The sequence below is a fragment of the Vicia villosa genome, linkage group LG2 (genome assembly GCF_029867415.1).
Source record: "Vicia villosa cultivar HV-30 ecotype Madison, WI linkage group LG2, Vvil1.0, whole genome shotgun sequence".
NCBI classification, from domain to species: Eukaryota; Viridiplantae; Streptophyta; class Magnoliopsida; order Fabales; family Fabaceae; genus Vicia; species Vicia villosa.
Window position 1 is genome coordinate 7,107,492 of NC_081181.1, and position 68,437 is coordinate 7,175,928.

At 35.1% G+C, this 68,437-nt stretch overlaps 3 protein-coding genes and 1 non-coding gene across 4 annotated transcripts; 2 read left to right on the forward strand and 2 right to left on the reverse strand.

Moving 5' to 3' along the window:
- The first annotated feature begins 398 nt into the window (after positions 1-398).
- Positions 399-2,429, forward strand: LOC131648511 (zinc finger BED domain-containing protein DAYSLEEPER-like). Its single transcript, XM_058918263.1, has 4 exons — positions 399-1,112; positions 1,255-1,966; positions 2,077-2,265; positions 2,365-2,429. Exons 1-4 carry the CDS (start codon positions 399-401, stop codon positions 2,427-2,429), a joined length of 1,680 nt encoding a protein of 559 aa, XP_058774246.1.
- Positions 2,430-18,915: 16,486 nt separating this feature from the next.
- LOC131654374 (small nucleolar RNA R71) lies at positions 18,916-19,022 on the forward strand. Its single transcript, XR_009299415.1, has one exon. It is a non-coding gene; the product is annotated as a small nucleolar RNA R71 (small nucleolar RNA).
- Positions 19,023-25,676: 6,654 nt separating this feature from the next.
- On the reverse strand, positions 25,677-30,046 carry LOC131648976 (peroxisome biogenesis protein 12). The gene is made up of 9 exons (XM_058918716.1): positions 29,675-30,046; positions 29,443-29,579; positions 28,564-28,795; positions 28,235-28,344; positions 26,957-27,031; positions 26,490-26,576; positions 26,270-26,356; positions 26,030-26,167; positions 25,677-25,937 (listed from the first exon to the last, which is right to left on the reverse strand). The coding sequence occupies exons 1-9, from the start codon at positions 29,886-29,888 to the stop codon at positions 25,866-25,868; spliced, it is 1,152 nt and encodes a 383-aa protein (XP_058774699.1). The 5' UTR covers positions 29,889-30,046; the 3' UTR covers positions 25,677-25,865.
- Positions 30,047-37,183: 7,137 nt separating this feature from the next.
- LOC131648978 (callose synthase 3-like) lies at positions 37,184-60,474 on the reverse strand. The gene is made up of 43 exons (XM_058918717.1): positions 60,332-60,474; positions 59,947-60,167; positions 59,290-59,390; positions 58,743-58,867; positions 58,563-58,656; positions 58,293-58,403; positions 58,041-58,157; positions 57,856-57,948; positions 57,429-57,520; positions 57,011-57,137; positions 50,567-50,704; positions 50,204-50,280; positions 50,031-50,124; positions 48,140-48,262; positions 47,921-48,038; positions 46,961-47,295; positions 46,782-46,834; positions 46,626-46,686; positions 45,980-46,061; positions 45,852-45,901; positions 45,662-45,748; positions 44,963-45,097; positions 44,770-44,864; positions 44,567-44,651; positions 44,329-44,489; positions 43,944-44,067; positions 43,752-43,852; positions 43,536-43,668; positions 43,296-43,447; positions 42,045-42,154; positions 41,821-41,946; positions 41,630-41,698; positions 41,297-41,483; positions 41,058-41,214; positions 40,787-40,906; positions 40,589-40,707; positions 40,399-40,482; positions 39,656-39,768; positions 39,333-39,562; positions 38,447-39,244; positions 38,308-38,358; positions 37,982-38,167; positions 37,184-37,728 (listed from the first exon to the last, which is right to left on the reverse strand). Exons 2-43 carry the CDS (start codon positions 60,140-60,142, stop codon positions 37,480-37,482), a joined length of 5,859 nt encoding a protein of 1,952 aa, XP_058774700.1. The 5' UTR covers positions 60,143-60,167; positions 60,332-60,474; the 3' UTR covers positions 37,184-37,479.
- Between the last annotated feature and the right edge of the window lie 7,963 nt (positions 60,475-68,437).

Below are 68,437 nucleotides of genomic sequence, written 5' to 3' on the forward strand. Positions count from 1 at the left end.
TTCTTTATTTTCCCTACATTTTGCATTCATTCGCATATAGACATAGACATAGTACACACCCTTTAGATAGAAACAAACATGGGTGGATACCATCGAGTACGATGGGCGTGAGGGGTGCTAATACCTTCCCCTCGCGTAACCGACTCCCGTACCTTGATTCTCTGGTCGCAAGACCCTGTTCCTTCCTTTGTTAGGTTTTATGATATTCCTTTCCCTTATGGGATAAATATATTGGTGGCGACTCTGTTCATTTTTTGCGAGCGTGCGACAGTTACAAATCAAAGAGATGAATTCACTTTATCACTTAATCTTCCTCTTGATGGCTACTCCTACACTTTTGTCTATTTGTGGTAATTAAGTTCTTCCTTTACCATGTTATTTACTTGCAAGCAGGAAATATGTCTACCGATGGCGATGAACCTGTAATTCAAATTGAGGATTCAGTTGACAGTTTAGTCCCTAGTTCGAAAAGAGCAAAAACTTCTACAGCTTGGGAATGTTTTGAAAATTTTGTTAATGATGAAGGACTCCCAAAGGCCAAATGCAAAAATTGTAATAAAATTTACATGGCTAGAGATGGTGGTGGCACTTCAAATTTGAAAAAACATGCGGCGATTTGTGTTGGAAGAGGAAATGGATCATCTTATCCGCCACTGAATCAAGAAATGTATAGGGAAAGAATTTCTGAGGTAATTGTTAAACACAATTATCCTTTTAGTTTTGTTGAACGTGAAGGGATAGTTAACTTACTTAGTTTTTTGCACCCTGATGTTAAGTCCATGACTAGAAATACTGCAAAGTTTGATGTTCTTAAGGTGTTTAGAAAAGAAAAAGAAAACTTAAAATCCTATTTGCAGTCAATTCCAGGAAAAATTTGCTTAACATCTGATCTATGGTCTGCAATAAATACTGATGAATATATGGTTTTGACTGCACACTTTGTTAATAGGAATTGGGAATTAGAGAAAAAAGTTTTGTCCTTCATTCATTGTCCACCACCTCATAGCGGTTTTAATTTGGCTGAGAAGTTAATAAGTTTGTTAAAGGAGTGGGGTATAGAGAAAAAAGTATTCACAATTACTTTAGATAATGCATCTAACAATGATGTTATGGTGAATATATTAAAAAAAACATTTATCATCAGGATTAGGATTGATAGCCGAGGGAGCATATTTTCATGTTAGATGTGGAGCACACATTTTGAACTTAATAGTTCATGATGGTTTAAAGGTTATAGATGAATCTTTATAAAAGATTAGGATGTGTGTGAAATATGTAAGGGGCTCAGAAGCTCGAAAGATAAAGTTTTCATCTTGTTTAAAGCAACTTTCAAATGTGACTTCTAAGCAAGTTCGTCAAGACTTACCTACTAGGTGGAATTCCACTTATCTGATGCTTGAGACTGCTATAGGTCAACGAGAATCCTATACGCTCCTAAGTGATATCGATCCCTATTTTGATTGTTGCTTATCAAACGAGGAGTGGGATGAGGTAAAAACCATAGCTGATTTTTTGAAGCCATTTTACGATATCACAGTGTTATTTTCGGGTAGTTCTTATCCAACCGCCAACCTCTATTTTAGTGGTGTGTGGAGAATTCATATGAAAATCAAGGAAGTTTCATGTGTTGTTCATAGTGAGTTTGAAAAACAAAATCAATTATGTTGCATGGCTAGAAGAACGAGAAAAAAGTTTGATAAATATTGGAATTCTTATAGTGTTGTTCTATCATTTGCTGTCATCTTGGATCCTAGATATAAGTCGCAGTTTGTTGAGTGGTGCTATGTGAAGTTGTTAGGTGATGAGGGAGTACAAGTTGCAAAGTTGATCTTTGATAAGTTGAAAGTTTTTTTTCAAGAATATCTCAAGTCCTCAAATGAAGCAAGCACTTCATCTTCACAAAGATCAATTAGAGGTAGTCCAAACATTCCCTCAAATGACTTGCAAGATTTTGGGAGTTACACAAGTAAATTGTGTGAACCGTCAAGAGATGAGTCTGATTTGGAAGCTTATTTGAAAGAAAAAAAATTGATCATGAGCAATATGCTGATTTGGATGTTTTGCAATATTGGAAAGCAAATGAGGGTAAATATCCCAAACTTTCTATATTGGGACGTGACCTTTTGAGCATTCCAATCACTACAGTTGCATCAGAATCAGCATTTAGTATAGGTGGACGTATACTTGATAAGTATCGAAGCGCTCTTAAATCTGATAATGTTGAAGCATTGTTGTGTACACGTGATTGGCTTTGTGAAATTCCAGGTTAGTATCTACAACAATTCCATTTATATTCTTTTCATTTGATTTTCTCTTATAGTTAATGTATGTTTAATTATTTTCTACTTTGATTTTCTCTTATAGCTCCATTTGATATTGATGGACTCGATTTTGCTGAGGACCTTTCAACCTTCTTTTCCACAACATGAGGTTACTGGAAGTTGCCATCTATCTTGGGAGAGCATTATACAAATATGGTACGTAAGTTTTTCCCTCTTTTTATATACAACTTTGAATGAATGTGCCTAATTTCAATTGAACTGGATAAAGAAATTTGAGACTTATGGCTCTGTTCATAATTTCAATTTCATGTGAATACTCTCTTGTGCTATGGTTTCTTATTATTCGATAGCTCCATTTGATAAATGAAAAGAATATAAATGGAACTCTATTCGGTAGGGGTGCGTTGGAATTCCTCATCTTTTCTTTCTTTCCAAACTTTGTTGAATTTTGACTATTGGAGTTTTGACCATTGGATCCCGCATCTTTAGCAAACTTCTTTTCTTGTTGAGCTGACGAAGACGCGCCAAAGGTTTGAGAGCCGATTAAACAGCCATGAATGATCATCCAAATGTTTTCTCTTACTAAGAACTGGGATTTGAATGTATGAAACATGTTTTCTGTTGGTAATATCAGATGAATTTTCATGATCGACTGATGGGAATGTTACTTGGGAACTAGAGAGTTACATGAAGGACTCTTATCCGAAACTTTTCACTAGAAGTATGTTTTCAAGGACGAAAACTCTTTAAGTGAGAGAGAGTTGTAACACCCCATATTTTCTAACTTTAACTTAATCGGAAATTAAATTATTATTTAGAATTATTCGGTATTTTGTGAAATTATTTGGAAAGAATTATGAGATGGGCTATTGGGCCAAGTGTGATATTAGTAATGAGGGGATGTTAAGTTGTTGAGCCTATTACTCAATTATGTTATGTTTTCATAAAACAAGGAAATAAGATGAAATTGAGAAATAGAAGAGGAAAACCTAAGAGGGAGAGAAGGAGAACTCATGGACAAGACAATTTTCGTACTCATGGTGCAGCCTTCACAAAACGAGTCATAACTCTCTGCTCGTACCTCCAAATCAGGTAATTCTTGAAGATTCGGATTCTACACAAAATTTTATACGATTTGATATATTAATCCGTTCATGGAAGTTCTTGACGAGGGAGATAAGCGAGTTTAAAGATTGGAGATTCTTGCTGAAATTGAGGAAAGATGGCTTACAGGTTTAATGGGGAAGAAGGGGAAAAGTCCAGATTCTTGGCTAAGGTAAGAGGGGACTCTTCCGATTAACATCTATTTTCGGGTTATGGATAATAGGACTAATATAGGTATATTATTTCATGTCGATTGAGTCGTTGATAGAGTTTGGGTTCTGGGATGTTTATTGATAATTATCTGTTTTGATGAATCCCATGAATTTGGTGTTGTATGATGTTTGATGATGTATAATATATGTTATATGTGTGTATGATATATGTTGTGTGGCTGTTTTGTGGTGTTTGATCAACTTGAATCGATTTGGTCGAACATGAGGAATTTTGGAATCAGGTTCGTATGCCGTCATTTGCGACTGGGATCTCTGACCTGGTCAGTTCGCGCCGCGTCTAATTGTTGGCGCTGCGAACTGCTTGGCAAAACCCTTAGGGAAAATTATTTCACTCAGTTCGCGTCGTGTCCCTTGTTGGCGTCGCGAAGGTGTTATTTCCTGGCAGCGCGTCGCGAACAATGTGTGGCGCCGCGTGCTGCTAGTAATTGTTGAAAAGTTTAAAGACACATAACTTTTGAACCGTTGGCATGTTTTAAGTGTCGTTTTGAGCAAGATGAAGCTTATGGAATATTCTTTGTGTTATAATGATGAAATGAGAAGTATCTTGAAATTATTTTTATCATTATATGCTTTTTTTGATGTATGATGTGTTGTGGACATATATGATAAGATATGATGATATATGCTACGTTTAAAACAGGAGTCGTATGATGATTTGTTTGAATTGTATGACGAAGCTAATGAGACATCCTATGCGAGGATTTGAGTATGATGTGAATATTTTGTTTGTTTGATGGATGATGTACTGTTGACATGTATGATGGAATGTGACAATATATGATGTGTTAGAAAACATGATTGTGTGATGATTGTTGAGAAGTGTATATTGATGATTGTTTGTTTGGATGACGTAAATAAATGTATGCTCCTTATGAATGATGATGATGCGGATACATGTATGTTCTTAATGATGATGATTGATTGTATTTGAATAATGCTAATGTATATAAACATACTTGATGATGATGAAGACGATGATGGTTTGAGTATTGGATGATGTTACTCATAGACTTGACGATGGTATAAGTATGTTTCATATATGTTTGCATTCATTCATAATCATTTGTTGAGGGTTGAATCCTGATGATTTGGGGATTCAGTGAAGGGCATAATTCCCATTGTGTGAAATTTGTGCTGGCAGGGTCGTATCTTGAGGATGTTGGATCGGCCGGTGGGTTAATCTAATTGATAATGTTGGTACCACATGCATAGTGTCAGTTGCATTCATATGCATGATTTTTATAACATGATTGGATGTTTTCCAGTGTTATGAATGTTGATGATGTGTTGATTGTTATGATGATGAGACTTGTCTGAATATTTGTATATGATACAATTGGGTGAATAATGTGATTATGACGTGTTATTGTTTATGACTCTATAATATTTGTTAATTGTGAATGAGACTCACCCTTACTATTGATATTTTCAGATTGGCGAGTAGCGGCTTTTGGCTTTGGTAAGGATAGCTCTTAGGCCAGTTTGTTTAAGTATAGTGTCGGTGTCATGCTCTGATATTGTAACACTGGGGAACGTTAGTTAGAGTCTATGAAGATACTCTATTCTGTTGTTATCATATTAATTTTGTGGGATATTGCATAGATGATGTTATGCTTATCCGTATGATGAATATTCCGTTGTGTAGAAACATGATTATGATAATGTGATGATTTGTTCCTAAGTGTAGCATGACAAGTGAGTTATAATAAATTGTTTTATTGAATTGTGGCACCCTTGTTTTCATGTTTACTCTGAATTTTATATAATTGTCGTGGAGTTTAGAAGGGTGTTACAAACCGCGTTACGTTACAACCACCCCTCACTTAACCCACATTCAACTCAAACTCAAACCTATTATGCCTTAACCTTATGATTACGAATAATTTTTCATTCATCACATATAAGGTTTCAGTTTAAGTCTTCTCAAGTATCGCCCCGTAGTATCACGTCTTCTTCTCATCTTCTTTTCCAAGTACATATTACCTCTTCTTTTCATCTTCTTTTCGAAGTACATATTACCTCTTCTTATTTAGTCTCACATCTCTTAAGTTCTTTCTTTTTTATCTTATTATTTTCATTCTACTACTCTCTCTTCTAATTACATTTTGAATGACCCTCTTATTCTCTAATATCTCATCTCTTTTGCTCTTTCTTTTTTCATCTTTTCTAATATTTCACTCCTTTTTTTTTCTATTTCATTATAATGTTTTTTATATCTTTTTATGCTACTATTTTATGTTTTTTATTCAACTTTTATTTAATCATATTTATGTATATTAAATGGAAAGTTGTTGTCCAAATATGGCGAGTTTTGTTGTAATTTGATTACGCATAATTCACCAAATACAAAGTTATGTTTTCATCTATATATGTATGTATGTCTCAATAATAATTTTTTTAAAAAACCGAACCAACCCGAACTGCATTTGTTTGGTTTGGTTTCGATTTATTTCTTAAAGCCAGCCGAACTAAACCGAACCACATACTTTTCTCTCTTACGGTTCATATATTTTTTACGTCAAAATCATCCAAACCGCACCGCAAACACCCCTATTCTTCACCATGCTGAAAAGTCACAACTGTCTTTAGCTTCCAGAGATGCATCTCAGAACGCACATTTTTTACACTCATTAGCACAAATTGACGAGTCACCCTTATTTAGCCAAAAATTAACCCGAAGATGTATCGCCATATTAACATAAGGGTAAGTTCGAAGAGGCATCTTCGTAAAAACCCTTAAGGGTATGTTAGGTTCAAATGAGGGGGAGGGGAGGAATTTTAATGAAGGGAAGTGAATGAGAGGGGAGGTGAGGGAATTTTTTAAATTATATATATATATATATATATATACTTATATATATATATATATATATATATATATATATATATATATATATATATATATATATATATATATATATTTGGTTCAAAAGAGGAGAGGGAGGGGAAGTGATTTTAATGAAAAATATGTTTGGTTCACATGGGAAGGGGAGAGATTTTATTAATAAATTACATTTTTATCCTTATGATCTTATATAAATTATATAATATTCAAAAATTGAAAAATTCACAAATATTTTTTGGTAATAACATATGCATAAATAATTAAATAAAAAGTTTGTATTGTTGAGTGATTAAAAACATTACAACTTATTATGTAAAAAAAATTGAATACACTTCTTTAACAATATAATTCTCCGATACTGATTAAACTATTGGTTCATAATAATTTTTAAATCGTGATGAACCATCTAATAAAATAAATACATAAAATAACTTATTATTAAAAAATAGAAACATAAAAAAAATTATTTTTTATATATAATTTATAAACTTATATTCAATAACAAAATATTTATATTATTAAATATTATATATAATTGGGTTAATAGTCATTTACCCCCTGCAATAGTAGCGAGATTCGGTTTACCCCCCTTTAAAAAAAAATTGCATTACCCCCCTATAATATTAAAATTGTAAGTCTTTTGCCCCCTAAGAAGGAAAATTACCCCCCTGTAAAATATATTTTTTTGATTTTCCCCCCTGGTTTTTACACGTTTAGGGGGGTATCCCAATATTACAGGGGGGTAATCCAAATTTTTTTTTAAAAGGGGGGTAAACCGAATCTCGCTACTATTGCAGGGGGTAAATGACTATTGATCGCGACTTTACGTGTCTATTAATCTGATGACTGCAAGTGCACAGTCGTGTCGTGTAGTTTTAAAAGATATCGAATCCACAGGGACTATGAATCGACCTACCGTTATCTAAGGTTACTATGTAAAGCTAAGGCTACTAATATTTTGATTGTTTCTAAGGAGAAGTGATTGTGAATTTTAAGAAATATAATAATAGACGGATATCAGTATGTATTTCGTTTAACTTTAGGCGATCCGAAGGTCCATTGGCTAGTATATTAATTCGATTAAAAATCTTTATTAATTCAATTGATTAAAATTCCTCCTCTCAAACTTTCGCTCTGTTGATTTAGACTACTGTCCTAACTCGTAATGTACGCTTTCGCCATCCCATTAGATTTAGAAAAGATTTTTGGAAACAACGTAACTAATAAAATGCTTGTTTTATGAAGTTGTTACCTATTTAAATCTCCTAATCTCAAATTTTCGCTCTGTTGACTCGAAACATGCTAATATCCCTAACGTACGCTTTCGCCATCCCGCTCGGGTGTAAAAACATTTTTTGAAAATAAATAAGTTCTAATTAGTTTTAATACGCTTTCGCCATCCTTAAAACTAATGTCCTATGTCTACTATCCAGTTAAAGATCTCAAACTTTCGCTCTATTGATTTTAACCTTTGACCGTCTTAAGCCCTCAAACTTTCGCTCTATTGGTTTTAAGACTTACTAATTAAATTAGACATATAAACCAAAAACAAGTGATATTTAATAAAACATAATTAAGCCAATTTATTTCGGATCCCACGGTTAACTTACTTTACATACCGATATCTTAGTTGATTAGCCAGACATATTAATACCGTTAAACATGCATAAATTCATTTGGTTTATAATAAAAGGCATGTTAAATGTCATACAATATATCATGCAATAATAATAATAAATAAAGTGGTAAATGATAAACCTGAAATAAAATAAATCTGAATTGAATTGAATCTTGAAGTATCGAACTTCCACCACAGGTTGGCTGGATCGTTCTTCCGAAATTAATGGGCAGAAATTTAAAACAAGGAATATAAAAATAAATCCAACGTAAGGTTAGATCTACAAAAGGTTCACAACAATTTCCGGTGTAGAAATTGTTGTGAGAAAAATAAAGCGGTTTAATTGAAAGCATGAAAGAAAATGATGGTCGCGGAATAATTTCGGCAGCACTTCGTTAGCAGAAAATCGGACACTTTGAACTGAAGTGGCAGCCTCTATTTATAGGTGAGGGACTGCAGTTGGAATGCGTGAAAAGAGGAGCTTCTCTTGACTGGGGCTCGGAGACGTGCGTCTCCACTTTTTGGGGAGATCCTTTGAACGACTTGAGACGTGCGTTTCAAGTGGAGAAAATCCAGGAGCAGTTGGAGACGTGCGTCTCCTCTTGGTGACGTGGCAGAAGAACGTTGGAGACGTGCGTCTCCTTCAGCTGGGATGATTTGGGCCACGCACAAATGATTGCTTCGTGGGCTGGGCTAGCGCTTTGCACAATTGGGTCCTTTTTGCACCCCTTCCTTGCTTCAGCACCCCTTTTTTCATCTTTTAGACACAAATAGCATTGATTTTAGCTCCATTTCTTTCCTTTTCACAAATAGTCTCAATAAGAACGCAATACCTGAAAAAAGCAGATACTCGCATAATATCATAATAAAACAATATAATTAACGGAAAATGCTATAAATATTTATGGATTTCAGGCTAAATATATGATATAAAATCGTGTTATCAAATTCCCCCAGACTTGAACCTTTGCTTGTCCTCAAGCAAATAATAAGATAGAAAATTGGGGCACAATGAAATGAAATACATTTCCACCACGTCGTTCGGTCATACTCAGCTACAGAGTGTTTTTGTTCGAAAATTATGCGGTAGACCCTAACAATAAACTTACAGTAGCGACACTAGACAACTCCCAGCGTGCATACCAATCCGAATCATGCCATTATAGCTTGACCTTGACTCATCATCTTGTTTTACCCTTTTCATTCATGCGCAATCACATTAAGCCCATTATCTTGACACGCACATAGCAGAGTAGCCGGTTAGTGACTATGATCCTTCTTATGGAGTTCTGGCACATTTATGTGGTATACTCCTTAGCGCTCATTTGTAGATTGTGGGGAATCGGACAATAGTCCTTCCTACCAAGTTCAGTACCAGGTAACTTCTGAACCAATCAACAATGAGTTTTTAATTTCTTTGTATTTGAGATATGTGACCGTTAGGTTAAATGATCTTGTGAGGATCACCTTACTTAGTAGGCACACTTCTATTGGCAGTTAAGCATATATTTATAATTATAAGGATCATACACTTATATTCATCGACTCTCTGCGTAGTTGGTGTCTAAGACGGTGCCGACTGCTAGAATAAACTAATAAGGGTTACTTCAAAAATTAAAGTCGATGGTTTTCGGTATAAAGGGTATTCAAATCGGTTACGCACACTCGGGGGTTTTAGAGTGTCGGGACGATAAGGGTATTGTCTTGAATCTTTATTGTGATTTCTATGTGTTAAGTATTTGAGTAGCTTCGTACTTCTCGAACGTGTGGGGTTATGCGTTTATCGTTTTGGAGTATAAAATTTTTTGTTATGGCTCAAGAAAATGGAAGAAATTGTAATAGCCACGGAAATATACATATAAGACTTAAAATTCCATAAATATGCTTTATTGAATTTGAAAAGAAACATTACAAGGAAAGAAAATAAAATAAAATGATACTAAAGCGAGTAATACGACTCCCTCAGACTTAAATGATGCAGTGTCCTCATTGCATAGCTACTACTCCTCACTGTTGCGGTTGCGGGAACTGCTTGCGCCTCTTGTACGAACACGGAGACGTCTATCAGTAGGAGAGCCATTGACACGAATGTTAAAATCATTCAATTGTGTAGCAATTTCGGTGTATTGGCCTTCGTTCCTAATAGCGTAGTCACGGTGCTCTTGTTGCATCTCTCGAATAAGCCTTAGTGTTTCGTTTTGATTTGTCTGCATAGCTTGAAAGAGTTGGTCCTGGCGTTGAATTGCAGCATACATGGCATCGAGAGTAATAGGCGGAGGATTATTTTGAGGAGGTTGGTTTAAATCAGCTTGTGCTTGGTTGAACTCTTGTTCCATTGCATCCACTGGCTCATTATGATGTTCAGGTTGGTTTTCTTGAGGATTTTCATTAACAAGCCTCCAACGCTGAATATAACGGATGTTGATTTGCTCTGGGCATGGCAGGATGACATTTGGAATTAGAACTTTGTTGACGACCAGGGTGTAGCGGCCATCATGACGGGGTGAAACCAAGTGAGAGTCACGGCAGTAAGTGAGATCGAGGGATTGAGCAGGCATCATGAGATGGGAAAGTGAGATGAGGTCGTCAGCGAGACCTAAAGCACAGGCCAAGGTGGTAATAATGCCGCCAAACAGGAAGGGGTTTGTAGCGGGTGCGTTGATGCAGCCTTGGATGTGTTGGAGCATAAATGGTGCGGCATTGAAACGGATGTTATTTAGCGCACAGTATAAGAAAAATAATTCATTTTGGTTTACCTTGTGGTTGTTGGATCTTGCAAAAATAGTGTGACCCAAAACACGTTGAAAATAACGTATAGCGGGATTTTGAATATGAGAAGCATGAAGGGTCCTCCAACCGGTAGGAATTTCGCCAGTGAGATTAAACAAAATTCAAAAGCTAGTTGCTCCCAAGGGCGACCATTGAGTTCTTGAAAAATTGTGCGGTGAGCATTTGGTGCATTGTTAAAATGCAAATACGTAGCAACTTCTTCTTGATCCAAAATGAAGTCACGGTTAAACATCCGAAATTGGATGCTACCGGTTAAGAGTGGTTGATCAGAAGGAGTGTCGTAGTGGAAAGAGCTTAAGAACTCTAAGACGAGCGGCTCATAAGTGGGTACGGGTTCGGTACAGAGATGGTGTAGGCTAGATTTTGTGAGCAAACGGGTGACACCATCTATTAGACCCAGAGTTTCTAGACATTCGATGTTCACGAATTTCGTGGGGACAATCGAACGTTCATAGAAAGCAAGGTATTTGGTTCTTTGAGCATTGTCGTTTTCCTCTCGAAAGATAATGTGTTCAAGGTTGGGAGGAGGTCTCTCAGGGCGTACACTTCGGATGATTGAACATGGAGGCATGGTGTGTTTGGAAGGAGGTAGTGTGGAGAAATAGAGGAATAGAAAAATGGTATGGAGGTTGTGAAGAAAAAGAGTGGTGATGGTGAGTTTTTATAGTGAGGTTTGAGAATGGTGGAGTAAATATAGAATTGATGGAGATTTATGGTTGTGTTTGAATTTTGAATGGAATGGAGAAATGGGAAATGATGTAGAGTTAAAGAGGTGGTGATGGAGGATGAATGTGGTTTATGGTGTTTAAATGGAAGGAATTATGGGGAGAAGGAAGAATATTGAATGATGAATTTTGAAATTCAAAATTCAAATAGGGAGTAATTGGTGGTCTGCGTGGTCAAACAAAGCATGCAGCTGCTGCCCTTGGGAGACGCGCGTCTCAGGCAGGCAGTCTTCTGGGGGACAGGATACGGAGACGTGCGTCTCCTGTTTGTAACATGCTGATGGGTGGACCCACAGAGGTGGAGACGTGCGTCTCCTAGCCTAGGGGAGTGGTTTTCACGCATGTACTGGTTTGGACAGGTTCTGACAGGTACAATTGAGTATGGTAAATAGTTCAGAACAGTGTCATATTTTAGTACTATAAACAGCAAAAATAATGGTAAACAAGTTGAATATATTATATGCGTTCAGGAATATATAGCAGTTAATAGCAGCGCATTATAACACAGTAGCAGTAAATGAATATAAATAATGCATTTCAGATTAAAACTGGTACTGAGTGTTGATAGAAACAGAATGTAAAAATGCAGAAAATTAATTTCTAAACTAGGAATTGAAAATTGCTAAAACTAGAAATAAAATCTAATATCCTAAAAGTTAACATCTAGCCACGTCTGTTGTTGTGCACATTTGAATAAATGTGTTTGAAGACTTCGTCGAATTGAGCATTGACGGTGTCGATGAAATTGAAGAAATGCATTTGCAGAGTGTGTAATTCATTGCGCATATGTTGGACTTCGTGTTGCAGTGCATCGATGGCTTGCCCATGCGTATTCTGATTAGGAGAAGGCTCGATCCTCGGAGGAACATTTCTTGGGGCCACTGATTCAGCGGATGCAGCAGGTTGTTGTTGTTCAAGCTCGACGTCAGTCATGTCTTCGGATTGAATTTCTTGTGAACCAGTAGGAGTCTCAGGCTCATACTCAGGAATGGGTTCATCTTCAGGTAGAGGCTCATATTCAGGCACATGATCATCTTCAGGCATAGGTTCGTATTCAGGTTCAGCATAATCTACGGGTATATGTCCATTTTCATAGTATCTAGGAGGAGTGTCAAGTTCATAATCTTGTTCTGCTACATACATGTCATCATCTAAATGTTCATAAACTTGTGGTGTTTCGGGAGATGACTCTCTTTCAGGTATTTGATCATAGTAAAGCCAGTTAGCAGGGTTGTGCACACTTATCCTTGGATTCGGTAAGGTGAACTGATCTAGTGCTTTATTATCAATGAGTAGATCAAACTGATCAGGTCCAAGGTTACCAATGATACCTCGATTAAAGCAAAAGAGAATGTTCATAGAGTTGTAGGAACCAAAAGGTGTCAATCTAAGCAGTGGTTGTCTCAGACCTATAGCATTTGCAATCATAGTGACGAATCCTCCGATCAGAATAGGTGAAACTTCGTCTTGCATGATGCGCTCGAAGTTTGCTAGCATGAATGCTATAGCGTTGACAGGACGATTCTGACAGGTGCAGAACATGATGAATAACTCTTCTCTAGTAACTTCAGTGACATTTTCGGGTTTACCGAAGATGTAGTGAGCTATGATCTTATGCAGGTATCTGAAGGCATGGTTATGAATGTTCTCGGATTGAAACTCGTTGTCTTCAGGGTTATCGTTACCAGTGATCTTACTCCAAAATCTTTCCAACTCCAAGTAGGCAAGACCTTCTTCAGGGACTGTGGTGTATGCATCTGATCCATGAGGGATTTCCAACATTTCAGCAAAGTCACGGATGCAAAACTGATATTCTAGTCCAAAGAGTCGAAAGAGGATAACTCCTTTCCTCAATCCTTGTCCACAGTTAGGCAGGTAAGTCAAAGAGCTCAGGAATTCCAGAGTGAGCTTTCGGTAGGTACTAAACTTGCAGAACAGGTGAGAACCGGTCCAACCGATTTGGTTCAGCAAGTGCATGACGCTTTCTGCGATGCCTAATCTTTCCATAGTCGGGTGGTGAGGATAGCGAGTCAAATCCATTTGTCTCTCAGCTAGCTTAGCATATCTCGCTTCTTGTCCTCTACCACGGAATATAACTTCCATATTGTCAACTTCTTGCATCTTGATGAGTTTGTAGTTAAGTAAGCCTATAAGTTGAAAAATATGAAAATTAAGTTAGAACTAGGCTAGTTTTGTTTAAAAGGAAAAATAAAAAGAAAATTAAAATTAAAGGTGAAACAAATTATAATAATAATTATAATTATAAAAAGGAGAGATTTTTACGATTTAAAAATAGCGGTTATAATTATAGTAATTATTATAAGATATAGAGAAAAACATAAAAACAAAAATAGGAAATTAAAGTAATTCAAAAATAGAATAGAATATTTTAAATAAAAATAAAAATAAAAAATTGTGGGTTGTCTCCCACCAAGCGCTTTGTTTTATGTCGTAAGCTCGACGATTTAAATAAAGATCATTTTTCAGAATGAGCGGGCAGCTCGTCGAGTTTAAAAATCTGAACGTTTTCATCGTGTTCGAGATGATGGTAATACTTAAGACGTTGCCCATTTACGACAAAAGGTTTGACGGTTTCTCCTTTGATTTCTATCGCTCCGCTCGGAAATATGTTAGTAATTTCGAAAGGACCAAACCATCTAGATCGTAACTTTCCAGGAAATAATTTTAGTCTAGAATTAAATAATAGTACTTTATCGCCTATGCTAAAAATTTTCCTAGATATACGCTTGTCGTGCCATTTTTTCGTTCTTTCCTTATAGATTTTGGCGTTTTCGTAAGCGTCTTGTCTAAGTTCGTCTAATTCATTTATGTCTAGAAGTCGTTTTTTACCGGCAGTAGTGTAATTTAAATTTAAATTCTTAATGGCCCAATAGGCTTTATGTTCTAATTCTACCGGAAGGTGGCATGATTTTCCATAAACGAGTTTGAATGGGGTGGTTCCAATTGGAGTTTTGAAAGCTGTTCTATAAGCCCATAAAGCTTCATTTAACTTGGATGACCAATCCTTTCTAGATATAGCAACAGTTTTCTCCAATATTTGCTTTATTTCTCGGTTGGACACTTCTACTTGTCCGCTTGTTTGTGGATGGTATGGTGTAGCTATTCGATGATTTACTCCATATTTTCGAAGGAGTTTTTCAAGGATTCTTGAAATGAAATGAGATCCACCATCGCTAATTACCAGTCTTGGTACACCAAACCTAGGAAAGATAACGTTTTTGAAGAGCTTAATCACTACTCGTGTGTCGTTTTTGGAGAAGCGATAGCTTCTATCCACTTTGAAATGTAATCGACAGCTACGAGTATATATTTATTTCCGAATGATGATGGAAACGGACCCATAAAGTCTATTCCCCAGACGTCAAATATTTCTACTTCTAGGATGCCTTTTTGAGGCATTTCGTCATGTCTCGAGATATTTCCGGTTCGTTGGCATCTATCACAATTTAATATGGCAAAGTAAACGTCTTTCCATAGGTTGGGCCAAAAGAGTCCGGATTGGAGGATTTTGGCGCAGGTTCTAGATGTGCTATGGTGTCCTCCACATGGTGCTGAATGATAATGTGTTATTATACTTCCTATTTCTTCCTCGGGTACACAACGTCTAAAGATTCCATCGGGGCCTCTTTTGAAAAGGAGGGGGTCGTCCCAATAGTAATGTTTTAGGTCGTGGAAGAATTTCTTCTTCTGTTGGTAACTTAGATCAGGAGGAAGTACACCAGCAGCTAGGTAATTTACGAAGTCCGCATACCAAGGTGTGGCAGAGTGGGCTAAAGCTACTTCTACGAAGTTGTTGGACTCAATGGTTGGATGGTATGGTTCTATTTTGTTAGCTTCCAACTGAGCGATGAGTCTTTCATAAGGGAAATCATCATCGATTGGTACTTGTTCGGGTTTCAGATTTTCGAGTCAAGAGAGGTGTTCTGCTACGACATTTTCGGTTCCCTTTTTATCTTTAATTTCTAAGTCGAATTCTTGTAATAAAAGGATCCATCTTAACAATCTAGGCTTGGCGTCTTTCTTGGTTAAAAGGTACCTAATAGCGGCGTGGTCAGTGTATATGATTATTTTAGCTCCTACCAGGTAGGAACGGAATTTATCTAATGCGAATACGACAGCTAATAGTTCCTTTTCTGTCGTGGCGTAGTTCATTTGGGCTTCGTCTAGGGTTCTACTCGCATAGTATATGACATGTAGTTTCTTATCTTTTCTTTGCCCTAGAACAGCTCCTACAGCATAATCGCTTGCGTCGCACATTATTTCGAAAGGTTCACTCCAGTCGGGAGGTTGCATAATCGGTGCAGAGATTAATGCTTGTTTAAGTGTTCGGAATGCTTCAGTGCATTTGTCGTCAAAAATGAATTCGGCATCTTTCATCAGTAATTCAGTTAAGGGCTTGGTTATTTTAGAGAAATCCTTAATAAAACGTCGGTAAAAACCAGCGTGTCCTAGAAAACTTCTTATTTCTCTAACTGTTTTGGGAGGTTGAAGGTTTTCGATGATTTCGATTTTTGCTTTATCTACTTCGATCCCTCTATCGGATACGATGTGTCCAAGTACGATTCCTTGTCGAACCATGAAATGGCATTTTTCCCAATTAAGTACTAGGTTAACGCTTACACATCGTTTGAGTACCAATTCAAGGTTTTCTAAGCATGATTCAAAACTTCCTCCACAGACAGAGAAGTCGTTCATAAAGACCTCCATTATTCCATCCAGGAAATCGGCAAATATTGCCATCATGCATCTCTGGAAGGTTGCGGGTGCATTGCAAAGTCCGAAAGGCATTCGTCTATAGGCGAACGTACCATAAGGACAGGTAAACATGGTCTTTTCTTGGTCGTCAGGGTGAATAGGAATTTTGAAGAATCCGGAGTATCCATCCAGATAACAGAAATGTGAGTGTTTAGCTAGGCGTTCGAGCATTTGATCTATGAATGGTAAAGAGAAGTGATCCTTGCGAGTGGCTTTGTTTAACTTCCTATAGTCAATGCACATTCTCCATCCAGTTTGGGTACGTTGTGCTACAGATTCGCCTTTTGCATTAGTGATTACAGTAACTCCTCCTTTCTTCGGTACGACATGAACAGGACTAACCCATTTACTATCAGATATTAGATATATGATTCCGGCTTCTAACAACTTTTGGATTTCCTTTTTAACCACATCGCTCATAATGGGGTTTATTCGTCTTTGATGCTCCCTAGAGGTTTTGCAATCTTCTTCGAGCATAATGCGATGCATACAGAGGGAAGGACTTATTCCTTTCAGATCCGATATGTTATATCCTAGAGCGGTTGGGTATTTTCTTAGGACAGTGAGTAGTTTTTCAGTCTCGGTTTGTCCTAAATCGGCGTTAACTATGACGGGTCGGTTAAGTTCTTCGTCTAGGAATTTGTACCTAAGGTCAGTAGGTAGTGTTTTAAGTTCTATAGCAGGTTTCTTAGGTCCAGTTATAGGATCAGGAGTTAATGCTAAACATTCACTCAGGTGGTTATCTTGATATTCCCCACGCCAGTTGTCATCTTCAAAAATAGGCGGTATAGGAATTCTTAGGATCTCGGTTTCCTTATGTGGCTCGGATTTTATTTCATCTACACACTCGTCGATTATGTCGGCAGAGCAGCATGTGTCAATTATAGAAGGTGCCTTTAGGAATTGAGAGAGAATGAATTCAATTTTCTCTTCTCCGACTTCGAAGGTAAGCTTTCCTCGTTTAACGTCTATAATTGCACCAGCGGTTGCTAAGAATGGTCTTCCTAATATGATCGGGATGTTAGAATCTTCTTGGATATCCATTATGATGAAGTCGGTTGGGATGTAGAATTGACCTACACGCACAGGGATATTTTCTAACATTCCTACAGGGTATTTAACTGAACGGTCAGCTAGTTGAAGAGACATTCTCGTTGCCTTAAGCTCACCCAGATTTAGTTTCTTACAGGTTGAAAGAGGCATCAAACTAACACTAGCTCCTAAGTCGCACAAGGCTTTTTCTATAATAGTCTATCCTATTACGCAGGGTATGGAAAAGCTACAAGGATCTTTTAGTTTGGGAGGCATGTTATTTTGGATGATAGCGCTACATTCAGCGGTAAGTGTTACAGTTTCGTTATCCTCGAGTTTCTTTTTGTTTGATAGAATTTCTTTCAAGAATTTAGCGTACGAAGGCATCTGAGTTATAGCTTCTGTGAAAGGTATGGTTATGTTTAATTATTTCAGAAGTTCTACAAATTTTTTAAATTGCGCTTCGGTTTTGGATTTAGCTAACCTCTGAGGGTAAGGAATTGGTGGCTTATAAGGTGGTGGTGGTGGAACGTAAGGTTTTTCTTTTTCAGGTTCCACTTCAGTGTTGTTCTCATTGGGCTTAGCAGTTTGGTCATCAGTTGATGTCCTTTTGGTTTCCTTTGGCTTTTGTTGTGACATGGGTGTGTTTTGAGTTCTAGGATCGATAGGTCCATCGTAGTTCGTTCCACTTTGTAGTGTTATCGTGTTCACATGTCCTTTAGGATTAGGTTGTGGTTGAGCAGGAAACGTGCCAGCAGGGGCAGCAGTAGGTGCTTGTTGTTGAGCTACTTGTGAAATTTGAGTTTCTAACATGTTGTTATGTGTAGCTAAAGTATCTACTTTGTTTGATAATTGTTTTAGTTGCTCACTATTGTGGATGTTTTGATTTAGGAAGTCCTTGTTGGTTTGTTATTGGGAAGCTATAAAGTTTTCCATCATGATTTCTAGGTTCGACTTCCTAGGGGCGTTTTGAGCAGCTACAGGCGCTTTTTGATAGCCAGGTGGGATAGCAGGTGCTTGTCCAGGCGCGTACAATGCATTGTTGTTCTTATACGAAAAGTTTGGGTGGTTCTTCCATCCAGGGTTGTACGTGTTAGAATAAGGGTTTCCTTGAGCATAGTTTACTTGATCAGATGGGATACCAGTCAAGAGTTGACATTCGGAAACTGCGTGTCCAGTTAATCCACAAATTTCGCAGTTAGGTGCTACGGCAGCCGCGGTGGCTGAAGGAGTGATGGTTAAGTTTTCAATCTTTTGAGTTAAAGCGTCTACTTTAGCGTTAACGCGGTCTATACCACTTACTTCGTACATTCCTCCTTTGGTTTGGGTTTTCTCTAGAGTGGCTCGTTCTCCACCCCATTGATAATGGTTTTGTGCCATGTTCTCTATGAGGTTGTATGCTTCATCATGGGGTTTGTCCATTAATGCTCCGCTAGCAGCAGCATCTATAGTCATTTTAGTGTTATAAAGTAGACCACCATAGAAAGTATGGATGATCAGCCATGGTTCGAGTCCATGATGAGGGCATAGTCTAAGCATGTCCTTGTATCGTTCCCAAGCTTCGAAGAGTGATTCGTTATCTTTTTGGGTAAATCCGTTGATTTGACCTCTTAGCATAGCGGTTTTGCTAGGCGGAAAATATCTAGCTAAGAATACTCTCTTTAATTCGTCCCATGTAGTTATGGAATTAGAAGGTAGGGATTGAAGCCACGCTCTAGATCTATCTCTCAAGGAGAAAGGGAAGAGACGTAATCGAATAGCTTCGGAACTAATGTTGTTAGCTTTGACAGTGTCGGCATATTGGACGAACACGGATAAATGGAGGTTGGAATCCTCTGCGGGGCTTCCAGAGAATTGGTTCTGTTGAACAGCTTATACCAACGAAGGTTTCAGTTCGAAATTGTTCGCCTCAATCGCAGGTGGTGCGATGCTTGAGTGCGGTTCAGCGCGTGAAGGAGCGGCATAGTCTCTAAGAGGACGAATAGCAGCCATCTCTAACTTCGGGGTAATTTGATTGATTTGATCAGTAAATATCAATTCCTGATTAATCGAAATTGGTGCTACTTCAAGAAGATTGTGAGCTCGACGTTTGACGTTAATAAAACGTTCGATCTCGTTAATTCGCTGTATTAAATCTCCTCCTTGTGAACGAGTATTTGGAATACAATCGTTCAAAAAGAAAGGAAAGAATTGCCCTAGTCTCTACGGTGTAACAGTGAGTTACGATATCGACTTAAATAGTCCCCGGCAACGGCGCCAAAAACTTGATCGCGACTTTACGTGTCTATTAATCTGATTACTGCAAGTGCACAGTCGTGTCGTGTAGTTTTAAAAGATATCGAATCCACAGGGACTATGAATCGACCTACCATTATCTAAGGTTACTATGTAAAGCTAAGGCTACTAATATTTTGATTGTTTCTAAGGGGAAGTGATTGTGAATTTTAAGAAATATAATAATAGACGGATATCAGTATGTATTTCGTTTAACTTTAGGCGATCCGAAGGTCCATTGGCTAGTATATTAATTCGATTAAAAATCTTTATTAATTCAATTGATTAAAAGTCCTCCTCTCAAACTTTCACTCTGTTGATTTAGACTACTGTCCTAACTCGTAATGTACGCTTTCGCCATCCCATTAGATTTAGAAAAGCTTTTTGGAAACAACGTAATTAATAAAATGCTTGTTTTATGAAGTTGTTACCTATTTAAATCTCCTAATCTCAAACTTTCGCTCTGTTGACTCGGAACATGCTAATATCCCTAACGTACACTTTCGCCATCCCGCTCGGGTGTAAAAACATTTTTTGAAAATAAATAAGTTCTAATTAGTTTTAATACGCTTTCGCCATCCTTAAAACTAATGTCCTATGTCTACTATCCAGTTAAAGATCTCAAACTTTCGCTCTATTGATTTTAACCTTTGACCGTCTTAAGCCCTCAAACTTTCGCTCTATTGGTTTTAAGACTTACTAATTAAATTAGACATATAAACCAAAAACAAGTGATATTTAATAAAACATAATTAAGCCAATTTATTTCGGATCCCACGGTTAACTTACTTTACATACCGATATCTTAGTTGATTAGCCAGACACATTAATACGGTTAAACATGCATAAATTCATTTGGTTTATAATAAAAGGCATGTTAAATGGCATACAATATATCATGCAATAATAATAATAAATAAAGCGGTAAATGATAAACCTGAAATAAAATAAATCTGAATTGAATTGAATCTTGAAGTATCGAACTTCCACCACATGTTGGCTGGATCGTTCTTCGGAAATTAATGGGCAGAAATTTAAAACAAGGAATATAAAAATAAATCCAACGTAAGGTTAGATCTACAAAAGGTTCACAACAATTTTCGGTGTAGAAATTGTTGTGAGAAAAATAAAGTGGTTTAATTGAAAGCATGAAAGAAAATGATGGTCGTGGAATAATTTCGGCAGCACTTCGTTAGCAGAAAATCGGACACTTTGAACTGAAGTGGCAGCCTCTATTTATAGGCGAGGGACTGCAGTTGGAATGCGTGAAAAGAGGAGCTTCTCTTGACTGGGGCTCGGAGACGTGCGTCTCCACTTTTTGGGGAGATCCTTTGAACGACTTGAGACGTGCGTTTCAAGTGGAGAAAATCCAGGAGCAGTTGGAGACGTGCGTCTCCTCTTGGTGACGTGGCAGAAGAACGTTGGAGACGTGCGTCTCCTTCTGCTGGGATGATTTGGGCCACGCACAAATGATTCCTTCGTGGGCTGGGCTAGCGCTTTGCACAATTGGGTCCTTTTTGCACCCCTTTCTTGCTTCAGCACCCCTTTTTTCATCTTTTAGGCACAAATAGCATTGATTTTAGCTTCATGTCTTTCCTTTTCAAAAATAGTCTCAATAAGAACGCAATACCTGAAACAAAGCAGATACTCGCATAATATCATAATAAAACAATATAATTAACGGAAAATGCTATAAATATTTATGGATTTCAGGCTAAATATATGATATAAAATCGTGTTATCAACTACTAACCCTATATAATTTATATTAAATAATAAAAATTAAAAAAATAATTTAAAGGTGGAGAAAATTATAATAAATTGATGGAAGTAACATAGAAAATCACAAAAAAAAAATCAGTAGTACAAAAGAAAATGAATAATTTTGAAATATTAAAATAAAATTGAGCATATTATAGTAATTATAATAATTTTTTAAATATCAAAGTTCAGATTCCCTCTCATCCCCTCCAAATCCCTCCGATTTTGGGGACACAAAAAGTGTGTTTTGGAGGGGTTTTGCTCCTCTTCCCTCCCCTCATAAAATTTAAACCAAACACGTTTAATTAAAAATATTTCCTCCCCTCCTCTTTCCTCCATCTACCCCAAACCAAACACATCCTTAATTTAAAATTTTGGGAGATTTAGGGAGATGCGTCTCCGGAAGCTTTAATTTTATATACTCACGTTAGACCCTTACCTCTTCCTTCTTCATTTATTCAAAGTCACTAAAAAAACTCATTTGAGCTAAGTCATTTCCAAGCCCTATTTGAGCAAGTTTTTTTAAGTTCACCAAATCCATTATACTTCATTTGCTGCAAAGTTACTCATTTCGTTTAAGCTTCTCATCCACAAATTTAAGTTGGTAAATTTCTCATTTCATTTTTTTCTCTAAGATTTGAATGATGTTTTAGGTAACATATACCATTTAAGATGCATTAGTTAGTAGTACGTTTGAAATATTTTTGTAGCTGATATAACCATGCATTACTATATGGTTAGAATTTAGGGCATTAATGATGTTTCACCCATTTCTGCAAATCGCGAGTTCATCCGGAGATGCATCTCTGAATTATATCTAAAATGATTTTCAAAGATGTATCTCTGAATTACGCATGACTGCATTTTGTACGACGTAAGAGGGGAAGGGGCGGGGCCATGAGTCAATGTTACCTTGTCTGATGGTTCACAAGGTCAAGGTTCACAACCATCTGGTTCCACTTCTCGAAGTCGTATTTCTCAAAATCTACTTCACGGGGCCATGCGCCCCATGCTCATGAAGCGTTTGAAGCCTATGAGGCCAATCAGGAGGAACCTAGTGCTAATGCAGATGTTCATGTAGATAGTTCAAGAGGCCCATTTGACGCCTCCTTGCTTCATCTCAATGAAGATCATGTTGCTAGGCATGTTTGGGAAAGAACAATATATTTATTTACTTTTTGTTGTTGCGGTAAAGCAGCAAGTAAAAGTAATTATTCTTTTTTATCTTCTCCATAGGGATTAGTGCGCTATCAATGTTGTTCAATTGTCATTATGTTTATAAGTTTGGGTATGCAAGTTATTTACATGTATAAAGTATAAAATATAAAAACGTGAAATTAAAGTTTTAGACAGAAGAGAACTTTTCAGGATTTGATTCCGTCCAGCGAGGTAATATGCATTTTTATCTATCGGTTTTACACAATCTAAACATTCATCAATACCATCACATATCACTCATAACAATGTTTATGTTTAAACAACTGATGTTTAGAATCGATACTCTCTGTGAATGTTAGCATAAATATATGTCTAGAGTTTAGAAACTAACAGATTTTCATCTTACTTCGAGTTTTGAACCGTATTTGTCAATAACAATCCGAACCCATTAAGATAAAAGGTAAAACAAAGATAACATCGATATAGATTCATAGATAGATTGCACACAACAACATGACTAACAAAAATACATACTAAAATAGTATACTTACATATAATCCCAATAAGATAGGGTTTAGTTACTTGTGATCTCAACAATTGACACGAATCCAGCTTCCAAACTTTCGGATGCATCCTCCCTTATTAATTTCTAAGAGTATCTCTCTCTCTCTAAAATTGTGGTGTTCTCTCTAAAATTGGAACACACACTGAAAATGGTGAACCTTCTCTCAAAATTGGGCCACACTCTAAAAAATCTGATTTGAACTCTATTTATACACTTTCAAAATCGTACACCGCGCATAGCCCCGTCAGAGTGCGCTAAGCGCGTTCCCACATGAAGCATCAAACCGCCTTAAACCGTGCTAAGCGCCAAATAGGGCGCTAAGCGCACTCAATCTTGTCCCCAAAATTGCCAGCATGTTACGAGGGCGCTAAGCCCACTCTGCAAGACAGCTTCTTCTTCAAAATTGTATCTTGAAGCTTTATTTCTGCCCTACAATTCCTAATGCTTCAACAATGCGATAAATCCTATAAATTGAATAAAAAATGATTAATCTATACAATATTTACATGATAAAACTATAAAGTTAATATTTACAATAAAGTTGAGGTTTTGACTTATTAATACAAAGAATAATGCTAATAAGTGCCACAATATACTACTAGTAATAACTACGATTTGGCATATATATCTCTTTTGCATTACATGTGTTTTAATGTAATTTAATCGCGACTTATGGTAATTTTTTATTGAAGCATCCATGTTTAAAATTTGTAAACCATATAAGCAAAAAAAAATATTTTGAAAAATCCGAAGATGACTGGTTAGGAATATTATCTGCTACTTTGGGCTTGCCAATTCTTGTGTTGTTGCGTATAAGACCATAAACCATGCTATGCAGCGGCATTTGCAAAGAGATGACATTCATAAACGTCATCTTTTCACCTTCCTCTTGGCGAGATGACAATAACCTTGGATGGCGTCTCATGCCTCCTACATTTTCCCATTAGAGAAAAACTAAAAAGGCCACAAAAAACTCAATCGAGAGGAAGCCAGCGAGATGATGGTTACCTATTTGGAAGTTGATTCAACTAAGGCCGAAAATGAGATAGATGACACCAGAGGTGCTCATGCGAGATTTAAATTCTCGAAATTTCATAAAGGCCAGTTGCAGATGGGTGTGGATGCCGAAGGTGGTGATATGCAAGTTGAGTACCACCGGCAATGTGCATTGGGTGTTACCTCTTGTTCTTGGTTGAGACGTTCATGTTTGTGGACAAAAGTGCAACATCCGTCCCTGTTTCTTATTGTACAATAGTCACCGCCAGATGTGTCAAATGTACGTCTTTTGTTATACTCTTGATGGCGAGCTTGTGGATTCAGTCTGATGTATGTGTATTTGCCCGAGCAAGTGATGCGCCAATTTGGGTATTTACAGGTTAGTCCAAGACACTCCTCAGATTTTTCTCCTCCCACCATCCACCGTAGAGATCTTGATTCCATACTTGAATATTCGAGAGTCATTCGATACTAGAAGATTATCGCAGGGTGTCGGCTCATGTTTACTGGACTTATGGAGACAGCTACATCACATGGTTCTATAGGGTGTCGCATCCTATTATGACACTAGACGCTCCTGAAAGACCGACTAAGTCATCTAATCATAAAATACTTGTTTGGTTGTATTTTTTTTTTCGAAACAAATTCTATATGGTCGATACATTTTGAATTTACTTTAAGTAATGTATGATTGTTTTAGTGTACGTGTAGTATGTTTGAATCAATTAAAATGTGTTTTCTAATTTATGGTCTAAAATGGCCTAAAATATATGTTGTCTTAAAAAATGTCTAAGTTAAGACAACTAAAAAATGTCTAAGTTAAGACAACATGTCTGCCTAGACAGCGGACAATTAGGAAAAAATTTAGAAGTGCATCTCCAAACTATCCCCTATTATAACAAACATGCCTCCAATAGCATAAAATTGTGTTAGGAGAGGCAAGTAAGATGCATCTCCGCACTATATTTTGACAAAATGGAACGTGTGACTCAATTATGAAAACTCATGTGATTTTAGGTGCATCAAAGATATATTTACAAACATCAATACAAATATTTTTGAATTTTTACAGGTGTGGGGCACATAACATTTGCCACTTCTACACTAATAAGATACCAGTCACCTTTTATACTTTCTAAAATGTATGAGCAACTTTAATAAAATACCGGAGTCACCTTTTATATTTTCTAAAATGTATGAGAATAACTAGTGAATTTGATTTTGATGTAGAAATAGTATACTCTTATTTTTAACATGTGCAAAATTAGTTTACATAAACAATACATCCCCGTAAAACGATACATGTTGTTTGAGATATAATTTTTGAAATGCAAGTTTGTTTACTTTGGGTATCCTTTTCTATTTCCACTCATTTGCCGATTTTTAATTACAAAATTTCCACTTTGATTTCATTATCATCCATGTTCTTAAAGATTTATACAAGAAATACATCAAATTCTCTTGCATTGCAGACAAAGATTCTTATTAGTATTGTAGCAAGAGTCATCGAGAGATAATGATTATTGAAGCCATAATCTTATTTCTAGAACTTTGTACAAATGAATTTAGAGAATATAATAACAAAAAATTATGCTTCTTACTTGCCTCTCCTAACACTAAAATAAACATAGATCAGTGCAACAACCATTGTGAATGTTTTACGCATCTACTCGTGACAACTACGATTATAGCAGCTCCAACTGGGACTATACATCATGAAAGAGTCTCCTTATCTGGTCAACTGTTGCAGGCATCATCGTTGCTGGGCAGCGCTTATACTGTCGTGAGCAAAAATACGCCGTAAACTAAACGATATTTAAGTTATTTTATTTCCTTTTAAAGTCACAGTTAAGGTGTATAGAGCTCTCACCTGAGTAACAAACTTGAATACACAGGCATAGCAGAAGACGAAACCTGAAACTGTAATTACAGATGGATTTACGCGCTTCTGCAAGCACAGGGGGCAAACTGTTCTGTCTGGCGGTAACTGTACCCCTTCTTTGGCTACCTGTTCATATAACTTGGAAGTTCTAATTACTTAGTCAAGACAAAAATGGTGAAGTGAGTACTGAAGAGAGGGATGGAGAAATGCTTGATATTGTCTCCTTACCTTTGGTGGTGGAGGAGGAGGGGGAGGAGGATATACAGTTGGAGCTGACATTCTTTCCTCAGCAGATTGATACCACCATTCCATCATCTATATAGGATCACATATATAAATGTTGAAGTTGTGGCATTTTTTGTATCATAAATTTGTGGCATTTTTGGCATATAATTTGTGAGTATTCAATGAGGGAAGAAAAATATATTAAAAGTGATAGCCATCTTACTTTAAAGAAGAAAACTGCTGCAATCAAACCGGTTTGGGCATAGTCAAGTACTGTGTATGTACAGCTGAGCAATGCTCCCTGCAATGTCTGCATTATGATAAACATTTATAATCAAGAGTGATTCATTTCAAGGGGATAAAGTGAAGCATAAACAAACATTGATTCATACAGTTCGCATTGCCATGCATGATATCATATTGCGAATGCTATATACACAAAAAGAATGTTTCAACATTTTAACCTATATAGCATGACAAAAAAAGGTTTGAATCACACAGAAGAGATGTTCTAACAATGAAGGTGCAATGGTTTATAATTTGAACAGTGTTGATGTAAGCATCTCCCTGCCCCAAATGGCAGAAAAAATGGAAAACATTAACATCAATAGAATGTGAAACTAGTTTCTCCTTAATTCAGGGAAAGTAAAGGAAGGATAAAATTATCATGGTGATAAAAGAAGTACAAACCTTTATCCATTGAGGACCACGGAGTCTCTCACGTTCACGGCTACGTATCTTAGAAATTCTTGAAGAGGCATCCATCTATCTTGACATGAAAGGAAAAGTTTATCATATGAAAAAAATGGTAAATTACAAAGCTCTTAATCAGCAAAAAAATCTCACAACTTGCGTTAATTATTAATTCGAGCCTCACATATTGAGTAAGACAGATTGTAATATAATATCCAATTTTGTCAAGCACAACTGCCACACACAAGAGAACAAGTTCCAACACAAATTGATGAAGTTAGTCGTGGAGTTGCATACTCATTACATCTGAAACAAAGTTTCATCTTCTTGGAAGGATTGGGCATTAAATTAGTGACAGCTGAAAACATAGGCTTATATGTCGATAGATTGCATTGCAAAACACCACTTATTGACTAACACATAGGGATGGCAATTTGGCCCATCTCCAGTGGGTACCCACAAAAAACCCCATATCGGGTAGGGTAAATACCCATAAAAATGGATATGGATACGGGCACGGGTAATTACCCATTAAAATATGCGGGGATGGGTGCGGGCACGGGTACCTTACTACCCAACCCGGCCCATACCCACACTACATATTTCTATAATGTCATTTATATTATTATATAAAAATGCATGATTCTAAATTTTTTAAAAAATATATATCGCTATTAAATCATTATACATTTTAACAAAAGTGTTTATTTGTTTCTTAACTCAACAATAACATACGTAATTTTTTAATATTGTTAAAAAGACTTAAATTGTATGATATTTTGTAATTAAATTATTTAATTTTACTATAAATGCGGGTAAACGGGTACGGGTATGGGCATTGAGGTACCCACAGGGTACGGGTACGGGCATCAGTATTAATACCCACGCGGGTTTGGGCTCGGGTACGGGGATTTTTTTAAACTGCAGGTATGGGGACGAGTACTATAGTACCCTGCCCAAACCCTGCCCATTGCCATCCCTAACACACCAACAAACCGACAAATACACCAACAAACTGACAAATACATCAACGCTACATGCCTATGGCACATTTCATAAGTTATTTAACTACGCTTGGACTCGTAGTCTAAAGGTTGACAGGCCACCGATACATGCCCACCTTGGGAATTATGATAGTTTTGGTGTTAAAGGACCAAATTAGAAAGGCAAAACATAGTAAATAAAAACTATAATTGTCATAGCTTCGGCTATATTTTGGTAAATGATAGGCAAAATAATGAAGACTTCTCCAAATTCCATACACTAAATGTTTACCAGCTCTTGTCCACTCGCTCGGCACACATGAATCCCAAGTGCGTGCAGCGCTAGTGAGTAGTACCCAGTAGCATCCAATAGGTATAACATTTGGTAAGCAAACTGGAAGCCTGCGTGTAAATATACAGTAAGATATATTCAAACTTCGGAGTATTAATTGAGACAGAATCAGATAAACTGAACAAACATGAACAAAATAATGAGCACTTAAAAATTAAGTGGATTTGCATTTATCTGAAAATTAGCTTGATATCGAGATAAAGATAAATGTAAAAAAATCATGATACAAATAATCCGAAGTCTCAGAAACCTGGATTGCACACACATACCCTCGGTACCAGCATGTAACAAGGGGTAACAAATTCCGACAATTTTCTGAAATCTCTTTGTGATGCGTGTTGTAATGGAGGCACGAGCATCCAAGGTTGATGTGGACACCAGAGAATTCTGTTCAAAATCATATGATTCATTTTCATCACCCCAGAGACTGGCCTGAATCCTTGCTTCCCTTTCTTTATTGTAGATTGAATGCAGCTTCGATTTCAAATACGGCAACACAACCTTAAAGCATATATTATATAATGTTCATAAGAAGTGGTTTCGTGTGACATGAAACAATATTGAGAGATAAAGGTATTGTTTGGATACACAACCTAATTAAACGCTTATAACATAATCGGTTATCATACCAAACAAGTGCTTATGTAAAAGTTATCTATAAGTCAAATTGCTTTTAAACAAGCTATAAGTTGTTTGTAGAGCTTATGAAAATAGGCTGAAAAAAACAACTTATAGACATGTCATAAGCTGCTTATATAATCTCTCTCGAACGGAAAAAAACCATCAATTTGGATGTATGTTTTGTTCTACTTTTTCAAGAGGCAATAGTGATTCTAGAGGTGTATAATTGCTTTTGACATGTTTGGTTTTTCTAAAGTAGAATTGATTTTTCCTCCAGAATTGATTCTACATAAAGTTAAGCTTTCTAGTTTTTGCATCTAAACATGATTTTTAAACTATACAAATGCAATAATTAGAGTCTCTAAAAATCAAAAGGTACAAACACAAACACCAGAAACACAATCGGACACGTCGGAAAAAAAATTAAGTATCGGTTTTGGATACCAACACACTTCTTTTTCAGAGGCGTCAATGCTACATATCAAAAGACACTACAAACAGTTCCAAATAGGGTTAGGGTTTAGTACCAAAAATACAAGAGAAACGAGCTTTTGGCGTCTGCGTAACTGTGAAGTAGTAGCAGCAGCATCATCACTATCGTTACTGATTTTGATATTTACCGGTCTTCTTCGGAGACCATACAGAGATTCAGAAAAAGAAGCATCTAACAAAAAAATGAAAACAAACGAATTAGAGTTGTTTAGGGTAAGCTAAGCTTAAAATTAAATTGCTATAATTGAGTGAGAGAGAAACAGGTACCTGCTGTTCGTAAACTGTGAGCTTCGAGAACGAGCATGAGTAAGGAGAAAGATTCGTCTTCGTAGTCTAGTAGTTTGTGAAGGAAAGGTGTTCGTAATGCTAAAACGCCGATTGAGTATGTCAGAGCGGCGCGGAGACTACGCGGAAGCTGATCGGCGGCCGCCATCTCGAAGAACGTCGGACGACTGCCTTGTCCGCCGACCTGAAACAACATCTCTCCTTCTGCTTCCTTTCGACAATCCGCCGGAAACAACGATGACCAAATTAAATGATTTTATCTTTTTTATGGAAAATAAAATTAATGTTTAATTGATCTTATTTTTTCAGTTTTTATTCTCTTTAATTTGGAATATGTTTCGGATTAGCTAATGGTTGATGAAGATCGACTTAATTCAATCAACTATGCATCTCCTTTCATCTAAACCGGTTGATTTGCATCCAATTGTTATTCACACTTTACACTAGACAATAATTGTCTTTTTATATATGTGTGAGTGTGAGCCATTCTCGGGTATCTTTTCACTTATATTTGTAAAGTTTTATCTCATCAATAAACAAACTTGTGCATTGAATTACTAACCTTTTTGCGAGTATCTGTAATGATCATCGGAAAAACATAATCATCGCCCCTCTAATCATCGAAAAATCATAACCATTGCATCAGAAGCTTCACAACGGTGGTCATCTTCAACCCGTAATCCATTTATGTTCCAATAAAAAATAATGACGCCGTCTTTGAGAATCCTTTTCCCATTCTCAGGAATTCTTGTCCAGCTCTTTCAAGTTTTCAGTTGCACCACCAAAATCATTTTCCTGTTACAACTATGAGCAACAATAATTGTTTTCTTACTGCATCTCCAATGGCTAGTTCAAAAGCAACATACAACTATAACATAACTCCTTATCTTTGATCAACAGTTCAGATTCTTCAAGAAAACACTTCATCAATTCTTTTTGTTGTTAATGAAGATCCCTAGGTTTCATCTCTGATTCCTCAATCACCAATTCAGGAAGCTCATCCACTTCTTCTACAACCGATTCAAATTCTTCTCCTCTAGATTTTCTCCATTCACTGCAACCTGACTTTTCTCCTTTGCAGCATTATGTTTCAGTTCCACCGTTATTTCATTTCTCCAACATTTTGAGCTTTGTTAGGCGCTCTATGTAACAGCCCGGTTTTATTCGCTATTATTTTAGTAATTATATTATTTGATGTTGTTAATAATTATTTATTTAGTTATTATGTGATATAATAATTATTTAATTATGTGTGTGTTTGTGTTATTTGGCTTAATTAAGTAATTAGAGAGATTTTAATGATTTGGGCCTAAGTGGTAAAATATAACATAATAGATGGATTATGGGTTAAGCCCATTAAGATAAGAGATAGTAAGAGTAGAGATTAGGGTTGGAGAATCATAACTCATTTTGGGGGAGAAAGAAGAAATAGAAGAGAGAAAAGCTCAAAGGGAAGAGCACTTGAGGGAAGAAGAAAAATTATAGAGGAAGTCTCAATTTTCGCAACAAGTTTCAGCAGAATACCACCTTGGAAAATCGGGTGTATCTCTCAATCTAACCGTTGGATCGTTCCGATACTTGGTCACGGCGTTCCTGACTCGTAAAGGTAAGTTATGACCGGAGCGATTTTCATTTTAAGGGTTATAAATTCGTCTGATAAGCCGATTTCTGAACTGGTTTTTAGGTGAAAGAGTCCAGATTTACCAAGGTAAGGGGGAGAATCCATATTATTATGGGTTAGTATGATTGGTAAATGGGTAGATTAACATGATTAGGTTTGTTGTTGGTTGAATCCATAAAAATGTCCTTTGATTGTGTTATTGTTAAATTGTATACTGAGTTCATAGAATATGTTAATGGAAAAGAGAAATTGATTTAGTAATAGGAAATAGATTATTGTGTAGGAAGTAGAAATTGAATTTGAAACAATAATAGAAATTTTGTGCGTAGTGGAAATGAGGGAAACGGGACAAAATGAGGAAATGGTGGGAGCCTTGCCGTTCGGCAATGGGACCACGACGGTCGCCAGTGTAGCCCATGATGGGCGGCATTGTGTAGGAGAAGAGGGTGTGTTTACGGTGATTTCCGGTAAACAACCGCTAGTCTTCCAAACTATAGAATATACTTTGGTTACTCGCAGGATCGACTAGATTGATTCTAGGACATAGTCAAAAAGTTTGTCATTTATGATAAATTGGTTCATATTTGTTGGTTATTTGTCTTCGATATAAGGAATAAATAAACAAAAGGTAAAGACTGATAATCACCTTGTTATACACGTAAATATAACTCTGGCGAAAGATAGAGTAAAGATAAACTTGCAAGAAACTTAAAGTACAAGAATGTAAATTGCAAAAAGTAAAGACTTCGAAGTGAATTTAAACGAAAGATAAAGTTGCAAGCATGTAAATTGCTGGAATGTAACGAAAGATAGAAAATACTGAAAAAGATACTTGCATAAAGATGAATACAAACATATTTAAAATGGTGGTGTCATACGTACATTTCTCAGCGAACTCGTTCTCTTAACACTTGATACTTGAGTAATTTGTGAGTGATTTGTACAAAATGAACACACGGAATCCTAACATTAAGACCCTTATTTATACTAATTTCGACCCTAATGGTCCTACATTAACAAGATGCCACGTTGCTCACATGCATACGCTTCGAATCCCTGGGGCGCCATCTGTCCTTGTTCGGTTACACAGACTATTTCGAAATTCAAATCCTCTCGCCTGAATTCTCTTTCGATACGTGGCAACGTGATCAAAACCGAGAACGCTACGAAAACACGCCAAGCTTCAGTACCTTTCGTTTTTTCGTAAAAACGCTTAAGTCTTAAAGACAATTTACTTCGAACCAGCTCCAATACTTATTATCTTTGTTTCAACTTAAACAACATCCTCGAACATGGCCATCAGTAGCCATTTATTTCTCGAAATGGTCATCAGTAACCATTCTTCTTCGAACTCTAATCCTTCAAAGAATATTTCCTTCAAACGAAATCTCCAGCCAACAGGGTGCCGACCAGCACACCCCACTTATGCCATAATACTTTCGTTTTATGATATTTCATTGTAGGCATAATACTTTCGTTTTATGCTATTTCATTGTGTTATGTTATTTTGTTTTCTTTTATGTTTGATATATGTGTCTTGTTCTGTTTCATGTTTTCATATTGTTGCTTAAGAAACATATATAATGGTATATTACAATAGAAATGAACCATAATTATGAGATGAAATATAATTGAAACAGTAGGATAATGAATTATGAAACAGTAGCATTAGTAGAACAAAATGTCCTGTTACAATAGGATGCTAGAATTCGGGAATGGAATAGAAACAGAAGTGAATTGAAATTAATATAGTGTGATATTAATTAGTTGACTAAATTAATAGTTGAATTAATTTCAATAAGTCTATTTGATTGAAATATACTTGGACTTGGATCGATTATTCGGATTATTGGTAAATTATGGTATTTTGAGAATTTGACCGTAATTGTGTTTTGGTTGAATATTTATATTGAGAATAATATATTGCTATGCCAATGATGTTGTTTTGATAATGATTCTCTGTGGGTAGCCGTATGGCATGAATTCTAGCGATGAGTTGATTGTTTGTGAACGTGTGTATTCATATATATTGGTAAATATGAATTAACATAAGATAGTATGATCACTAGTGTTAATTGGAATTTGTGTTCGTATTTGATAATTGACCTATATATGTGAATAGTATATTTGTTATGAACGTGTATATGTACAATTGGTGGATAATTCATAGAGTTGAATTACTGTGATATGCGGAATGTTAAGATAGTAGAGATGATCTTAATTACATATGTGTTGGTGATAATTGTACATACATTCATAGCATAGTTTGCCTTGAGATAGAGGTGGTTTGCTTTGAAATAGAAGTGATGGTTTGATCCTTGAGATGGATATAGAAGCGGTAAGCTATATGTTTACGTTTGGTGGGCTTTGATCTTGTCCGGATCGGAAGCGTGACATGGATTCTAGATATTGAATCGGAAAGCGGTGAAACATTGGGTTCACATTTGGTACCACATGCATAGAGTCACATGTCTTGCATTGAGTCACATTATTGTTATGTGATGTTTGAATATATGCGATCATGTGATTGTTATGTGTGAATGAGATGTGATAATTGAATTTGGTGATGTTTGATACATGATTTAGTGATAAATGTGAATATGTGATAATTGATGGTTTATGTGCATATTTGGAATAATAGTATTGGATTCTTTTGAATATTATACTATTGAACTTTGTTGCATACTTGAACATGTGAAATATATTGAATAATACTATTTACATGATTATGCGATGTGTGATGAATTCATATGACTGTTAATTAAATCATTGTACTTTATTATACTTTCTTCATAATGGTTTGAATTCTCACCCTTCTGTTTGAATGTTGCCCTTTGTTGGTAACGTGCAGGTTCTGAAGCTTAGTAGCTCGTGCGAGGTTAGGCAGAGAGCGTCCGAGTTTGTTGAGTGATTAGGTAGTGAGTCAATGCTCTGATCATGTAACACTGGGTTAGAAATTAGTAGTATTTAACTCATGTTTTGTTTTGGATTTACATTATGATACTATCTTGTGAACATGTATGTTTGTGATTTATTGTTGAGAGACCATAGTGCAGAATATCTTGGATATGTCGTTATATTATCCTATGGATTATTATTGAGATATGATTATGGTATGGGACATGATCATTTATGAAATTCATGAGTATTTATTATTTTCCGCTGTGAATGCATATTCTTGATGAATTATTACTAGTGAAAGGTGTTACCTTGATGACCAGGAGGAATTATATATTTGATGATGAATGATGTTGGTTTTTGAAAGCTTTTAGTTTTTGGAAACGTCGATGTGACGCCCTTTATTTATATGCATACTTATTTACTCTAATTATGTGTTTAAATATTTGGGGTATTAGAAAGGGGTGTTACACTCTAAATGATAACGAGCTTATATTGATCATTTTTAATATTGTGCAACAACAAAATGTGAGGCTTCTTCACGTAGAAGAAAAACCAAGAGAGGATTCCAACTGATTTTGCAACGAATTTAGAGGATTTGCAAAATGTTCACTCTAGCGCTATCCCAGTGTATACTCTTATTGATGCTGGTTTGCAACTGTCAAGAACTCATTAGGATAATATTTCATCGTCCCCCTTGTTGTGATAACAATTTACCTCCACATGATTCTGATGGTGAATGTAGTAGTCATACCACCTAAAGACCATCATCTATAGAGGTTTTCCTCCCCCATTGAGTATGAAGAAAGCATGAGCATCACTCCACAAAATAGTGTATCACTCACAGTAGACGAAACTCGTATACAAGATAAATCTTTGAATGCAACATTTTCAGGTTTTTGGAGAAACCCTTGCAACTAAAAGTTATTATAGCACCAAAGACTCTGACAAGCATATCGTGGACGTGGACATTGTACTACAATATCACCAAGCCGGAGGAGCAAGAAAGAAAAATCATTTTGTTCTCACCATGAAAAGAGAGGCCATGAATTGGTTAAAATCTCTAAATTACAACTTCATTAACTCTTAGGGGAAATTGTGTAACGATTTCACATCATACTTCACGACAAGAAAATGCCAACCGAAGACAGCATCCATTATCAACATCATTCAATAAAAGAAAAAATAAGTTTGATGAAATTCGTAAGTGCATATCTAAAGTGACGATGTTTTCTTCTTCCACAAACTGGCACCAATGTAAGGAAATGAGAGATAAAATTAGGAGACTTTACCTCAAATTGCAGCTTTCTATGTTCTCTGTGCTATGATCAACCACTTGAAACTTGGTTTAGAGACGAAAAATTGATTGGAAATGGTTGATGTTTTTGAGAGGGTTTTGGTTATGAAGTGAAAGAAAATGAATGAAATAGTGGTAATGCAGCAACCTTATATAGCAAGGGAATTTTTGGATATGCATATTTGAAAATACCTCTGACATTTTAAATCCAACATTTAAATAATAAAATATTAGAAAATGGTGATTTTAAATGTGCGTATCCGAAACATCTTGAAAATGTGGAGAAAAAAATGCATTCGAATATGCATTTCCAAAAAGTATTTTAAAATTTTCATATGTGTTTTAATAGGGGTGGCTTAAGAAATTCCCCTTTCTTATTGGTGGAATTGTAGATTAGAATTTCATGTGATTAGAGGAATTGAGGTTCTAAATAAGAATCCATTGAAATTATTATATCACCCCCTTTTTTTTTCCTGAATGCTCCGGTGAAAAGCAAGGGAAATCAGAATGTTATTTGAAGACTAAATGCTTAGTTTTGGAAGGGAAAACAGAATGCTATTTGAAGACTAGATGCTTAGGCCCTGTTTGAAATGAATGACTTCTTGTTTTTAATTTTTAAAATCTATTTTATAAATTAGTTTTTAAAAAGAGAATTTTAAAAAAATTGTGTTTGATGATCTAGTTTTCGTAAACAGTTTTAAAAATGAGAAAATAAAAATGTATTTGGTAAGTTTTAATGTGTTTGACTAATCATTTTTAAAGAAAAGTGAGTTTAAACTAAAGTTGGATGCATAAACCTTTTAATTGATTTTAAAAAATTAAAGAAATAGAAATACAGATGATCAGAACTTATTTGGCATAATCCCATGCTTTTTTCTTCGTGCGATAAAGTTAAATTAAAGTAATGTGTGAAGTAGCTTAATGTTATTAACGTTATTGAAAACCGACACTATTCTTTGTGTTTTCATCTCTCATGTTTTTTAAATTAAAAAACAAAATAGAAATTCAAAACTCTTTAAAACAGTTTTGGTTTTTCAGTTTTAAAATCTGATAAAATAAAAATTGTTTCGAAAAACTCTTTTTTACAATAAGCTAACCAAATAAGTTTTTATTTTTTAAGTTTTCAAAAACTAAAAAGCAGTTTTTTAAAACCAAATCAAACAAGGCCTAAGTTTCTTATGTTATTTTCATTGCATACTCTGAATGTATTTAAGACTGTGTTGTTTTTTATTACTTGTTGTGTAATCTACACTATTTGAGATAATCAGCTCTAATGTAAAAAGTAAAAACACCTCCATCACAGGATTAAAGCAACAATTTAGAGTACTTCTCAAAATTAATAAATTTTAATTACTCCCTCATTATCAAAATTAATGATACATTTATAAAAACTTAAATTTTTCCAAAATGACCATCACTCGTGATTATTAATGTAATAGTAACTACTTTGTTTATACTATCATCATCATTTTTAAAATTAATGTGTGAATTAAACAAATGTGCCACTCATGGCAATAGAAAGAGAGCATAAAACCTAAAACTCAATGGTAGAAATCACGAAAATCAATGGGGAGAAGTGGGAATTCAGAATGAGTAAGGGAGAAGGTCTAAACAGGGAGGAGTGTATAAGTAGTAGAAGGGGACTGAATATAATTTCAAAAAAATTAAGTCCAAATTACCTTAAATAACTTTCATAACTTTAATTGTGATGTTCACTAACAACTTATCCCATTACATGGGTTGACTACATGAATCAACTTTAGCATGTTCTATCTGAATAAATAAAATTTTCTAACAAAATTAAAGCCTACATCTAACCTAATTCCTACTACATGCTACCAACAACAACCTACAACTACATCTAATCTTACAATTTGTACGGAAAAAAGTACACAACAAGCTATTACTTTGTAATGAAGAGTAGTGGAGTGCATATATGGCTTAAGCCCCCCGCCTAGTGCCGAGTAACAACTATTCCTTGTTGCGAGAGGATCGGCCTTTCTTTTGGCCCCCAAGAATACGAGAAATTTGCAATCCTCTGCTGAATGCTTGATTGAAAAGCATGCGTGTCTGAAATTCTGACACAAAAGGAAACCAAGCAAGGAAGGCAACAGGGGTGAACAAGAGCAAACCCATGACAACCTCGTAAGCACGTGCTAGAGTTTTTACTGATTCCCAAATCCCCGCTCGGCCTATTAGAGGCTTTAATGCTTGTGCAATCTGCATAATGGTGAAATGAAAATGATGAGTATAAAAACCACAAACAAAAACATGCAAATTGTTTAAGGGAAATCAGGATATTGCAGCAGTTGATAAACTGCCTCAAAAGATCTCATGACAAAAAGAAAGAATATTAATATGATGAGTATGATTTTAACGACTTCATATTCAAACACCGTTCGATTGATAATGATTTAGCATACTACCCAAAAACTAATAAATAATTTTGTAAAAGGAAAGAATATTCATTCACCTGTAGCATTCCCCAACCAGTTGGCATGAAGGCAAGAATGCAAACAACAATGTCTTGCAATGTCATGTGAGCAAGAGCAATCATGGTTACTAGAATTGAGACAAATGTCACGAATATCAATCCCTTCATTAGCCGGAAGACCAGTTGAAAATCTGCACTAAATTTCCTTCTCCCAACAGACACCGTCTGAAAAAACACAGAAAAGAATATCAGAAAGAATATCAATCCCTTCATTAACCGAAAGACGAGCTGAGAAATCATATATTGCATGGACAATTTTAAGTTTTTAACATGCCCAAAAAGATAAAAACTAGCTTGCTTCTAACCTTCAACACAACTAATATTAGAAAGATCACCAACCATGATATGCCATAAACCTGCAGGCAAGAAAATGATATTCATTTAATATGCCAAATTATGAAAGTGAGATAGTTGAGAAAGGAAACAACACAAATAAAGACTTACCAGGACACTTTTGGTAGACTTAACAAAGTTCAAGTGATAAACAAGACCATACTGATAGATGAAAAAACGCAAAGATAAAAATATCTCAGCTATGATTCCGCGCATTCCTGAATATTTTAGATGCTCTTGTTCCTCCTCCCACCAGGATTCCCAACTCTTTTCAGGTGGTACACCAATACCACCTCGGATGCTAATCCATTTATTCCAATCAGTCCAATCATCGACAATCTTTTGCCACTCAAAACCAGAAGGATTGAACAAGAAGGGGGCATAAAGCCAGGTGCCCACCATAAACCATGTTGGTATGGTAATCAACAGATATGCAACCCCACTTCTATAAGCATTGCCAAAAATTTGGTATACAACAAGCAAAATCATTAGCTCGATACCTTTGACAAAGTGGCTACGGGAGTAAAGTCTATAGTTGTCAGCAAATTTAGCATGGAAAACCACAAACCCTCGACCAGTAGCTCTATATTTTGCACCTCCATGAAGCAACGTCCTTCCATAATAGTGAGTTTTTGTCCCAAGCGAAAATGTGAAGAAAACTGGAGCTAGCTGCAACTGCATTAATATGAATTCGCTAAGCGCTGTTCGGAATCCCCTCTCCAAGCCAATTTCCATCAACATGGGCAAAGCCATCAAAAACCCAATTTGAACAAAGGACTGGGATGCAAGAGCAACTTGAAGAGGCTTATTATCTCGAATGATTTTTTGTGTACTCAAACCTTCTTCAAGCCCGCTAAGAACAAGATAAAGGCGACCATAGAGGAATACGTATACGGTGAGAACAGTAATCTGCTCAAAGTTTAAACATGAAAAGAAAAGGTTCAGAAAAGCTTGTGAAAAAAGAACTAAATAAGAGTTAACTCTGATGGTGACATACAAGAGTACTAAAGTAAAACCCAATTGTGGTGAAATAACAAGACAACATTCTGAAGAAGTCAAATCGGTGACCAAGTCGGTATATATCTCGACTCAGCGTTTGTTCTCCATTGCCATTAGCTATCTTTGCTTCGAACATAGAAATCTGGTTGAGACCCACATCTCTTCCTTTCCCAACTTGTATGTATTCATGATGAGTAACATTTCCTTCACGGAGGGTAGAATTAAAGCCTGCAAATAACATAATGAAATGCAAATTAAGACTGCACAAAAAAAGCAAATGAAAATAAGACTACAGAAAAATGGAGATAAGCATCACTTTACCAGCAAATATATCTTCACTCAAATTGATAACCTTGGAGGCTTTACTTACACCCCCTCTAGTGAGGTGAAAAATCCTATCAAAGACATCAGGATGGCCATAGTGGAAGCGAACCCTACATAATCATATATATAAAATGAAAGTAAATTATATATTTCCAAATGCATAATGAAATTGAAATGGAGATCTAAAATAATATTTCTAACAGAGAATATACCAAAGTTTTCTCATATAATGCTCATTTTGTCATCAAAGATTAATTAAGCTCAATGATCAGTTAGTACTTGGTTTTTCTCTACTCGTATAATCAGATTGTCGTGTGTCAGTATATAGCTTCAGCGGGAATATAAACTATGGTTTTCTATATATTAAGTACTAAAATTGGAGAATAGCAGCAACCAGGCCCCTACAAAATCTATTTCAAAACAGTAGAAGCTATCAACATCCACGATCCAATTTGACTGAGAGGCTAAAGAGTAATACGTTTTTAAGCTGCTCAAGTTTATAAAAGTTATCCAGAGAGGATAATCAAGATATTTGTTGTGTTCACCACCCATCAAGACTTAAGAATTTGTAACAATAAATCCCTTTTTTTAACATCGTAACTTCAGCCACCATGAACAGCCATGTATTTTTTTTTTCTCTCTTGCATAGACCCTTATTATCTTTATTTCCTCTTTTGCAGTCATAGGTCACTTCTAACAGTCAAAATAACATATAAACAAGAACTGGAATGAGAATGTACCTCAGTGGATTAGCTAACAATCTCTGACCAATTGTCACAAAACTGGTTTCCTGATTTGACATGAACCACGCAAGAGAAGAAACACTGAAAATCAGATCAAACTAGTAGTCAGGGACTCATAACTTGTTATAGTTACAGAAGATTTTTTAAGCTGTAAAGAAAATTCAGTATGAGGAAAAACCGCTTTTACCTTCCAGTAAATATATGCTCCCGAAGACCAAGAATACTCGGGTACCTCACTCCATCATGCTTCTTAAGGAATTCTTGCAACAAATTTCTCATTTTCAAAGCTTCTTCCATGTAATTATCCTATAAAAAAAGGAATGTTGATCACATGGATTGATATCAGACCATATAATAATTTGTGCTTCTCATACAAGTATTATACCTGGTTCATATCTATTGTTTGCAAGCCTTCTCCCCGTGTGAACATTATGGCATGATTCTGATTTTCAGGTTTACCCTCACCCAAAATAGCTGGCCCAGGTAGCTTTATTTTATATATGACCTGATAAAAACAATCAAATGCACAGTATGAACCAAGATATTGATAGATGAATAATGAAAGAACTATTATGGAAGGAAAAGAATGTTGGCTTATGCAACTTAGCAATCTCTTGAATTGTATTTGCATCCTTTATTTATCATAATGCACTTACCTGATCCAGACATTGCTCAGGCTCCGTCTCAGAAGAACTGCTGGATTTTGGCATAGCCTTCACCAAGCAGGAGTAATAAACCTTGCTGATCTTTTTTGGTCTCTCTTTACTAGGTTCCTCTACCTCGTCAATATAGGCAACTCGAAGTGAAGGATATCTACCAAATGAAAACATATGAACCCACAAATTGGTATAAACAGACATGAAGCTAGTAGTACAATTAACCCTAGACACTTTACCTTGCCATAAGCCTCAATATGTCCTGTGCACGAGCAGCACCAGATCGTTTGTCAATCCCATATTGTTGGCATGATACAACATATGAGAATTTCATATCAGCTACAGCTTGACATTGTGTCCATAGTGACCTTTCCCCCTTTGAATTATCGTCTGAATTTTCTATGGCCTTGTAGCCTTCCATCAAATCTGTACATTCGTATCATTGGATTCAGAAGAAAAAGAAAAATTAAGAGGTTAGTTTCATGCAAAAAATTCATCTACTAGTAACTTTAAAACCAAATTAAAAGCAACTTATGAGAAAATCTTTGATCTCATTCCAAACAAACAGTCACCTTCGTCTTTGGCCATATCAAGAAAAGCCTGGAGCTCCAAGGCTTTTCTGTAGTACATCATGCCTCTAACTGCATCAATAAAAATTCTTCAATCAATTGTATGACAAACAATAGCCAGTTTACAGTTTACACTGAATATAGGACATAGTTACATCACACAAGCTTCATTTAAACATAGAGAAGGAAAAAACCAGTTCTAGTCAACGTTTGGCCTCGGTATGATGCCCAGCGACGAAGCTCTTCTTCTAACTCATCGTATTCTTTAAGTTCCTCTTCATTGGAACAATTCACTCGCTGGAGAAAGTTGTTCCATTCATCTGACGCCCACCCAAATTACAAAAAATTACATTAATACCAACCCCTTGAACTTTAACATCTATACAACAGTGATTGATGTTGGGTAACGGGTGAACACCTGGAAAGATTTTTTGCAAGTAGAAAAGTATTGAAACACCATCTTCATTGGGCGATTCCAACTCACGCAAGGAAAAGAGAACCTCTTCTGTGTAGTATGGAGTTAAAACCCTGCAAAGTTCAAGTTGAAGAGAATATTAGAGTAACAAAATATTGTTTGATTATTTATAAGTACTAGCACTAATACTACCAGGTAGCATACATGGATCAAACAACACCATAATGCTCTATCACAAGTCATTTCTATAGCAAAACCATTGACCTCTCAATCATTTTTAATAGTTTCCCCTAAATATTTTATTGGTCTTATGCTACCTCAAGCGATTATGGCTACCTCAAGGCAAACCGGTGTCCTCTAAATCTTTCATAATCTTTCCTATGCCGTGCTTTGTTGCAAAGCTATACATAGTTGGTCTCAAGCTAGGAGAAAAAGAATTGGTTGTGTTGCAAAGCCATACATATGTCCTCTAACTAACATTCTTTAGTGACTTTGATTCTTATTCCACTTCCACATCTTCTATTAACATACGTGCAGATTTAGCTTTGACAAAAAAATATTCAATTTGATAAGCTTTTTGGTAACAAAAGAGAGGTCTTGAAACTGTAAGATATTGAGAGATATTGAGATCATCCGTGTGAGAATAGCACTACGGAGACTGTTTTATATATAGAGATTTACAGTTCATTACATGTTATAATCGATGTGGAACTTATATACAAATACAAATACATATTCTATCGGAAATCTCGGCATGATATGCAAAGCTATATACATGGATACAAAACCGTGACGGCGGACAACCCCAATGACCTTGAGCTAGGATATTAGAACCTTACTCTGGTACCATAATTTAGAATGAATGACTTACATTATACAATGGAGCTGTACAGAATATATATGCAAGAGAGAATCTCTTAAAATATAGGAAAATAGTAATTAGTAGACTAAGGAAACTATAAATAATAGAGAGTATTATGACTATAATCAACCTGTAAATTTACCCGCTAAAACCCGTCATAGGATACTCTATAGATCTATGCTTCCCTTAAAACTCACAGTATACACGTGCATATATTGGGAGAAACAAACAATCTATTACATAGTTAGGATGTGTTACCAACATTATTGCATTAAAAGCTATTGATTCAGATAAAGCAAATTAATTTTTTTTCTACATTCACTTAACTGGTTCACATGTTTCATTTCATCATAAAAGCATATCAAAATATATAGAATTAAAAGAATGCTTACGAGAATGAAAGCATGTTGCGAACTTTGGGTGCTGTAGGCATATCCATAAACAGTGAATTTGAGAAAAATGAAATACGCCTTTTGGCTTCTAAGTTAGATGGTACATCCATTGCTGATTCTTTAGTTGTAAGCAACAAGTACAGCCGTTTAATCTGAAAATATAAAATGTACATTAAAAGGTCATTAGATGTACACTCCGTTGTTCAATTTATCATTGGAACTGATTAACTAGCAATAAACCTTTTCTTTCCAAGCCTCTGTAATCGGTTCAATTGGAAACCTGATAGCCCCTTCAGATGCAAACAACTGGTGTTGCTGCTCAAGAAGAAGCATCCCCTCATGTCCAGATCCACCGTGGATTGAATCTACCAGGCTACACATGCAAAATAATTTAATCATAATCACAGACGGAAGAGTATATCATTTAAAGATGTGAGATTTTGGAATTATCATCACCTGAATATATGATCCTCCATCATTATATCTCTTGTCACCACCTCCAGCATGTCCTGGAATAGAATCACAACTTGGTCCCTGTCTTCATGCTTATTTTCTAACTGCATAAAATAAAACGCTGGATAAGATTTTGACCAGGTACATATTCACAAACAAAAATGTAAATTTCATAAAGGCGTGTTCAAACGTTACCAAATAATTTATTAGCCCAATAAATTGCCCATAGAGGCTAGGAAGTGCACTCAGTTTGAATTCATTAATTAGATCACCAGCTTCAATATGTTTGTCTACCTCGGATAAAATGTATTCTATAACCCTGAAAAGAAAGGTGCCAAAAATAATGAAAATTGGTTTCAATAAACAAAGACTTCAGTAGTCAGCTAGAAGCTGTAAAGAAAAGGCATCAAATTTGAGGAAAATGGCTATTTTCAAAAGCATTTTCATCCGAACAAATTATTATCTGTTATAATTTGGATCAGCTCGGGAATACTGCCTACAAAGAGATAACATTCAAAGTACTGCTGCACACATCAACAACCAAGTACACAGCTGCATTATACTGTTTTAAAGGACTTACTTCTTCTCACGGTCCCCTTGAACCAAGTACCTAATAATGCTCTTAAATGAAGCATAACACTCACGAACAGCACAAGACATATAGTTGTCGAACTCTATTCTTTTTCTTAGCTCTCGATCCTTTCCATTGCTGTCCTTAGCCATATCCAATGCAATTGGAATCTACAAAAGCAGATAGATAGTTGATAATGGCAATTAAGGCAGCAAGCTTTCAAAAGTAAAACACTAAATAAATAAACCTTGCTAGCAAGTAGAAATGGAGGCCATTGTATAAGGTCTAACTCAGGATCTGCCCAATATGGCACAAGCAAAAGGTCCATTTCCCTGCACAGTATAACTACATTCAGCACACTATAGTCAAGAAAATATAGTACTGTATCTAGTATCAAGAGAGAGAAGAAAAGATCAAGAACCACGAACTCAAAGGTCCCTTGCAGATTACCTATTACTGATAAGATCTTCTTCTCTAAAACTAGTGATAATTTGGTTCCAAAGTTGGGCAAATCTTGCAGCCTCTTTACCTTTGTTAGATGGGATCTGTATCAATAAGGAAAAGGAAATTTTGAAATATAGATGTTTTAAATTTTAACCACGCATCCAAGAAAGTAATGGTAAAATAATTTAAAATTATCAACCTGGTCAAATCTCCGAGAGAAAGTTGCTTTTAATCCTTTCTTTCTTAGCTCACTCTTTTCCTCTGGGATCAAACAGGCATTAAAAGCACCAGGCAATGATTCAAACCGAGACCTAAGCATTCCAAGTGTCCTTATCTGAAACCAAGAGTAAACAACAAAATAGGTTTGAAAAGAGTTGAGCAGGGAGGGGTATGATGGAAAAGAGCTGAGCAGGGAGGGGTATGATGGAAAAATCACAGAAACAAACATTTTGTTTGATAAATAATTAATTTAGAGTTGAAATCCTTGACACTCAACCCCCCTAATCCACAGGTATTTATTAAACTGAAGTATGTGTACTGAAGTGTGGCTTAGTTTCATAGCTTGTTTCTACGAATGACAATCTCATGTTTTAAACCTCAAATCTAATCACGCATATCCTCATTTTCCACTTATAACATCTTCTGTTCTAATGCTTTTTATGACTTTGAGAAATCATGCAATGCACGAGATACCTTCTAGAACAACTAAAACAAAAAACCAAACTTGAGGCATATTAGTATAAAAACGCATAAACCAATGCAAATCTTCTACAGCCATAGCAAAATAAAACAGTACTTCTCAAAACAGTAACTTAACTCAAGAAGAATCAGGTAAGAGTAACCACATTATGAAACTCAAAGACTAAAAGAGATTATAGGAGTAGGAAAATCTTCTAACCTCACCGAGGCGACGGAATGCCCCATAAATACCACCAAATAAAGTTGAGAATATGGCATACCAAATCTGGGTATCCATGAAGTATACCTAAAAAAAGGAAAAGAGAGAGATCAGTATGTAATGGAATTTCCTGACATGGAATGGTATTTCCTGACCGAGTAACTGAATCAGATACATTTTAAAAACATACCAAAATAATTGGAGCCCAAAGTGCAATTACAACACCAATATTTTTTCGAGCTGCAAAACACACAATTTATGAATTCATTTGTGGTAAAATGAAATAATATGAAAAACCCAAGTGTTCAAGCCATCTACCTCGCGGAAAGAATTCATGCCACTGGAAATGCGAGATTCTTACATGCATTATAGCCTTTGAAGGTTCCACCAGAGGTTTTATCTATAAAAATAAAATATACACCCCGTTAAAAAAGTCAATTAATTTATCGTTTGATACAATATTGTGTTTCAGTGATATAATATGTGTTTCTAAATAATTACGTTATTGATTATGCTGTCAAGAATTGAAATTAGAATTGGATTTCAAAACTGATTAATTGTTGAGTGCATCTAACACCTTGTTTGAAGGTTTGACTTTTACATTGTCCATATCTTCATTTCAAACCATTGGTGCATTTGTATTACAACACTCTTCTTCCAATAGCTTAAAACCTTTAAAACAAAGTTTTCACCATATTCATTTCCGCTCACTTAATCTGAATTTTAAAAAAACGGAAAAAGAAGGGAATTTTAATTGTCGATTACAACAATCTTTTTCCAATAGCCTAAAACCTTTAAAACAAAGTTTTCACCATATTCATTTCCGTTCACTTAATATGATTTTTAAAAAAACAAAAAAGAAGGAAATTTTAATTGTCGATTCAACATCCCATATTCAAACCAACAACATATTAATATGTACAGATATGGAAAATTTTTGAAGTAGTGAACGAAAAGGAATTACCTCTATATAGTAGCTGAATGCTAACTTTGTAATTATCAAGAGAACCCAAAACACCGTGTACCTAAGATTATATGCTGACGACATGTTAAAACCGGATTTTAAGGAAAGTTGCATCATCCTCAACAAGCAGAAACTTTTTAAACTTTAGTCTCTTACTTGAAAAGGGAAAATGTGCTCTCATGCATCCCCCTACCGACATAGAGACGGGGCTGTCAATTACAAGGCAACAAAACCACCAAGTTAGAGCCTATATATCTCAGTTTTGCACAAAACAACTGTTGTTTGATGAACCACACCAAATTATATACAGATAACAAAGTAGCCAAATCACCTACCTGCGACCACCACATCATCAACATGACAATCCTATAATTTGATCTCTCAAGAAAACGCCGAATGAGTGGGAACAGAAACAATATGGCAGCTAGCATATTTGGTGACAAGTATACAATAACAGCCATAATGAACACTGAAGGTGAATGTTTATTGCTTCCAAACCAACTTTGGATGGTTTGAGCAAAACTAGGAGGATTGTCCCAAGTATAAGCATAAGTGACCGATAAAACAATCACCCATGCTGCAGATGAAACAACCTTTAGAATGTATCTTAACTTAACATACATTAACATGCTCCGCCGTGCTTTCCAACTGAGGATCACATCAAGAATAGCTGCCCACATTAACATATAATAAGAAACGATAACTATAAACAACCTGTTCTTTATATAATGTTGAGAATAAACTGTGATAGTCAAAAAATTGAAGAAAAAAAGTATGGTATTTTATGGAAAGTGGCTGCTTGCCGATTTTGGATGTTTCAACTATTGCATGGTGTCATCCACTTCACTAAAAAGATAACCTTTTATTAATGAAACCTGGTTTTTTAATCAAAATAAACAGCTCGTAGGCTAGTGCAAGTTTATAGAAATGGGAGAAAAATCTTCCCTACCATCCTATTTTGTCACTAAGAAATTTTTACACACACTTTCACAATCTCCTTCTCCTATTCTCTCTACTTTGTGTAAAGAAACTATAAAGCGTTTGTAAGATAGATGACCAAAAACAACAAAATTCCCCTTAACAAAAATTGTTTCAGTAGCTATTACTATTTGTTGTTAACCAAAAATTAAAATCTCAATAGCAAAAGGCTCTAGAATCTTAGTCATCTTAGTAATAGAGTAAGCTGTAATTTTCATATAGCAACACAATTTACTAAATACAAAACGGATAAAATTGGCTGTTGAACAACATTTAGCAGCAATATATATGTTGTAGCAAAATTGGCAGTCACTTACCTTGTCCAAGCTTTAATATAGCTGCTGTTATAAACACGCTAAGTGCCTTCTTGAAAACATTACCATTAAATATTGCACTAAGATCCCCATTTCCATTCCAAGCAATAATAATCATGGCCTAGTGACAAATGGGCTCTTTCAGAAATAGATCTTCAAAAAAACTCAATGGGAGGGAGAATATATATTTTTTGCCAAAATAGGATATAAAGTACTTATTACCTGTAAGCTTAAAATGAAAAAACTCCACATGCGATCAAAACTTCTGAAAATATGCCAAAAGGACCTTATCTCAACAAAATTTCCCTTTCCAACCCATCGGTCCCTATTATTTGGCTTGTTACCCTGCAAGTTCAAGCTTCTATCAAGGCTTAAAATCTAGTGTCACATAAAAGTTTCAAGCTTTCCATAATATATTGTTCAAATTTACTTGTTTGCTTGATAATTTTGATAGCGCCCATTTAACAATTAAAATGAGCATCATAATCATAGTCAAGCATAGAAGAATCTTCTTATTTTCATCCCAGCATAGGCCTAGAGCTAATGCATAAAACTTTTTCAAAAGAAAAATAGATATCTTAACCAGCTATGAAGCCCACATACTTCAAAATGGAGAAGTATAGGTGTATGATACTTCCTGCCATGTACTCAAGTACCAATTTTTTTTTATCTTGTGGGAAATACTTTCACTAATACTTCTCATATACATCTTTCATACTTCTGAGGTACATCTTCGATATTTCTTACCAACTATAAATACAGTTGCCTTCAAGATACTATACATTTAGATATGTCGTACTAACTAAAGACAAAAAAATTGCATGATTTTTGTGACACATACGCTATAGATAAAATATATACTCATAAATCAAGATACTAACATTAAGGATTTATTTATAATTTATTATACAAATAAACTTTTGTTAACATATATTGACTGGGTTGTATTTTTAAATTTTGTGTGTACCACATAACAGTGTTGTATCATAAGATGTATCCGGGCTTATTAGATAACCAATAATTAGCTAGTATATAATGCACATATTAAAATTCAACTTTCAATGGGTTGTATGCATCTAGTAGATCTTGGAAACAACTCTTCTCTTATGAGAACAAAGTTCTTGAAAAGATCAAGACTTAAGAGAATAAAGATTTGTGGAATTGCTTGAGAAATACTTACAAAAATTATAAATAAAGAAAAAACCAATAAAAATAAGAAAGTATTTCAAAGAATACTTTGGGTTTTGTTTGGAGTTGGAGAGAAAGAGAAGGGAAGGTAAATTTTTCATTTTAAAATCAAGAGGTGAAAATGAACAAATATGACATTAATTTTCTTGATAGACCTATCATTTAATATATTTCATTCTAAAAAGTTATTAAATTAGAGAATGTTTTATTTGAAATGAAACTTTTTCCCTCTCAAACTTTTCACCTAAACATAATGTAAGTCAAGGTTCCAAGACTACATGAAAATAACTACTAATTAGGAATGCCACTTGAAACTAATTTCCACTTACTCGATGTTATGAAAATTCCATCATAAAACTTATTCAATTAATAGAATAAAAACTTGAAATTTGCGGATGAAATTGAGAAAATAGTAATATTTTGAAAACCAAAAAGACAGTTTCTTTAAAAAGCATTATGTAAGTCACGATTCAATTGCCACGTGAAAATTACTACTAATTAGGAAGGCCACTTGAAACTGACTTCCAAATATTCGATGCTATAAAAATTCCATCATATAACTTATTCAATTAATAGAATAAAAACTTGAAATTTGCAGACCAAAATTGAGAAAATACTAATATTTTGAAAACCAAAAGGACAGTTTCTTTAAAAAGCATTACCACATTAGCCACATCAATTATTACACAAAAAGAAAATTCCAAGAAAGCTTAACTCCCAACCGAAAGTACCATAAAAGCAAAATGATAATTCCAAGTTTCATCCATTTGCAAGTAGCAACAAATTTAAGATATGCACAACTCTTCTACGCAAATATTATAGCACCAATGCAATAAAAGTAATAACTAAATAGCATATTTCAATATGAGAGTCTCTATAGCAGCTATCAACTAATCAATAAATTGAGATCATAATCAATGCCTACCTTCAACTTATCAAAATATAGTTGTTCAACTGGAAGGCAAAAGAAATCAGCATCAGCGCGCATTGGCCAACCAAGCCGAAAACAATCCGCTGACCTAAATTTTTTATTGAAAGTTAACACCCAGGCAGGTTATTCAAGACATAACAATAAAAGAAGAATAAGCTAATTCATACCAGAAATATTCATTTATATCATCATAGTTCCTCCATTGTGAATGCTTTGACCTTCCTCTTTTGGTCCTTTCAGCTTCCTATTGAACAAATTAATCAATACCTTTTTATGAGACATTACCAATATCATGAATTAAATATGGTTTAGTTGTGTGCTCACAAACATAGTAGGAAAAAAGTGTAGAATTGGGGAACAATTTTCTAAATATTATTCCAAAAGTAACTTAAGTACAATCACTAAACTGTTTAAATAGAATAGGCCATACTTAATGGGCCTGATTAACCCTGAATACAATCTATACAAATAATTACACAATATAAAACTATTTACACCAGAAGAATATAATCAGAGACCGCAGGAAGTACCTTCGCAATCACATTATATATGGGAGTTACAACTTTACTTAAAAAAGCCTCCTCTTCACCTCCATAGGCTGGCTTGATATTCTCTCCCGTCATTGGACTAACATTACCAGCAAGCATACCATACAACTCAAAAGCCATCTACAAGTAACGCCACGAGATCGCAAAGCGTGTAAATATTCAGTCAAGTTCAACAAATGAGTATGCTAACTTCAAAGAAATCGTTCAATGCCAACAAACATAAGGACAAACATACTTAAATATTAGAGAAATACAGTTATTCTTGGGTATATATGACCAACTAATAAGGACTAAGAAGAAACTCGGAGTGTTGCTAAATTCTTTAAGTTTGAAGGAGACCCGTGCATTGTCCAGGAGTCACAAACAACAAGCTCTTGCATATGAGAGAGTTGATCACTACCTAACAACTTAAGCTTTTGGGAAAGTTGGTCTCAAAAACATCGGTTCTATGATAACATCACTAAGAAACAGAATGACAGCAAAACCATAACAGACATGTCTTATGACAGTTTATTTACATTAATTTTTATTGCTAAGTGACTCAAGCAGGATATGGAACTTATCGCACCTCTAGGTAAAAACCATGTGAGGATTATCCATAGTAAGGAAATTCCAACTTAGTATACAAAAAGTGGCCCATAATACAGAACGTTGGAGATCATATCTTTACCACAAGTTTTGCGGTTTAAATATCTTTGGTCCATAATATAGAACGACAGAAAAATAGAAAGAGATGTAAACCATTGAATTCATGTTGGGTGGTTGAAATGGAGGAAAGCTCAGGGTATTTTATGTGACACAAAAGTACCGCTCAAACTGAAGGACAAATTTTATCGGGCAAGACCAGAGATGTTGTACGCAACAAAATGTTGGATGGTAAAGAACCAACACGAAGAATAAATTAAGTGTAGAATAGATGAAGAAGTTGTGTTGGATGGATCTTGGGTGGTAAGACTAGATAAGAGAAGATTAGAAATGACAATATCCAAGAGAGATGGTGGAAAATAGGTTTAGGTGGTTTGGATATGTAGAGAGAACACTTGTGAAATTTGTTGTAAGGAAATAGATCAGATAAAGAGCATTCTGACAGAGATAATTTTTCTGTTATTATGATAGAGCAGCCTGTGCTCTTAAATAGAATACAATGTATTTAGAAAAGGAAATTCCTAATAAATACTCATCACTGCCCTGTTTCAATTCTATAACTAAGGGCCAGTAATTTCTATAAATACATACACATTATTCAGCTAATCAAATCCTATTTATGAGAGTTTAATCCTATTTAAATATAAAATATACAACTAATTAACACTTTGTACAGCTGGTTCTGACACTCCCCCTCAAGTTGGAGAGTGGATATTACCCATTCCCAACTTGCTGATAATAGATTGAAATGTAGAGCCACTTAATCCTTTTGTAAGAACATCTGCCAGCTGATTTCCAGTTGATACAAATGGTATACATATTGTCCCACTATCCAATTTTTCCTTGATGAAATGTCTGTCTACTTCGACATGCTTCGTTCTATCATGTTGCACTGGATTATGTGCAATGTTTATTGCTGACTTGTTGTCACAATATAGTTTCATGGGTCCATTCCATTCAATCTTTAGGTCATGTAGAATTATTTTCAGCCATAGGAGTTCACAAATACCTAAAGCCATAGCCCGAAGTTCTGCTTCTGCACTTGACCTCGCAACAACGTTTTGTTTTTTGCTCCTCCAAGTCACCAAGTTTCCTCCAAGAAAAGTACAGTATCCGGATGTGGATCTTCTGTCGTCTACTGATCCAGCATAATCAGCATCTGTATAAGCTTCCAAAGTAATTCCTTCACCCTTTGTAAATAGAATTCCTTTTCCAGGAGTGCCCTTCAAGTATTGCAAAATTCGATAAACAGCTCTAAGATGATTTTCTTTGGGATTATGCATGAATTGACTCACCACTCCCACTGCATAAGCTATGTCTGGCCTAGTGTGAGATAAATATATTAACTTTCCAACCAACTTTTGATAGGATTCTCTATCCACACTTGCATCTTCAACAAATTCACTAAGTCTGTGATTTTGTTCAATTGGAGTTTCTACTGGTTTGCATCCCAATTTACCAGTTTCAGATAATAAATCCAGCACATATTTCTGTTGAGAGATGAAAATACCATGACGAGAGTGTGCCACTTCAAGGCCCAAAAAATATTTTAATCTGCCCAACTCTTTTACTTCAAACTCTTTCAGCAAACACACTTTTAGGCTATCCATTTCTGCTTGATGATTTCCTGTTACAATTATATCATCCACATAAACAATTAGTGCAGTAACTCCCCCTAAGGCTGAATGCTTAGTAAACAAAGTGTGATCTCCCTGACTTTGTTTAAATCCCATATCTTTCATCACAGTAGTAAACCTGCCAAACCAGGCCCTAGGGGACTGTTTCAGTCCATAAAGGGCCTTCTTTAGCTTACAAACTTTGCCTTTCTCAAAGCTGAACCCAGGTGGGACCTCCATGTAAATTTCTTCTTCAAGGTTCCCATGTAGGAAAGCATTCTTGACATCGAATTGCTGCAAATTCCATCCATAATTAGCTGCTAGAGATAACAAAATTCTGACAGTGCTCATTTTTGCGACGGGAGAGAAAGTATCATGATAGTCAATCCCATACGTTTGTGTGTACCCCTTAGCTACTAGTCTTGCTTTATACCTTTCAAGTGTTCCATCAGACTTGTATTTAAGGGTGAATACCCATTTACAGCCAACAAGTTTTTTGTCATTAGGAAGCTCTACTAACTTCCAAGTTCCATTTTTCTCTAGTGCATCCATTTCCACTTTCATAGCTTCTCTCCACTCTTTGATATCTAGTGCTTCAGTAACATTTTTTGGGATAGTGGTACTGTTTAAATGAGCAAGAAAACTTCTATGATTGTTGGACAAATTATCATAAGATATAAAGTGAGACAATGGATACCTTGGCCTTTTTGTGCATTCTCTAACATCCTTCCTTATTGCAATTGGAAGATCTCTAGCATCCATGGACATATTCTGCTCCTCTAAAACAGTCCCATCAACTTCAGTTTCAGGGGGCACAATTTGCTCCTCTAAAACAGTCTCATCAATTACAGTTTCAGGATTTGGGTCAGATTCTGGAACTTGCACAGGTTGGATAATAGGTGCTGCCCTTCTTGTGTAAACTTGTAGTGGACGAGTAGCATTAGGAGTCTGTAATGAAGTGGGCATAAAAGAAAGGTCTTGGAACAATTCATCCTTATCTTCAATATATTCCTTCTCCCCCTGAAGATAAGGTTTGGAAAAAAAGGATTCGGTTTCGACAAAAGTGACATCAATAGACACAAAATTCTTTTTTGTTGTAGGTTGATAACACTTGTAACCCTTTTGGGTAGGGGAGTAACCAAGAAATATGCATTTAATAGCTCGAGGATCAAGTTTTCCTCGATGTGGAGAATGAACATGGACAAATGACACACACCCAAAGATCCTAGGAACTAGGTTGTTTGAAGTTTTGAAATTTGGGTAGAATTTGGAGAGGAGCTGAATGGGGCTGTTATTCTGAAGAATTTGAGAGGGTAAGCGGTTAATCAAGTAGGCTGCAGTAAGAGCAGCCTCCCCCCAATATTGTTTTGGAACATTTGTGTGTATTAAAGATGCTCGGGTAACATTGAGAATATGCCCAATTTTTCTTTCAGCCACCCCATTTTGTTGTGGGGTGTGGACACATGATGATTCATGAATAATACCATTTTCAGTGAAAAAGGAAGACAATGTTTGATTAAAATAATCTTTGGCATTATCAGAACGAAACCGTTTGATGGTAGTCTCAAATTGGGTTCTTATCATTTGAAAAAACAATTTAAATATTTGAGTGACTTCACTTTTTTGTTTTAAGAGATACATCCATGACACTCGAGTACAATCATCAATAAAAATGACAAACCAACGGGCCCCAGATATATTTGGGATATTGGATGGCCCCCAAACATCACTATGGATTAAGGAAAAAGGAGTAGACATTCTTTTATTATTATTAGGAAAGCTAACACGTTTGTGTTTAGCAAGTTCACAATCATCACAATGAAAACTTTCTAAGTTTATACCTTGAAACAAGGTGGGAAACATATTTTTGAGAGTGTTAAATGAAGGATGACCAAACCGGAAGTGACGCAACCAGATTTCTTTATTAAGGGAAGGAACAGATTCTGACAACAAAGACAATGGAAGTTGACTCTTAATGCTACTTGTCCCACGCGCATCCATAAGAAGGTAGAGCCCATTGTCCTCTCTAGCAAGTCCAATCATCTTCCCCGTTTCCTGATCCTGAAATTTGCAAAGTGTAGGAGTGAATGTTACTAAGCATTGTAAATCTGTTGTAAGTTTGTGAATAGATAACAATTTGGCAGATAATTTGGGCACATGCAAGACATCTCTCAAAATTAAATTTTGACTTAGTGGAATATCTCCCTTCCCAGCAACAGTAATAAAAGTGCCATCTGCAGTGACAATCTTTTTATTACTTGGACACGGTGTGTAAGAGATAAACTCAGTAGAGGAATGGGTCATGTGATTCGTAGCCCCAGAATCAACAATCCATGTCTTTTTTTCTGTAGATTGTATAACACTAAGAGCATAAGGATGAGAACTACCTGATAATGCCATGGAAGAACTACCTGTATTTGTGGGTTTTCCTAAAGAGTCTAGTAATTCCCTTAGTTTTGTAATTTCTTCGGGATTGAAGTCTGCAGTAGGTTTGGAATGACTTCCCTCAACAACACTTGATTGGACCAAGTGAGCATGTGCTGGTCCTCCTCGTTGAATGCCTTTGGTGTTCCAATTTCGATTCTGATTTGGCGGTTTTCCATGACGTTTCCAGCATCTGTCTTCAGTGTGTCTTGGCTTCTTGCATAATGTACACCATAGAGAATCCTTGCTATCCTCTCTTTCAATCTCCATTTTGGGGGCTCCTCCGATTTGACCGTTCTTCCATTGGTCGATGTTCTTCTCTCGACTTTCTGCTACTAAGGCTGAACTTTGAGTTGATTGAGGCTCCATCATCACTCCTCTTCGCGATTCTTCTGTTCGAAAGGCAGCCATGGTTTCATTTAGTGAGGGTAACTCTTTTCCGAGTACTTGAATCCTTATTGGATCAAACTCGTTGTTCAGACCTGTTAAGAACTTATAGATTCTATCCTTCTCCTTATAATTTTTTAGTGAAGTAGCATCTGCTGTGCATTTTGCTTCAAAATGTTCATAGTGATCCAACTCCAACCATAGGTTTTGTAGAGTTTGTGCATACTCACTAATGGACCGATCTCCTTGTTTGGTAGTCGCAATCTTCATCTTAATTTCGTAAATTTGTGCAGCATCACCAACCTTGGAATAATTTTCTTTACAACTGTCCCACACCTCTTTGGCAGTCTTCATGAATATGCACGCATCACTAATCTCGGGTACCATGGAATTCCATAGCCATGACATTACAACAGCATCTTCTTCATCCCATGCAGCAAACTTTTTGTCTGTAGCTACTGGAGTATCCTTTCCAGTAAGATGATTCAATTTGCCCTTTCCCTTTAAAAAGGTTTGGACAAAATGAGACCATTTGAGGTAGTTTTTACCATTGAGACGAAGGCTAGGTTGAACATTCTGCAGTTCAACAGAGCCAGTGTTTGGGGCAGGGGTATTAACTGGTTCAGACATTCTGAATTTTGTTGGGAAAACAGCAATATAGACTGTAAAATAAAATCGGCAATGCAGGCCGCACAGCGGAAACAATGGCAATGCAGGCCACAATTTTTTAACAGGCTCCTATGGATTTTGGAGCTCTGATGCCATGACAGAGATAATTTTTCTGTTATTATGATAGAGCAGCCTGTGCTCTTAAATAGAATACAATGTATTTAGAAAAGGAAATTCCTAATAAATACTCATCACTGCCCTGTTTCAATTCTATAACTAAGGGCCAGTAATTTCTATAAATACATACACATTATTCAGCTAATCAAATCCTATTTATGAGAGTTTAATCCTATTTAAATATAAAATATACAACTAATTAACACTTTGTACAGCTGGTTCTGACACATTCAAACAACTAAAGTTAAAGAAAGGTCTAGAAAACATATAAGAGGAACTATTAAGAACGATCTAGATTTGGAGATTAACGAGTTGGATAGAAACATGTTATTTGATAGAACATTATGGCGTAATTTGATCCATGTATCCGAGAGTCCAGTGGAATCAAACTTGGTTGTTGTTGTTGTTAATTAATATGAAATAATCAAACTCATTTAACAAGTTAAAACCCTTGTATCACAAAAAAAAAAAAAGTTAAAACCCTACCCTTGAGAATAGTACTTTAGGATGGGTACCCATATGATCTAAAAGTCCAATTGTCATCCATAATTTAAATTACAAAGCTTACATGGTGATAGATATAGCAAAGGCATTCTGGCAAGAATCTTAGATTGGCCGCTTCACCCCATATTAGAAGATAAAGACCCATGTAAAGTAATTTGCGTTGCTGCACTTCTTGTTGTATGGTTGGCAACCTGCAATGTATATTGATGAGATATGTTGCACGTGAAACTGACATAAACATATAGTTTTTGGGAAAGCTAGACAAAAAGAAACAAGATGGGAATAAGAAATCTATTTCAAAATGGAAAGTTGCAACTAAAACTTAAGAGTACAAATGACTATTTAACATTAGAGCATAAAATGTATAATGAGAACGGAACAACAAGTTTAAAGGCTACTCATATGTATCTAAACAAATAGCTCCTAGTTGGCAAAAACAACATTATAGGTATATTTCCACATTATGAGAACATAATTCTCACCAAAGGCTACTCTTTCGACCCAAATACTTGCACCACTTTTTGTAATTCTTGAAAAGCTTCTTCATCACTTCTGTTAGTGCCCGATCATCCAACTAGGCAAATAACATACACAAATCAATATATGATTATTCTTATGGACAATGAAAAGAAGAAAAAATATTAACACTAGAAATTGAAACATCAAGTGCTAAATATCTTCCTAAAGTTTGAAGAGGCATTCATATCTATGATTATATTGAGCATGACATTTATGAAATAAAAGAAACACACACGCACACACATTTAAAGATTTAGATGCTACATGACGATTAAAAGAATAGAAACAAGGCACCTTCTATATTAAAAGGGGGGACAAAATGATGTTTACAGAATTTAAAATTGAAAATAGTGAGGAAAAAACTGTATAAACTATCCAATTAAACCTCACCTTTGGTTGTTGATCAGGCTTAGGGAATTGTCTTATGTGTACATTTGCAAGCAATAAGATCAAATGCTCTCTCTGATTTGCCACATTGTGCTTCTGTGTTTTGTACAAGAGGTGGCAAAAAGTCCAACCGAATTTGTTAGTAACACATAAGTCATGATGTGCGAAAACAACAGATTGTAATTTACCTGAAACCCATACATTGCCCCAAGCCAATCCAGAATGTCTTCATCTTTTCTTTTCTTGTAGTCCTTTGGCCAGGCAAGACCCCTCGTGTTACGAAGAGCAAATACAGCAGCTTGGATCTGAAAAGAGCGGTGGATAGCTTTCACTAAGAGTTGAACGAAAGCATATGGGGATCATAATTATATATATATATATATATATATATATATACACACACACACACACACACACACACACACACACACACACCCTACCTCCGGAAATCTCATTATCGCCTGATTTGCACTATCAGGATCAAGAGGAAGAATATTGAAAGGAACTAAGATCTCTGTTTTTTCAGCAACTTTATCTTGAGTCTCCAAAATCTGTTGCAATGCCAATGGAAAATCAATCATGACTCATGAATATAAAGGCAGGTGAACATTATGTTAGAGAAAAAAATGTAATAATAGTGAATTAATTTACAAAGGAATGGTTGCGCATAAAAAGATTCAACAATACTTAGAAAACAAGGGGAAAATTACCTCACGGTCAACTTCCATAGATTGTGTCATATTAACAGCTTTCAAAACCTCAAAAAGAACATTAGCAGTCTGATATGCCTTGGTTAGTTGTGCTCTGAAAGTAAGAATAGAAACTCACTGCTAGTCACATCACAGAAAAGACACGTAACAAATCACATTGCACTCAGCATAAACACCTACCGATCAGCTTTATCAGCAGCATTTTGTAAAGCTTGGATATATTTTTTGTAGTAATGCTGATAGAAACTCTGCATCTCACGGGCATCACTTTTCTTTATCCTTCCTTGCAATGTTGGATCATTTTCCTAAGAAAAATAGAATAAAATGATAAAAGATCTTCAGAACTTAAACGAAATGTTTTAAATTAATACTTAGGCATTACCAACTCTAAATCTTATTAGGGGAAATAGTTCACATTCATTATGTATAGCATGATAACAGAAAAAGGTTGGTAAATAAATTTTTCCAAATAGAACATTCCTTAAATGTCCAGGACGAAATCGGCAACAGTCTAACAGTGTCAATGGAAACTATTGAAATATAACAAGTTTTAAAAATAAAAAAGAGCATAAATGACACTATCAAAACTTTCCTCCTAAAACAAAATACAAGGGTCACCTACAGTTTATCATTATGAAGGAAAAGAGTAAAACCATGACACATTATTTGGAAATATAATGTCTGAAAATATATCTTATCCAAGGAAAACAAACATGTTACTGCTTACTCTTTCTAAACGTTGAAGAAGAGCAGTTTTAAATTGGCGAACACCACGACCACTTGAAGTCGGGTCCAACCTATGAGCTTTCTCAAACGCATAAAACCGGCCTACAATATCAAAACACATACCCTCAAATCAAAATACATTCCAACACCAAAAAATAATCAGTGTTTACATGTCACACAGTTACAAATGAGTAAATGTCCAAACTCCAAATACAAAACTAAGCTGGTAGAAAATAATAATACTAAAATTACCTAACACGAAATTTTGCATTGCAAGAGTAAGCAACTAAACTCTAGTCAACTAGTAAATCAGAACCAGCGTGTTGTAAACAGATAAATGTGCTTCAGATTTCAACACAAGCTAAACGGAAATTAAAACAGATACCTTCTAATCAAAATACGTTCTAACACCAATAAATAATCAGAGTGTTTGCATGTCACACAGTTATAAAGGAGAAAATATTCAAATACAAAACTAAGCTTGTAGAAAACAATACTAAAATTAGCTAACGCCAAGGTTTCCGTTGCAACAGTAAGCAACAAAACTCTAGTAAACTAAATAAATCAGAATCAGCATACCGTAAACAGATAAATGTGCTTCAGATTTCAACGCAACTAAACACAGAAATTAAACAGAGTTCAAACAAAAATAACTTACAAAGATAAGCAACTCTAGGATGAGTCTTCTCAACCTCATTAGCAACACGAAGAATAGGAGCAATTTCAACAAGCGAAGAAGGCACAACCTCACTATCAAAAATAGCTTCTCCAAGGTTCCCAGCCGTTTGCGTCCGCGTTATCCGCCTCTGCATCACCGGACCTTGAGACTCCGAAGGTCCCGCTCTCGACGACATTCTCTTCTCTCACCGATCTAACCTCCTTCACATTCAACAAAAACAACATCAAAAAAACGATTTCAGAATCATAATCACAACCATAACAACGCATTTCATAAAATTAAACAGAAAAATAAAAATACAAACAATAAATGCGAAGAATCGGTTAGAAAATAATGAGGAAGAAGAAGAAGAGAGAGAGCTTACGAGTTAGAGTGAGAAGAGAAAACCCTAGAAATGAGAGAATGAGAATGTTATGAAAGAAGGCACGAATACAGAGAGTGAGTGTTGTAACTGTTTACTGTTACTTGTTTTGTTGCAGAAACGGAAAAGCACATGCAGCTTGAATGGAGTAGCAGAATAGTGATAAATTTCCGTCAATCCGAGTCATCAGGTGGGGCCCGTTTTATTCAGCTTCTTGGAAAATGGCTTATATTTTAGGTCAAATAACGTATATGCCATTGGGTGTTCTTTTTGAATTTTAAAGTAACGGCTTCTTTTTAAAATCAAATTTAATGTTATATTTGGTATTTAAACAACTTTAATTTATCTTTTCCACTTTCCAAAAAAATGATGATAATAAAAAGTTAAAACTCCTTTTATTATTATGCAAGTTATATTTTAATCGAAAGTTGTGATTTTTTATTATATAAATATAAATATAATTGCAATAAATGTTTAATGGTTTATAGAATTGAATTTTTAGGTGATTAATTCAAATTTTGAATTAATTCAAAAAAATTTATTGAATAACGTTATATTTTCTTTTTAAATAATTTTGTATCCATAAATTCTAATTTAACTTATAAAAGTTAGATAACATTACTCGAATTCAAATCACAACTGGTGAGTTTTTAAATTAAAATTACTTTGTTAATGGAATAAAAAAATTGTTTGTTTCACACACCAAAAATAAAAATGAAGAAATTGTTTATTTTAATTAATAAAAAACTTTGATTAATTCAAAAAACAATATTCACCAGGCGATCCCTAAGGATTTTACCATAAAACGCCAATAAACAAAACAAACAACTAAACTAAGACATCATCATCATCCTAGTTATGTGCTTCCTAATTTGGGTGTTCTTCCAACCCTATACCCAATGGTTTCTATAATTTTTTCATTTATGTGTGCATTACTTACATGGTTCATGTAGTTTCTATCATTTTTATACCTTCAAATCTCATAAATGGTTTCAGTTGTTGCACTCTTAAGGAGCTTAGCTCTCCACCGTTTTTTTTTTATTATTCTGATTTAACCAATTCAGTTCAATATTCCACTCCATTGGCTTCCAAATGTCTCTCAAATCACACACTCTGAAAAACAGGTGTTGAATTGTTTCCATTTGATGGCAGAAACAACATTGCATATTATCCATCATCCCCAGCTTATGCAACCTCTCTTTAGTAGCCAACCTCTTATGGCAAGCAAGCCATGTAACAAATAGAGCTTTGGAATGAGCAAAATTGTCGTAAAATATTTTCTTCCACTAAACCTCCTGAAAATTAGTTCTGATTGACTTTGTCTCTAATTTTCAAAATAGTCTTTAAGATCCATGAGCAACTACTTGTAATCCTCACATCCATTAGATGAGCATGCTTCAAGTAGTAAACATGGATCCATTTGATCCAAAGGTTATATGTTTTTCATTCAAGTTCCGCAATATTTTTATGAAGTTGGTCTTTTTCCAATCTTCAATCGAGATAAGGTTTAGACCTCTCTGATTCTTTAGGATGCACACCTGCTTCCACGCATTTGGAGATTTTCTACTCAAATCTTTTCCTCCAATCCACATAAAACTCCTGCATATTACATCTATTTTTTGGATGAGTTTTTTAAACAATGGAAGGCATTGCATCCTAAAGTTTATCATTGAAAAATTCACAGTTTGAATTAACTAAACTCTGCCAGCATAACTCAGTAGTTTAGCACTTTAATGAGTAACTCTCCCAACGATATTTTCTATCAGAGGCATGTAGTGTTGTATGGAGAGCTTCTTGCTAGTTAATGGCGCTCCAAGATATCTAAAGTGCAAGGTTCCTTCTTTGAAACTAGTTAGCTTCTTAATGTACTCCTTAGAGTTGTCATCCACAACACCAAAATAAATGTGACACATACTAGGGTTGATCTTCAGTCCAGTAGACTTGGAAAATTTGTAGAATTTCTCCATTAGCACCTTAATGGACTTAACATCCCCTCTAGCAAATAATAATATATCAATAGCAAAGCTTAAACAAGTAATGTTCAACTTTTTGCATTTTGAAGGGTAGTTAAAATCAGGATTATCCTTCAGCTGCCTCAAATTCTTGCTTAAATAGTATTTGACAATTACAAATAATAGGGGGGATGGGATCTTCTTACCTCAGATCACGTATAGCTTTCATGATACTTATATATTCACCATTGAAATTGAATATATGTGATACATTAGTAACAACCAACACTATCCATCTCAATAACTTATTAAAAATACTTATTTATTTCAAAATACTCTCCAAAGCTCTCCAATTCACTATGTCATATGCCTTCTTAAGATCAATTTGCATCATACACCTAGGAGTGCCTTCGTTTCTAGAGTATCCTTTTATAAGCTCATAAGCCAACAAGACATGATCATGAAGATGGTGCCCTGGAACAAAAGCAGCTCGATCATGATTCACAATATTTCAAATCACCTCCCCCATGCTTATTGTTAAAATCTTTGAAATAGATTTGTATATGGTAGTGCGTATGGAGATATGATTGTAATCTTTTGTACTTATTGTTGTTGAACTATTAGGTATCAATGTCACTAATGTGTTGTTTACAACTTTGTACATTTTCTCATTGATGGAAAAATCTCTAACAGCAGCCATAACAGCATGTCTAACAATAGTCCAAGTGATTTTAAAAAACTTAGCTCCATATCCATCACACCCTGAAGCCTTCAAATCACCTATACCTTTAAGGATTTTTTCAATCTCCATATCAGTTACAGGCTTCACCAGATTTTCTCTTTGCTTATTTTTAGGCAGGATCCACTTCTCATGGCTACAAGATTAATTCCCTCAAGAATTCCTTCCTCCTTTCGCACTAGAGAGCCATAGAAATCCAGAACTTACTGCTCAATATCAAGTTGATATTTTCATATGCATTTCATTCTCTTTGTGAATCACTTTCATCCTTCTCTGGGAAGTTGGCTTTTAGGGATGCACGGGAATAAGCATTATTTCTATCACCTAACAGAGCCAATTTTACTTTGCCTTCTATCTTAAATCTTTTTCCTCGAGATCATTACACTTAATCACCTCATTTATAGACTTTACAATTACCTCAATCAACTGGTTGTTCATCATATCTTTATTGAGCATCTGTTGAATATTAAGTTGATTGTCTCTGGTCTGATTCACCTTTTTAATCAAATTAGCAAGGGACTTGTTCATTCTTCTTATGACAGGTTTAAGTATTTTGAGTTTAATATAGAGAGTATACATAGGTCTGTCTCTAATTGGCTTTCCCCGACTGTTTGCAACAAATTCTTTGAACTCTGCTATATCAGCCACATTATTGTTGAACTTGAACTTTCACTTTTTGATAATGTGGTACTCTTTTCCTTTCAAGAATAATGAAGCATAGTAAAACACATTTGGTTTCATGACTTTTAGGATATAATCCTTTTAAAGTCAATTAATGTTACCAAGCACATCATCAATTATGGAATAAATTGTCCATTCAACTTGTTTATTTGACCAAGTGTAGTAATCTCCTACATTATGTGTTTCAAACAGACTAACATTATCCATCATAGTAGTCATATTATTATATTCAGCCTCGGTCTCCATATTGTCTCGTACTTTATCTTGAGCTTTGAAGACATCGTTAAAATATCATATTAGCACCAAGGTCATATTTGTTGCTGATGAATACTTTATATGTCCTTCAAGAGCTGCCTTCTATTATCTAGTTGATTCAAAGCATAAATTGCAGTTAACCAATTCAGAAAACTTCCCTCCATATCATACACTCCAAAATGAATCAATTGGCTTATACTTCCATTTTTTCTGATCTCAACCTTGATATCATCCCACTTTATCCAAATTCTACCATTAGCTTGGTGATCATGTATATCAAAGAATATCTTCTTTATTCTAAGCTTGTCTCTAATAGCTTGAGCTTTATTTCTTTTTACTCTAGTTTAAATTAAAATCATAATTTCAGGTTTAAGATTATAGATACGGGAGCTAATCTAATTAATTTTACCTGACTTATTTAGCCCCGTCATATTCTAGAAATGTATCATGGTACATCATCTTAAATCACTAATGACTCGTTCAAAAGTCTTAGTGCAACAAAACCATTCTCACATAGAACCTGACTTGGGGAACCTGCAACATATTGGACTTGCCTTGGAGAACCTTCATGTTGAATAGCTTTTGCTTTTTCATTTATAGACTTACCAACTGTGTTTCAATCCTCTTAATCTTCATTCTCCTTAGAACTGTCTATTTTCTCCTTTTTATTTTCTTCTTGTTAAATCATCTTTGGTATCCACTCTTTAGCTTTTCTCTTCACCATAGCTTCATGTTAATGTCAAATCCTTTGAAATCTTTCATATAATATTGACTTCCATTCATACTATACTAGTTATTTCATTTTCCTTCCCGTTATGCCTTTTATAGTGATCTCCTTAGGAAGTTCTTGTGTAACATATATCTCAACAAGGATTCTATTGTATGACGCCCTTGTTTTACTAGCTTTGCATTCATTTGTAACCATATTGTTCCCCAAGGCACTTCCAATTTTACTTAAGCTCCTAACTCCCGAAAGGTGTAACGACAATTGTGGTAATTTTACCCATATTAGTATTGTTCTTAGCATGTCATTCTTCAAATTGAAACTTGGTTTCCAATCTCTCAACAACATTGGCTTATTATGTATAATATATAAACCTTTGATAAGCACAACCTCCTTCTATTAATTTTCTTTTGTACTGCACATGAATACCAAGAGCAATAGTGATAATATTTTTAACTTTCAAACAATATTGCACATTTTCTTTTCTTTTTTTATCTAAATTTCTTTACATTTTTCTCACAATGCCATCATCTTGATGTGTAGAAACTAGTGGATCATTTCTTACAGTGGCTCAGAAATCATAATTCATCCCCTCAATAAAGACTTGTCATATTCTCTTTCGATAAACATACATCTCTCCATTAAAGGGTGTGAGTTTGTCTAGTGAATCGTTTGAAGTCATTTCTACCTCCTAATATGATTAGTCTTGTAATAGGAGTTAGGATTTGATGTCACTTGTTGACCAAATGACTTCAAACACAAGATGAGGGTAAATTTTGTTATTTAGTTTTTGAAAAAAATTGTAAAAGATTAATTTTAAGGTTGGTTGATTTTAAGAAATAAGAAGAATAAGAGATATAGCAGCGGAAAATAAAACACATAATTGTAAAAATAAATACAAAAAGAACACAACAGGATTTATAATGCTTCGTCCTTACACCACAAAACCTAATTCAGTCTCCAAGAGTTTCCCCTTGAGATATCTATTAAACAATTTGATTTTTTACACCAGAATGAGCCCACAACCTTCTTACGCCAAAATTTTACATATTTTAGCTTGAAACTTCAATTTCACTTACAATGTTACAAGAGAATTATGTTACTGAATTACAATTATCACACAATCTAATTTAACAACAAAAGTTACACAACTCTCAATATAAGTCTTTCACTTTCTCTACACTAAAGCAACGAATAATGTATAGTGAGTATGAGAGAAGAATGTTAAATTAGAAATTTGTTTTTCAGAAGAGTGCCTAAGACTCCTTTATACAAGAGAAAATATGGCTTAAAAAGGAAAGACTTTTGGCTTGATTCACTCTCTAATCAATTTAACTGTCATTCTATTCGATTTGACTGTTGCCTAAATTAATTAAATTAAAACTCGATTCCTAATTGGTTAGGCAACTTTTCTAGTAGACTGGACCGTAGTTCTAATCAATTATGCATATGTTCTAATTAATTAGACTTAGGTTTTATTTGGCCCGACTTATTTTCAGCTTCTCCAAATTTTTAAGGAGAAGGCAGGCCAAACAATATTTAAATTAAGTTACTACTAAAAAAAAAAAAACTTTTTTTATAATGAAAGAAACTTAATAGAAGGAGCTTGTAAAAAGAAGTTATTGATATCTACTTTAAAACTACTTGTACATAGGTACTCATTTTGGACTCTGTATCAAATCCTTTCAAATACAACTATTTTTTCTTCATATTATTATTATTATTATTATTTTCTGATTTTCTATATAAAGAACATCAATGTACCTTATTCTGCTCCCGCTAGTGTATTCTTCTTTTGCGTCGATTCCTGTCCATATACGTTTTCTACAAGTGACAGGTACCATTTACCTTAGTTTTGTTCATCAATATTTTTTATATATATTTTATTGTTTTGTAAGTGAGACTTGATGCATATCACTGCCAACATCACTATTATTTCAATCCATTACAAGAAACATTTTATATTATTATATTTATAAACTAATGTTTGTAATGCCAAACTGTACTACGTCGTCATCTTATTTTATTACATTTGGTTTATCACATAAAAAAATTACATGATTATATTTTATGAGGCTTGTAGTGATTCTATACAAATATTAAAATCAATAAATTATTTACCTTGGTTTAATGGCATCAGATTAATTATATAGTTCTAGTTTGATTAGGATGCTATTGTTATCAGGTAGGTGGAGAAGATGTTATTAGATTTAGACATGGTTTTAATCTATTTTTTACGTGATAAAAAATCGATAAATTTTTTTTCAGAATAGTAATTAAAATATTAGTCAAATATATTTTCTTTCTACACTTGGTTTCAAGAAAAACTTTAAAATGATTTTTCTTAAGTGTTTATAATTATTTAATACATTGCAACTATGTCTATCAAGGAAAACCTTATATCTAAATCTGGAAATTTAGGAAAAGCAAAGTGGAATAATCCATTTGATACCAAAATGATACTTGACATTTGTATGGACGAGATTCGAAAATGTGGAAAATCGGAAATTACTTTTAGGAATAAAAAATGGAAAGAGATACGTGAAGCATTCAATAAATGTGCTAATAAGAATTATATCCAAAAACAATTGAAAAATTGAATGGATAACTTGAGAGTTGATTACCAATCGTTAGTTGGTCCAGTGATGATTGACGCTGGACTTGGTAAGGAGAACCACGGTTCGATCCCCACAACTGCGACCAGGAGGGGGGTGGAACCACTTGATGCCAGAACTCGCCCCCGAACTGGACTAAACCGGTGGTATAAAGCCAAAAAAAACTTGAGAGTTGATTGGACTACCTGAAAACAATTATTAGGTAAAGAAACAGGTTTGAGATTGAATCCTCAAACAGGAAATATTAAGCTGACCCTGCATGGTGGGATGCTAAAATAAGGGTGAGCATTGAAAATATTTATGTTTTATTTAGTTAAAGTTGAATAAAATAATAGTTTGTCTAAGCATTGTCCTTAATTTGTTGCGCAAGAGAATGTGAAATATGCAAAATTTTGATATCAAGGATTGGAATTTTGTGCTGAGCTAGAATTTATTTTTGGGGAGACTGTTGCAACGAGTCAACACCAATGGACACCGGCTTTAGGGGTGCCATTTGAATCTAATGGAAAAAATACTATATATGATGTACCATTAGAAAATATTGAAAGTGATGAAGGTGACTTTATTTATGTAGAAAATACTCAACCAAAGAAGAAAAGAAAGACTTCACTAGATATGGGTGAGAAAGTGACAAAACGTAGGATAAGCGATGGATCTGTAACAACTATGAGAAATACATTAGAGCGATTAATTCAAGGAGCTGAAGGTCACAATGAAATCGAAAATGCTGAAATTATAGCCACATCTCATGTCCATGGATAATACTCGATTCCAAATTATGTTATATTGAATATTATAAAAGAGGAAGGACTTTTGAATGGATAATAATTTAACTATGTTTTAGAGATGCTTAAAGATAAAAATAACATAATCCTAATAATGTACTTAAAAGATTCAACAAATGCTTTGGTATAGCGGATTCTATATAAGTAAGAGTTAGATAAGTGTGAGTGACACAAACTATATAATATTAGTTTAAGAATTAAATTTATTTTTTTATTTACTTTTATATTTTTAGTTGAGATTGGACTTCATGAGATATTCTATAATACTCTATCTAATTTGTTAGTTGTCTTTGAGTGCTTGGTTATGATTTTTGTATTGATATTTACATTTATTGAGTTGAACTATTTTAAATAATGA

Bases quoted from the DNA above. Each gene is read 5' to 3' on its own strand.
- LOC131648511 (XM_058918263.1), top strand. From the start codon at position 399: ATGTCTACCGATGGCGATGAACCTGTAATTCAAATTGAGGATTCAGTT. The intron at 1,113-1,254 runs GTGAATATATTA...TCTTTATAAAAG, and splicing joins CATCTAACAATGATGTTATG to ATTAGGATGTGTGTGAAATA. The intron at 1,967-2,076 runs GTAAATTGTGTG...AATATTGGAAAG, and splicing joins AGATTTTGGGAGTTACACAA to CAAATGAGGGTAAATATCCC.
- LOC131648976 (XM_058918716.1), bottom strand. From the start codon at position 29,888: ATGTTGTTTCAGGTCGGCGGACAAGGCAGTCGTCCGACGTTCTTCGAG. The intron at 29,580-29,674 runs GTACCTGTTTCT...TTTTTTTGTTAG, and splicing joins TCACAGTTTACGAACAGCAG to ATGCTTCTTTTTCTGAATCT. The intron at 28,345-28,563 runs GTATGTGTGTGC...ATTTACACGCAG, and splicing joins GTTACATGCTGGTACCGAGG to GCTTCCAGTTTGCTTACCAA.
- LOC131648978 (XM_058918717.1), bottom strand. From the start codon at position 60,142: ATGTCGTCGAGAGCGGGACCTTCGGAGTCTCAAGGTCCGGTGATGCAG. The intron at 45,749-45,851 runs GTATGTTTTTAA...TCCTTTTTTTAG, and splicing joins TTTGGGCTCCAATTATTTTG to GTATACTTCATGGATACCCA. The intron at 39,563-39,655 runs GTAAAGTGATGC...TGTTATTTGCAG, and splicing joins GAGTGAAGATATATTTGCTG to GCTTTAATTCTACCCTCCGT.